Genomic DNA, 72089 nt, shown 5'->3' on the forward strand with positions numbered 1-72089 from the left:
ATTATGTCTGTAGAGTAGTCCAAGTTTTTTGTGAGTCTTAGTAATATTGTTATGTATGTTACGTAGAGATCGAATTTGAGGTTTTCATGGATTATTACCCCTAACAGTTTGTATGGGTGACTAATTCAATTTTAGTGGAGTTGAGATAGAATATTGATAAGGGATTTGTCAAAGGGTGTAGTTTTCTTGGGAGTGAAAATCATGAGTTTGGCTTTATTGGGGTTTAGGGACAGGTGATTATTGTGAAGCCAGGTCTCTACAGTGGAAAATGCAGTTTGGGTGATCTGCTGTAGTAGAGTTGGGTTATCAGCATTGCACGCTATTGTTGAGTCATCTACATATTGAACTAGGGTCTCCTGTTGGATAGTTTGATGGAGGTTATTGATAAAAATGTTAAACAGAAATGGTCCTAATATTTACCCTTGTGGGACACTAGTGGGATTGTGAATGTAGGTGGATATGGAGTTTTGCCATTTGACAGCATGTTCCCAGTTGGAAAGGTAGCTTGTAAACCAATTGAGAGAGGAGTTTGAAAGTCCTATGTTAGCATGTTGAGAGAGGAGGATAGTGTGAGAGATGGTATCAAATGCTTTAGAAAGGTCCAAGAAAAATGCAGAGACAATATTCCCTGAGTCATGAGCTTTGTTAACTTCATCTTGGAAAAATAGTAGGGTTCCCCCATAAAATCTCCACATAAAATCCATTACATGAGTGAAAGCCAAATGTTGTTGTTGTGTCTTTCGGCTTTTCCCGGTTAGGGGTCGTCACAGCGGAACTCCGGTCCGATAATGATTGGCAGTAGATTTTTATGTGCCAAGTTGCCAGCTCTGACACACAACCTTCAAGGAGGTATGCCCATTCATGCATGTCTCCACACAGAAGACACTCTAACTGAGAATCGAACAGGACAACATATTACTGTGAGGCGACCATCACTGCAGTATAAACTTCAAAAATAGAACACTTATATTGTGCTTTTACTGGAACAGTATAATTCAGAAGGGATAACTTAGCATAAAAGCCCCTGAAATAAATATTTGTATACCTCACATTTAAACATATCATTTTACTTATTACTGTAATCTGCATAATAATTATCAGTATTCTCCAAGAAGTTTTTTTTTTCAAAGTATTGTTTTTTTATATTTAAAAAAGGACCATCCCCCAAAACTTTTTTTTACTCATGATTACGAAGAACAACCTTCCAGTCTATCTTCTCACATCTGAATTACATAATAGAACTTTTAAAAGTTCGAAAGTCATATGGTCAACACCATATGACTGAACTTAAGTTCAAAAATGTAATAAAAAAAAAAAGAAAAAAACTACCTGAATGGTTAAATCAGGGGGGCAAGCCTCCTTGCACCCCACACCCCCCTGCTCTTTCTTGGTGAAGATAGCTGAAGGCTACCAGCCTAGCCAGATAGAATTTTGGAGATAATTCTGTCATCTGTAAATATTAATGTAAACCACAGGCTTATTGTCTTAAATGGTAAAAAATAGTGTTACATGTGGAACTGAAAAAAAAATGTAACAACAGTGCATCTACTGACCAAGTAAAGCATGTTGTGACCCTTTGATGTAAACATGGCTCTTGCCGGTCTAGATGAAGGAATGCTTGCTATTGTTTTAAGGCCAGAGGTAATGGACAGAATTTGTATGCATAAATATCCTTTATTGCTCTGGTTTCTGCCCAGAGGTGAATAATGTAAATGTAGTTTATGTTAGCCTGGGAACCCAGGAAATTGTGAAGTATGATGCAAATTGAACCCAGGGAAGTGTGAAGAATGATGTAATGTGAACCAGGAATATGATTTTAAAAACAGACAGAATCAGAGAGCATTAAGCATTTTTTGTCTTGACCATCCAACTCATCAGCACTGTCTTGCTCTATATGTAAGTTTATCTTGGGCTTGTGTTTTTCTCTTAGAAATAGCTAGAAACTAGAAAGATTAGACTGTGTTATTCTTTGATGTCAGAACTGTACTACTAAATTATTTTAAGTATTTCTCTGTGATCCCTGAACTCTTGAATAGCACTGTGTAGTAAAATATTGTCTTGCGTTTTGACTATTTGTTATTAAATATTTTTAAACCCTTGAAACTGTGGCTGTTTTTGTAGAGATAATTTATGCTCTTTAGAGTACTTGCATGCCTTTGGTAAAATTGTACAAAGCCACTCCAATAGCTTTAGCCATGGGCCTTACTACCAATTAGATAATAATAATGCACAGTAATAATTGGACACCCTTTTAAGGGCCTTTGAGTAGCTGATAAATATTAGTGGGTGGTGGCAGCTGGTACTACCGTATAGTCTGGGCAATAAGGGGCACAGCTGGAGAACCTGTGCCAGCCTTCCTCAGGAGTGTCTGATTGTATAAACTCTTTTTAAAGTGTGTGCATGTGTGTGTGTGTCAGCTACTTGGGCAGGGACATGAATCACTGGTTGGACAGAGAGTTTGCTGGAGGTTTTAGCTTGCCCACTATGCTGAGATCTGACCCTATAGCTGTGCCAGTGGGAAGTCTTATTGAGAACCTGGAAAGCAAGGGAGCAACCAGCCCCGGACTGACTGTAATCTCTGTGTGCTATTAAGGGAAATTGCTATATTCATAAATTCCCACCAGCTTCAGGGAGGGCAATTTGAGATAAAATTGGGGGGGGGTTGAAGCTGTCCATCCAATTATCTGGATTACCTTGAAGGCCTGCACATGAATGCTACTCATCTTGCAGCTGAAGTTAGTTTCAGAGGTTGGGGAGACATTGTGATATGAATCTGCTGTGCCAATATGTAAGTTTAGGGCCTTTAACCTGATATTTGAAGAATAATTTGTTCTGTGAAGGAATAGGTGGTCAAAGTTATGATCTTTCATAGCTTAAAAGGCATGACAAAGATTCCGATGGAGGAGTCTATAAGAGGCTGTGTATAGAGAAGGGGCTTGCCAGCTTGAGAATTCATTCATCTCTTTAATTATCAGGAAAATATACTGGGTGCTGCTTACAACCTTTGCTTCTTCCACTTCTACCAGAGTATTTACACATATCTGCATTCTTTCAAAAAGTTACATATGCAAAGCTCCTAAATGACGCCATAGAGAAAGTCGAAATGCATACAAAATTTGCTGTCACAAAGTAAGTGAAAACAGCATTACTCTGTGTATGTTTGTTTACTAAGGTAAATTGTTAGGACCAACTAATAAAAGCAGGACTTCATTTGTTGGCAGCATACTGCCTGTTATAGAAACAAAATTGCTTGCCAATATGAGATGGACAGCATTTGCCACAGTGCTGCAAATGTTTGCATGTGCCATCTTTTGTACTACAAACCATAGCCTTGCTGTATATGATGGGTCTGTATAATTTGAGCAATGATAGTCTCAAGTGTTGCAGTTTAGTACAAAGACTGTGGGAAGCATGTCTGCAGTGTGAGGGGATTTCAAATATGGCAGTACAGCTGTAGTCTGAAGCCCCTACAGTATTAACTTTGATACTCCCATGCATGCAATAGAGCAAGCATGGCTACTTTGCAAGTTGTAATACTGGTGTTTGTAATTATAATCCAGAATGCTTAATGTCCAAGCTGTGGGAATATAGCTCCTCTTGTTTGTGGTTATAAGCAGCGCATATTTATGATATCCAATTATTCAATGCAGTGTATTGCATGCATAGCTTAAATTTTGATTAGTATACCTAATATTACTGAAATAGTTTGAAGAGACCCTGTGATACCTTACTTGAATATTAATGTATGTCTAGATGATAGATCTGTATCTAGTAACACTAGGCACATATATGTAGGACTTATACATGCCATCTATTATTTTACATGCTCTTCTATCAGTGGCTGTTCCACAAGGTATATACTGATCTGCATCTTTTGTATCATCATGGTTAGTACCATCCTGTGTGCCGGACCTAGATGTTACATACTCTGCATGCCCTATTGCAGCTATCTACCTATCATTTATGTTGTGCAGAATGACCTGTACAAAGAATATTCCAGTGATCTGTCCTGTGCAATAATGTACGACTTCCAAAGGGTTACATATACACCTGGGCCATCACTTCAGGAGGCCATATACACTTTTAGAGCTTGCCATGTTTGGCTGTGTTACCTTGTTGTACCTTACCTATGGCAAGTCAACACTATCTGCTGAGAGAAAAGAACATAGCTAAAGTTATATAGTTCACTGGAAATTTCATGCTTTGTTTTGGTTGACTGTCCACTTGCCTTCTTTTGTACATCATACTACTGTATTGTCTTGTGTAATTTTGTGCCTTACCAAGTACTACCTATTTAGTACTCCTGATGCTTTTACTCACTAGTGAGATTTCTTTTCATTTCAATATCTATAAAACATCCAACTAATTTCTCCGATATGCCAGCCATGGTAGTATTTGTATTTCCAAGTGTCTGATTCAGATATGCTTATCAACCAACCTATAAATGAACTTGTAGATGGGCACCAAGATGCCTTCAAGTCATTGTGCACATTTCTTCTTAGCCAGTTGGGCTGCCGAAGTTCATATATTTATAGTCTGTTGTGTCAAACACCACTGTTTGATCTCTTACATTGTAGAATGTTAGCATTGTGGCACATTGTTTCTCATATGTAACCACAACCTGTACCATGGAAGCAGATACATGTAAGATACCTGGAGTAGGCCTATGGGATAACTGATATGCTTCTGTTAAGATGGAGAGGGTTGTAATAGCTTTTATTCCCAGTGAAACGAGACCGTCATTTTGTCCTACATAATTTGCATCAGACGTGTTGCATGGGTGTTTTTTTATGGATCTGATGCTTCTGTCATCCAGGAATTCCTAGACGTTTAGGCTGATGAGGCTATGCCTTGCACAAATGTTCCTTTCTTCTGAAGATCAGACTGATTATGCATATAGACATGGCTGCTGCCCCTATGTTATACTTTGTTATGCCTATCTTATGATATTAAATGGAGGGCCCAGAAGGGAAAGTATAACAAAGAAGGATGGATTTTTGAAGATATTTATGAAAATGTTTGGCATGAAAGATGTGAATTCAGTAATAGGATCATCCAGCTTTATACTAGCCCATTTCAACACTAAAATACTTTTTTTAATACTTTTTAACACCCTTTTTGGCTGCATTTCTTAAAAATATATATATATATATATTACATTCTACTGTTGAAATTAAATATGTTCCATGGTATCTGCCTAGTTTTTTAGTAGCTGGCAACGGTTTGTGCCATCACTGGTTCCCTTCCTGTCACCTTCATCTAGTGATAAGCAGAAAGTATGTATCCAGGAGTTCTGGCATTAGTTACACTTGCTTCATTTTCTGAAGTGTATCAGGAAGCATGGGATTTAATTTTATGGCTGAGTTCCTAGAAAGTAATCATACAGAAGTCATTAATACTGACTGAAGTATCTACAATTCCTTATTCTTCCAGGATTGTTTGCAATTCCCAAGTCAGGTAGAGAATGGTCACCTGTTACGTAGTTTGGTATGGTGAGTTTCTTAACTGTCATGCTGCTGATGACCTGTTATGTATACCTTTGCATATCAAACATTTAGAAAGGTAATCTAAAACAGCACCACCATGATACTTCAAACACAGAACTAGAGCAGCACATTTATTTATGTATTTATCATTTGTTTACCAGGATAGTCCGACTTGGCAAGAATCTGTTTTCAACTGAGGCCTGGGGAGCAATTCTCCAGAGACAGCTAAAAATTTTACAGAAAAAGGCATACACATCACAATAGGATGTAAAATTACATGGAGTAAAAAAGAAAGCAAGAAAATTAAGCCATGCACTTAAAAAGATTAAATTGTTTTGTTTGAATCAAATAATTCCCTATCCCTGTATTCTGTCTCCTACAGGCTTTTGAGGGGAGATCTATGCCTGGCATACAGGGCGTTGTCAGACCCCACTCTGATGGACCTCCTGTATATCCACAAAACAAACAGTACCAGAATTACCTGTTCTAAAGACTTGAACCTTGCCTGTGATATAAATAGGACCTGCTGAAGAGAAAGGTATGTATCCCAGAGACTACCCCGTCTATGAAACAGGCTCCCCATCCATGTGAAGCACAGTTCCTTCCTAAACCAATTCAAGTGCAACATGGACAATTGGATGGGAAACCTGAAATTCACCCCTGGTTTGGTACCTATGTCTCTGATGCAAACAGGTAACCAGCCTATAAATGGTTCATCTACCAGGCCCATGCTTATACTTATCAAGGGTAAATATCTCTTTCAAGAGAAGTAGAAATATCAAAGACATGGTGGTACATATTTGATTTGTTTCACCTGGTGAAAAATTAAATTTGCAGGTTTTGGAATGTGGCACCTTTGTGGAAGGTATTTGATTTGTTCCAACATCACCAAATGTTTTGAAAAAATAAATGGTGTAAAATTCTGTTCCACTTCTGCTTTTTCATGTATAACTAAATCAGTGGTATATGCTTTATCTTGCCCCTGTAACTTGTTTTATATAGTGGAGACTAAAATAATATTCAAGCTATGGTTGCAAGAACATATTAGAGACATAAAAAACAATAATGCTATGAGCCCTATAGCTTTACATTTTTTTACTTTTCATAGCAGTGACTTTTCACTGTTAAAAGCTTGTGTTTTGGAACATATATCAGAAACAGATGAAGTGTTAATGAGAAAGAAATTATTTTATAAAGAGACTTTATATATTTTAAAATTTAATACATTATCTCCAGCAGGTTTAAATAGTGAATGCAACTGGAGAGTGTTTATTTTAAATGTATATATGATTATTTCAATTGATGGCTGATTAATTAGGTGATTGTTTGATTAATTGTAGTTAAGTGAATATGTGTGTGTGTGTGTGTGTGTGTGTATATATATATATATATATATATATATATATATATATATATATATATATATATATATATGGTGTGGCATATTTTGTAACTCCAGGAAGGCTGTGCCGAGGCGCCAGAGTGTTATTCAGTGTGAATAAACTATTTAATACAAGATTGGGGGCATCTTTTTTTGCTGGCTTTGTAGTGTGGTGTATTTTAACACTTGTTTGGTGTTTTTTTTATATTTTGAGGGGATATCTATGCCTGCCATACAGGGCATTGTCAAACACCACTCTGATGGACCTCCTGTATATCCACAAAACAAACAGTACCAGAATTACCCATTCTAAATACTTAAACCTTGCCTGCAATATAACTAGGACCTGTTGAAGAGATGGGTATGTATCTCAGAGACTACTCCATCTATGGAACAGGCTCTCCAGCCATGTGAAGCAGAATTCCTCCCTAACCCAATTCAAGTCCAACGTGGACAATTGGATGGGAAACCGGAAATTCATCCCTGGTTTGGCACCTATGTCTCTAATGGACACAGGTAACCTGTAAATCTCCCAGGCCCATGCTTATACTTATCAAGGGTATCAGAACTTGTCAGAGATTTGGAATGCATGGCTAGGCTTAAAAAGGCCCTTGTCATTAGCCTAGTAAACACCTATGAACCTATAGTTAATAAACCATAAATTCAACAATGTGAAAGTTATGTGCAGGAGCAAAGTGAAAGAGAGGCAGAACACACATGAGGAAAATAAAAAAAATGAAGAGAAATAAGAAGTAAGTGGAGAGAAGAATATGGGGGAGTAGACTGAATAAAGGAGAGCTAAGGAGGATGGAAGAAAACCAGGAGAGAGAGGCAAGGCAGGGAAGAGAAGGAGGCGGTTTAGAAGAAGCAGAAAATGATTTATTTTATAAGGGAAAGAGGGGAAGGGCAAAAAGTAATGGAAAGTGGAAAACTGCATACAGCATTTGCAGAAAGGAAGAGTAGCTAGGTCAGTAATCTATATCAGAATGGGTTTAACCTGGACAAGTACATGAACAAATCCAGTTTATGCTAGGAAAGACCCTTAGTAGGTCTTTAAAGTGAGTCGGAACAGCAGAGTGAGAATTAACTATATGAATAGAAAACACTTGAAACTTTGTAATAATGAAATAAACACCAAATCCAGAGACTGCAGCTTCCAACAATTTTGAATTTGTCTATTTTTTTTGTTTCTCCTGTGATTGAAAGTGTTTTGAAAAAAGGTTTTAGTTTCATTCCAACAAATGGAATGAATCTTGGCAAACTACTTATAGATTTTAGATTATTTTTAAGAAAATTAAATCTAAAATATATCATGGATGACATAGGAACTCATAATCAGACAGATAGAATAACACTTGGTAACCCTAGTACTTTCAATCCGCCACTACTCAACACACTACAAGTTTTTCAAAAAATTTGTGAAAGTGAATTTAGGACGTTGAAAAGTCCTTATGTAGAAAACAATTTGACAAATGAAGAATTTATGGCCTTAAAATCTTTGATTACGAATTCTAATATAAGGATAATAAAGGCTGATAAGGGGGGTAAAATAGTAATCATGAACACCTGTGATTACACAAAATCAGTAGATGAATTGTTACATGATGAAAACACATACAAAAAAGTGACCTATGAACAAGTGTGTCAAAAATTTAAAAATTTGGACTCAATTTTGTTTGACATGTTTTGTCAAGGGGAATTGAATAAAGTTGAGTATGACTTTTTGTTTAAGGAACATCCAAAATTAGCTTTATTTTTTGGTATTCCTAAGATTCAGAGTAATGAAAGAAATCCACCTTTTAGACCGATCATTTCAGCAAAACAATCAAAGACCAAAAGCATTTCTATTTGGTTAGACAGCATGTTGAATCCAGTAGTTCAGAGTTCAGAATCTTATATTAGGGACTCATGGCATTTATTGGAAATACTGAGGGACTACAGTAGTTTCAGTGAGGACTTACATTTTGGCACACTTGATGTAAAGAATCTATATACTTCTATTGACCAAGAACAAGGAATAGAATACATGAGAGAATATCTAAATGGACACACAGATTTTTCAGGGACAAAAGTAAACACGTTATGTGCCCTAATGGAATTAATATTGGATAACAATTTTTTCAAGTTTAATAATACCATATACAAACAAACTTCAGGAGTAGCCATGGGGGCGAGGGTGGCCCCGTCTTTTGCTAATATTGTCATGGCAAATTGGGAAATTAAATTCCTGAAATCAAATGTTAATTTTAGTAAAGTGTGTCTGTACCATAGATACATAGATGATTTGTTTTTCTTATGGAAGGGTGAGTATGAAGAATTTGTGGAATTTGTTTATATCTAAATCAGACAACAGATTATTTGTTGTTTAAGACTGGGGGATTTGGAAAAAATATAACTTTTTTGGATTGGACATTAAGTATTGATGATGTCACCAAAGGATTCAAGAGCAAAATATATAGGAAACCATATTTTGCTAACCAGTATTTACACAAAGATAGTATGCACCCATTTCACATGAAAAGAGGAGTCATTAAGGGTCAACTAATCAGATTAAGTAGACTCACCTCAGATGATGAGATTTTCAAAGAGGAATTATTAGTTTTGAGATCTCTTTTTCTTCATAGAGGGTACGGACAAGGTTTTGTGGAAAAAATAGAAAGTGAAGTGAACTTTTTAAGAAAAGGGGTAGCCAAACCCATTTTAATCTCAAATGATTTGGCAGTAGGTGTACCATCAGTTTGTAATAAGAACAAAGAAAAGTACACCCAAGAATTTTTCACAGCATTTCCAATACCTATTGTTAAAGAAATGTGGAGCATTAAATCTATTATTGAAAATAATTGGAAGATTATTCTTGGAAATAAAGATTTGGTTTCCATTTTAGGGCACATACCTAAGTTTACATATAAAAAAATCACTGATATTAAGTATATGTTAGAATCAGGAACAGGTAACAATAAGAATCCAGATAGAATTTGTTCAAACAAAAAAGGAACTTTTAGTTGCACTAACTGTAAGCAGTGTAGATATATGAGTAATTCTTCCTTTGCAGTAGTAGAACATTTAAAACAAACCTTTTGGGCCAAAAAGTATTACAATTGCAATAGTGAGTTAGTGGTGTATTTGGCAACCTGTGTCACATGTAAAAATTATTACATAGGAAAGACGAAAAGAATTTTTAAACGTAGGGTGTATGAACACATTTTAGCCATAAGAAAGAAAGACAAAAACAATGCTTTGGCCAGACATGCTCTTTCATGTTCTGACTTCAAAAAGTATGAGTTTTTTGTTTTGGATAGTGTGGACAAAGGGACGTTATTGGGAGATTTAAACAACATTTTAGAATGTAGGGAGGCTTTTTGGCAGTTGGTGTTTGGGGCAGATGAAGCACCAGGGTTAAATGAAGTCATAAATCTAAAATGTTTTTTATTGTACAGATAGATAGTACAACATATATATAATATATTACTTTTATATTAAATTATTTTATATTGACTTACAGATTTTGGTTTAGTCAAAATAAGATTTATTTGTGTTTTTAAGAAAACATTTATAATTATTGAAAGTCATTAAGTTTGTTACATCATTTCCTGTATTACTTGAACACTATAAAAGGAACAGGTGGTTTCACTTGTATTTTTTCTGAAGAAGTTCACGGTAATAAAGTGAATGAAAACGCTTAAAAATATCTAAGAGTTTGAGTCGTTTTTTTGCCTGTTGGAAGCTGCAGTCTCTGGATTTGGTGTTTCTTTAACTATATGAATAGTTACTTGCAGCTAAACAGGCAGAGTAGTACATAATTTGTACATATCAGGGTGTTAAGCTTACAGCTAATACAAGCAGCAATTCTATGAATAAAACAGCCATATGAATGAAAATGATTACTGTTCAACTGACCCCATGTGCAAAAATGGGGAAAAAGAGGGTTGTGCATGGGCTCATATACATGTAAAGATGAGACGATTACTTTATCATCAGTGAAATGGTAAGAAAATCTGAGTGTTGTGATGAATAAGGGATATAAAAAATTATTGTCAAGACTTCATAGCAAAAGATAAAGGCATTAAATAAGTTCTGGCTCCAGTGGTTTCTCAAGGCACTGTTTACTTGTTGTTTAAGCAAAAATGCCAAGCAGAATGGAAATACAGGGAAAGAATGCAATTCCCAGGGGTATTGTGAGAACCAGCACTTTTAGAAATGGTTAAGTAATTAATATGTGTATCAAACTGCAGATCTGCATATATAGACCAATCTGTATGTATGGGACTTTAATGTCAGATAATGGTATCTATAATATAGTATTTATATGATAAGGAATGTGATATTCTGCTTGTAATTTGAGCAGACAAATCACATTATAATGGCTTAGTGCTCTTTTTATTATTGCTATTGTGAAATACACAGTCTGTACTACTATATCTAGAACTGTAGCACTGGGGGTGGGAGAGAAGCTCTGGCATCTTGTATTACACTTTTTAACAATGTACTAGTTTTTACAATATTTTAAAATAAATGTCTACTTACATGCTATCTGTTTCGGGACTATGGCATTCTGCATTTTGTAAGATAGATAAGACAAAGACAATCTAGTGCTTTCCTGTAGTGGTAAATACTATACCCAGATTTGTACTTCCATAACTGGACTTGGGACATGTGGACAGCATAGTGGATCAGTAACATTTTACACTGCACTTCATAGCAAAGGAGAATACACATTGCCAGTGCTGAAATCACCAGCTAATAGATTTTTTTTTACTTGTCTGTTTTAAAAGCTATCAACGTTTTGTGTGTGTGTGTGTGTGTGTGTGTGTGTGTGTGTGTGTGTGTGTGTGTGTGTGTGTGTGTGTGTGTGTGAATGAATGTATCTGCATCTGTTTTTCCAAGTGTTTTAAACTAGTTCTAGAAATCAACATTATTAATTGAAGTACTTATATGACTGGATCTATCATGTTCTGCTTTGAAGTTTAATAGATGGAACTCATACTTTTAACATCTTGGCAGAGTTTGTGATGATGAGCCAAATTTTTAAGTACCTGAACAGAACACAGACTGCAACTCTGTCCTGAGTTATATGCTGATAATCCTGTATTGTTCTTTAATGCTGTTTGGTGGTAATAAATACCTGTACTCAATTCGTATTACTTTGGATTGTATTTCTTTTGACTAGAGCTGTGATATGGTGATGGTGTTAGTGAAGATATAACATTTTGCACTCTACTTTTCAGCAATAGAGAAACAAGCTACTCAGAAAAAGAAAGGGTTTATTTATGTACTGCTTGGTAGTACTGTAACCACTTATTACTTTTTTGGTGTTTAAACTGCCATATTTTGACAACTATGTTGACAGCTGTCACTTGAAAGCTGTGTTGACAGATACAAATAGAGCTGGCAAATCACAGCATTTGACAGCTGTTTTTCAGGTGTTGTAAGGACTGTCAGAATGGCATTTGTAACCATAGGAGTTCAGTCCAGCAGTTGACTGACATGTTGGGGAGGCTAGTAGGAATTCTTACATCTGTGTGATTTCAATGTGTGAAGAATCTGTGTAGTCAGTTCTACTTTTTATTGGACTTTGTGAAGAATTAATAGTCCTGTAATTCTGAAGTTTGACCAATAAAGTTTTTGTATTTTGAAAGGCCATCTGCTAATAAATGTTAGAGAATGGGCAACCTTTACATCAGTACACTAATTGGAGAATGGTTGTGTGTGGGGTGTTAATCTACAGGTAATGTCTACTGAAGAATGAGTCCACTACTTCACTGCAGCATATTAAGCTGCCAGGGACTTCAGACTTGAAAGTAAGTTAATGGCCACCATTATTTTACACTAGTTAATTAGCGTGGTTGCTGTTTAGTGACTATAAAATAAAAGAAGAAGAAAATTAAAAAAAAAATAGAAATGTGTTTGTGTGAGTGAGTGTATGCACGCATGAGTGTGAGCAAGACTGATCAAGACATTACTTTATACTTGCTAAGCAGCGCTTTTTGCTATTTAGCGAGTGTAAAAGTAAAAGAAACATAAAAAAGAAAGGTGTGTGTGTGTGTGTGTGTGTGTGGATATGTGTGTGTGACTGTATATGTGTGTTAATGTTTCTGTCTTTGTGAGTGAGTGTATGCTTGTTTGCGTGAATGAGAACAAGAGCGTGTGTGCGCGCGTATATATGTTTGTGAAGTGTGAGAGTGATCAAGCAAAAAGCAGTTAAGAGGTCTGCATGCATCTTGATCTCTTAGCTCAAGAAATCTAGATACAGTCTAAATTAAAGGGGGCACACAGGTTCAAAAATAAGAACAGATATTACCGTTATAAAATTGCAAAGTTGGTTGAATAACAGGATTTGTGTTAGCATGCATTTCCTGAACCGCAACTCTGTTTATGTTGGGAGGGCGGGGTAAGAACAATTGAGTCGTGTCAGCATCAGTTAAGAGGTTTGCACATATCCCCAACTCTTAGCTGAAGAAATCTTAATAAAGCCTAAAATAAAAGGGGCACAAACGTTCAAAAATAGGAACAGATTTTAAATATTGTTCTTATAATAATACAAATTTACTTGAATAACAGGATTTGTTTTAGCATGCATTTTCTGTTGGAAATGAAGTCTGAAACTGAAATGTATGTCTTTATGAAGTGACTTAAATCCCAAATGATTGGTTGCAAACCGCACATTGAATTAACTGCCATCTTTGTGATATTATTCTGTACAGTGATTTTAATGACTAATTATGTGGATCTACATACCTTGCTCCTAAAGGAGTAAGTGACCAAATAATTGAAGTAAATATCATCTGGATATTTTTTGAAAATTTTATATTTTTGGATGTAAAATACTTCCTCCAACACTATTTATATATACTACAGCAAGTTTGAAACATTAGGGAGAGGAAATATTTTACATACAAATATATTTAAAAAATATAATAATAAAAAAAGTAAAACACAACAATTCTACATATAGCCCATTCTCTGAACACAATAATGCCCTCCAGGGTATGTGTGTTACTATGTAAATAACCTACCTGGAGGGCATTATTTATACAGAAATGCATACCTTGTTAGACATTATTGCTTGCTTATGGTTACAGTGAATAAGTGCCTACTAGAATCATAGCTGCTTGATAAGAGGAAATTTGGCTAAGGCAGATGAAACAAAAACCTAAGTTTTGCAAAGACTGAAGTGTTAAAATTCAGATGATGTAGGAACTAGGACTGAACACTTCTGGGATCTGGAATATGTCTGTCATGCAACTCTACAACTGCAAATCCTCTTGGTGTGGAAACATTTAAGCAAACAATTAGAAATGGTGTTAAATTATAATGTCTTTTATGAGCTGAGGAATGATATGTCGTAGCTTTCCAAGGAAACAGATACTCTGTTCTATGCCTTTACCTGTTCCACTTTATGGGCTATGTATATGAATACAGGTTACGTTAGATGCATATAACAGACATAGAAGGCACAGTATGACTCTTGCCAGACAAGTTGAAGTGATCATAAATGATTTAATCTTTAAGCACTGTCATGTTTGGTTTGTCTTCTGACAGCATTTTGAACAAGAGCAATCCATTTCCACAAACTGTTGAAGATAAGACCACAACCTTTAAATGAATTAACTGTCATCTCTGTGATATTCTGTGCAGTGATTTTAATGACTAATTATGTGGATCTACATACCTTGCTCAGAAATGTGTAGCTTTAATTGCAACAGACACCTTTGTTATCTTGCCAGGTCTTTAGGAAAGCAAATTGGTTCTGTAGTTTCATAATCACGTCTATGAGAGAGAAAGGTAACAGAGTTGTAAAGGAATCTGTATATTGAACAACCTGGGAATGACTGCAGTGTTCTGACATAGTACTGAAAAAGAGATTGTTAGAAGTATGAGGCCAAGCATCAAGCATAAATGAAAACCTAAAGCATACAATTATCCCATGTTCTGCCTTCTATACATGTAAAAAAGTTGGCTCGTAATGGATGCAGCCATTGCATACTTCTTTAGGTCCTGTAAAAGAAGAAGGATATAGATAGGTTTACAGATGTAATTAATGGATTTTGAAACAAAATACTTTCAACCAACTTTAATCAATCACCTTTGGAAACAGTATGAGTTTACATTCCTAACTGGAGTTTTGAACAAAAATATCACACAGTTACAATTTATTCCTAAATCTACAAGCCAGCACTTGAAATTTAAGAATTATGTGTGTGCCTAGTTTCAGGGGCATCTTGAGAGCTACACAGTGTACATGAGAAGACTGAGGGAATCAAAGCAGGAACAAAACAATAAGGCTTGTTAACAGCTCAGAGCCTCAAACCATGATGCACACTTAGCAGACATTTTGCAAATGTCTATTTTTTGAATTTTAACTAACTGGTATTACATTTTCAACCTAAACTTCCCAGAAGCCACCTTATGAACATTTCTGCTGTCATAAAATCATTCAGTCATAAAAATATTACACTAACCATATCTTTTCACAGCCACAAAATGTCTTTTATGTTTTTTTTTTGTTTTGTTTTTTTTTACATACTTTGGTAACAGTGTGAGGGAGATTAGAGACTGTAAACTGGTAGCGGGGGAAAGTGTAGTTAGGCAGCATAGGATGGTGGTTTGTAGGATGACATTGGTGATCAAGAAGAGGAGGAGGAGTGTGAGGTCAGCACCAAGGATCAAATGGTGTAAATTGAAAAATGTTAATTGTGAGGTGGAGTTCAGGGAAGAGTTAATACATGCACTGGGTGGCAGTGAAGAGTTACCAAATAGCTGGGTAACTACAGCAGCGCTAGTAAGGGAGATGGCTAGAAAGATGCTTGGTATGACATCTGGACAGGGGAAGGACGACAAGAAGACATGGTGGTGGAATGAGGAAGTACAGGAGAGTATACAGAGAAAGAGGTTGGCAAAGAAAAAGTGGGATTGTCAGAGAGAATAAAGTAGGCAGGAGTATAAGGAGATGAGGTGCATGGCAAAGAGAAAGGTGGCGAAGGCTAAGGCGTATGAAGAGTTGTATGAAAGGCTGGACACTAAGGAGAGAGAAAAGGACCTGTACCGACTGGCTAGACAGAGGGACCAAGCTAGGAAAGATGTGCAGCAGGTAAAGGTGATAAAGGATAATGAGGGAAACATACTCACAAGTGAGGAGAGTGTGTTGAGCAGATGGAAAGAGTACTTTGAGGGGCTGATGAATGAAGAGAATGAGAGAGAGAGAAGGTTGGATGATGTGGTGATAGCGAATCAAGAAGTGCAATGGATTAGCAAGCAGGAAGTAAGGACAGATATGAAGAGGATGAAGAATGGAAAGGCTGTTGGTCCAGATGACATACCTGTGGAAGCATGAAGGTGTTTAGGTGAAATGGCAGTGATGTTTTCAACTAGATTGTTTAATGAAATCTTGGAAAGAGTGAGGATGCCTGAGTATTGGAGAAAAAGTGTTTTGGTACCAATTTTTAAGAATAAGGGTGATGTGCAGAGCTGTAGTAACTACAGAGGGATTAAATTGATCAGTCACAGCATGACGTTATGGGGAAGAGTAGTGGAAGCTAGGTTAAGAAGGGAGGTGACGATTAGTGATCAGCAGTATGGTTTCATGCCAGGAAAGAGCACTACAGATGCAATGTTTGCTCTGAGAGTGTTGATGGAGAAATACAGAGAAGGTCAGAAGGAGTTGCATTGTGTATTTGTGGACTTAGAGAAAGCATATGACATGGTGCCTAGAGAGGAGTTGTGGTATTGTATGAGGAAGTCAGGAGTGTCAGAGAAGTATGTAAGAGTGGTACAGGATATGTATGAGGGTAGTGTGACAGTGATGAGGTCTGTGGTGGGAGTGACGGATGCATTTAAAGTGGAGGTGGGATTATGTGAAGGATTAGCTCTGAGCCCTTTCTTATTTGCAGTGGTGATGGACAGGTTGACAGACGAGATCAGACAGGAGTCCCCATGGATTATGATGTTGTAGATGACATTATGATTTGTACTGAGAGTAGGGAACAGGTGGAGAAGACCCTGGAGAGGTGGAGATATGCTCTAGAGAGAAGTGGAATGAAGGTCAGCAGGACTAAGACAGAATATACGTGTGTGAATGAGAGGGAGGATAGAGGAATAGAGAGGATTTACGGAGTAGAGGCGGTGAAGGTGGATGAGTTTAAATACTTGGGATCAACAGTTTAGAGTAATGGTGAGTGTGGAAGAGAGGTGAAGAAGAGAGTACAGGCAGGATGGATTGGGTGGAGAAGAGTGTCAGGAATGATTTGTGACAGACTAATACCAGTAAGAGTGAAAGGGAAGGTCTACAAGAGGGTAGTGAGACCAGCTATGTTATATGGGTTGGAGACAGTGGCATTGACAAAAAGGCAGGAGTCAGAGCTGGATGTGGCAGAGTTAAAGATGTTAAGATTTGCACTGGGTGTGTTGAGGATGGATAGGATTAGGAATAAGTATATTAGAGGGTCAGCCAGGTTGGAAGGTTTGGAGACAAAGCCAGAGAGGCAAGGTTACATTGGTTTGGACATGTGCTGAGGAGGGATGCAGAGTATATTGGGTAAAATATGCTAAGAATGAATCTGCCAGGTAACAGAAAAAGAGGAAGGCCTAAGATAAGGTTTATGGATGTGGTGAGAGAGGACATGCAGGTGGTTGGTGTGACAGATCAAGATGCAAAGGACAGGAAGAAATGGAAGCAGATGATCCTCTGTGGCGACACCTAACAGGAGCAGCCGAAAGAAGAAGATGACTTTGGTAACTCGTGAATCACAACTGACCATTTGCAGGTGCTGCCCTGGTGAAATAATTCACAAAGAAAAAAGTGGCATAGAGGTTCACCTGTCAAAAACATAACATTAAGTTAATAACATGTATCAAAATCTTTACAGTGGCATTTAATAGATATGGCAGCAATTATGAGAGAAAATTGCACTTTAGAATTTTAATTGATTATATTTCAGGTTTACATAATGGTGGAAATGCTGTGGGATAACTAAATATAGGCAGGGGAGATGGTGTTAACTGATATTAGTAGTTGAGAGAAATGTAGGTTACAGTTTGAGAGGTCGTAAGGTAATGTGGCTTGTTTTGTGGCAAGTACTGATTGAGGTGTTGTGGAGGAATTTTTAAACTTCAAGTTTGAAGATGGGGAAGGAAAATTGCAGTTCCCTTAGGGGTAGAGAAGGATTCTCACAGTCTTAGGATCAGTGATGGAGAAAGAGTAGTTGTTTTAGTTTAGCCTGCTTTGTAGGAATTTAGAGTGAGGGAGGTTATTAGAGAGAGGCATGTCAGGCTGTACTATGTGTGTTGTCATAACATTTTGCAGCGAGTGGTAGGAATGAGTTTGGATGGAGAAGATTAAAGATGGGAAAGACCAGTAGAAGTTCTATTCTGTGTTGCGCTGGAGCATTGTTGATATTTTTATGATGAGGCTGTGGTGCTCATGAGATGGTGAGTTAGTGTTGAGGCAACATATTAAAATCTGTAGTGTGAAGTTTTCTTAGAGACTGTGACTGTTAAGTCTGGTCCATATTCAAGTTGACTCAGAAGCAGGAAGACACACCAAGCTGGAACCAGAAAACTATTGAAGATTTCAAACCAGAATTGTGTTTCAGAAACTAACGTATGTTTCCGAAACAGTAGCGTGTATCAGGATCTTGTGAATACAAGTACCAAAAATGCATAAAGGCAGAAAGGCTTAAAGGCTTTAAAAGTTGTTGGAAAATACCAAAACCAAGTAGTTTCCACACAGGTCTTTTATTCCACAAAAGCGACGATCCAATATAACCAAGCGCTTTCGCCTGGACAATTCCAGGCTTTCTCAAGATTAGTAATCTTGAGAAAGCCTGGAATTGTCCAGGCGAAAGCGCTTGGTTATATTGGATCGTTTTTTCGTTTTTGTGGAATAAAAGACCTGTGTGGAAACTACTTGGTTTTGGTATTTTCCAACAACTTTTAAAGCCTTTAAGCCTTTCTGCCTTTATGCATTTTTGGTACTTGTATTCACAAGATCCTGATACACGCTACTGTTTCGGAAACATACGTTAGTTTCTGAAACACAATTCTGGTTTGAAATCTTCAATAGTTTTCTGGTTCCAGCTTGGTGTGTCTTCCTGCTTCTGAGTTTAGTGGACTGTTTTTGTTCCATATTCAAGTTGGGCAAAAAGGATTGCTTTCCCTGTGGCTGCCCTGGCAAGACTGGAAAGGTAGAGTGAGATTTTCATAGCTCAGTAGAAAAGTGAATTAACTTTTGACAATGATTTCTTAATAGGGTATGGAATGTTAGTGACTGGTCTAGCCACAAACTGAGGTATTTGAATGAATTGGTTGTTTCTATTGGTGTACCACAGAGGGTAGTGACACTGGTGATTTTATTAAGTTTTTGTGTGGTGCTAAATAGCTTAATTTTTTTTTGTTTTTGTGTTTGTGGTTAATGAGACAGGTATGGGCAGGTAACTCAACAGAAGATGAGTATTTTTTTTTTGCCTCTCATTGATTAACTGTTTTACATAAACACAGAATGTTTGTGCTTGCTGGAATGGGGCTTCTGTGAAGTGAACTTTATTAGAATCTGCATCTTGGAATGTGGCTTTCACCCCTCTCAGCTGGTTAATGTGACATCTCATCTGGTTGGTGTGACTGCTAAGTTCAATATATAAGTAAATTGTAATATGGGGTGATGTCCCCTGTGACAACCTCTCCTTACCCCAGGCCAGTAATGAAGGAGCCTCAATTCTCACCGGCAAGAGACCATCATTAAAAACAGGAATGAATCTACACAGTATTTTCAGATGCAGCTCTCTGCATCAAGCGCAGTTTCCCCCAAGAACACGCAGGGAACACACACCAGAGCTGGGACTGGACTCTGTCTCTCCAAATCCCAAACAAGACTCACTTTGGACAACTGTGTCCCAGTTCCAAGTTGCTGACACACCCACACCTAGATATTTGATTTTCTCACATACACATACACACATTCACTCCTGGGAAAGGCTGGCACAGATTTATTAGCTGTGCCCCCCTCTCACCAGGCAATAAGGTAATCACACTACCATTTATATTAGTATTGATTTTACTCTGTATAATTGGATACCCTTGTAAGAGCCTTAGAGTCGTTGGCTCGTGGCAGAGTGTACCGAAAACAGCTAGGCTTTTCAGAGTGGCCAAGGCATGACTAAAATAAGCACAAATAAGCACAAGTACTCTCGAGATGTTAAAAGTATTCTCTAAAAAGCCCATCCAGGATGAAAAGTATAAAACATTTAATAATAAATAATCAAAATAGAAAACATGAGAATACTAAATGTCTTATTACAACAAACACCAGAGTTTCAGTCACAGTAGAAATAAAAATAAACAATTGGGCAGATTCAACCAGGTACAGAAAAACACTAAACTAATCTCACTGTATTTCCTGATGGTCTAAAGAATTACTGTTCCCTAGCTAACTTAATTAATACAGCAAAGCAAGATTAGATGCTGAGATGCTTACTTCCACAACGCAAGGTGATGAGCTTCAAACTAACTTAACTGAACTCAACAACTGAACTGCAATAACTGCCATAGATCTATATATCAGGTTCCAAAGAAAAGAAACAAAACAAACTGCTGTGAGAGTTCCATTCTCTCAGTGCTGGTTATAGTATGACAATCACATATGATCACCTGACTGTGGTACACTACACATTCACATCTTTGCTAAGATTTGCTTCAATACTTGAAAATTATAGAACAATTTTAAAAACTTCTACTCTTCCCTAATATAATTATTTGTTTAAACATATTCATTTAATCACTTATAATAACACAGCTGATACATTTTTAACACAAGCATCTGTACAAGTCAGTGAGATAGTCAAACAACACCAAACTATTTACAAAATTCCATCTAACTATGCTAACATATGTTACATATGCACTGCCCTATTCTCCTGGCACAGATGGCAATACCTCACATCGTCACATCCACCACAAGTGGATTTTAAAGATTTTGCACAATGGCAGCAAAACCTTTATTAACAAGCTGCATTCTGTGAAGAGTAGCAGATCCTAAAATTAACAATAGCAAATATAAATGTGTCTATTACCTAAACTAGTGTATCTAAACTTTAAATTTATATAAAATGTACAGTTGCCCATTTTGTTTTATTGTGGAATGCAGTGCACTACTAAATGTGGGCAAGGAATAAAGGCTTGCCAAATTCAAATAATGGAACCAAAAAATTTGAATTTAAGTAAGAATGAAAAGTGAATTGGCTAAAATTGATCATGTTCCTAAACCTGAATCAACAGCTATAAAATGGAGAGTATATAAAGCTATCACCTTTTGGTCTTGTATTCTGCGCATGTTTTAGTAACTGATGTCATGTCACTAATTCACTAATCACTAACAGCTAATGCACTGGTGTTTTGTATACACCACAACATTGTGCTGTGATACATTTTCTCGCACATGAGCTGCTAAACAAAAGTACCTTTCTTCCCCATTCTGTGAAGGATGCTGGAATTTGTAAGGAATGTATAGAGTGTACATATGCCTATTGATTCTGTCCAACTGACCATTTTTGGAGTGAAGCTATAAACTGTAAAATACTATTCTTCATTCACCTTTCCCAAATTGTGTTAAAACTTAAATTTATCAGTCCGACTTTAAAGACTTTACTTTTTGGGACTGCCCTGTGCACCTTTTGTTACAAATTGTATACCCTAAATTTTGCATGCAGGCAATGTAAGTATAAGTTAATGGGGATAGCTCATGTATTGGCACTTTAGCTTTCAGCCTTTTTGAATATTTTTAAGACAACTGAAAATCATAAACAAAATGTCCATCAACTTAGTGTGTGCCTTGGTGTTACCATTTTCTCTGCAGATGTGTAGATAGAGTCCATAGCAGAAAGGTAGGCCATCATGTATTTGCCAGTAAAACTGGCTCTTGTATTTTCCATGTTGTTTGAGATTGTGGGTATTTATATTGGCTTAAGTCACATAATCATTGTCTTTATTGTTACTCTAGTGAGTAAAGATCATTCTGGAATTAGTACATATGTTTCCTTATTGCTGTTTCTTGATGGATTGTAACCAGTTGACACATACTTAGGAATGACACTGTGTTTAGTCACAATTGTATATATGTATACTGAAAATATAAATGTGTTTTTGTGTATCATTGAAATGATCCAATCTCACTAGGATATGTGGTGCCACTGTATTTTGTTCTATATTTATAAAAATGTTGGTTCCTGCAAAGCAACACAAGTGTATGGTCACTTTTGAGCCATTTCAGTTTCCCTTCTTACCCAATTCTAATTGTCTATCCTTTTCTGCTTTTCCTAGCTTTGTTCCTGACCACTTTTAATGTCTGTAGTTTACTAGCTTTCAAAATGTCTAACACTTAACAGCCAAGTATCCAAGCCAGTAAAGTAAGTCCCTAGATGCAGGAAATAATCACTTTTAATAGTTATAAATGAAAATATGGTTAAGCAATTTTGTCTCCAACGTCTTTCATTAAGACTTAATCCTGTTAGCATTTACCACCTCCTTTTTTAAAAGAATGAATCATATGGCATAAAATTAGCTGGCACTGGGTGAATACCCTTCAAAGCTTTTTTTAAGGTATAAGCCTTAATTTCAAAAAAATGCATTTAATTTAAATACATTATATAAAATAAAAGTAATATAACCTAAAAGCCTCTTTGTTGCTAAAAATGTCACAAAAACATAATAATTCATGGGGCTATGTAAGTATGTTAAAAGGTATGCATTTAAAAGTGTGTAAATGTAAATCTGTTAACTAGGCATGTAACAGCTGTTATATATTATATCATTATACATGGGTTACAACTTTGCAGCTCTTAATCTGAGTGCTAATATAAATATGTTCATTTAACATCTGTGAATTAGTTTCGTTAAGTGCAATAGCCAATGCAGTTCTCAGGTTAGTGTGTCCTCCCAGTTACCTCCTATAGGAGACTTTTCACAGTTGTTAATGACAGAAAAATAGAATTTTTTTTAATTAATATACTGGATAGAATGTTTGCAAAAGGCATTTCTGTCATCCTTGTCTTTAATATCATATCTTGATAAATTCTTTGCCACAGTTACCTGTCTGTTTTGTCTACATAAAATGTCTCCCTGGACAGGCAGCTGGCTAAATATACCACCCCTACAGTGTTACAAGAACAAGTACCTGGGGATCTTAGGGTCCTGTCCTGACTGCTTATTGTTATGTATCATCCCTCTTGGATGCATATACAATACTTATGGGGCCCTACATTATGCCATTTTATGTTCCTTATTGGTGGCATAATTTGTATTTACTGTTCATGAGTTATCCTAAAAAATCTGTTTAATATTGTTGTCTCTCCTATATGTGAAGGCAGACGTTATGTTGGTATATGCATCTTGGGCAATGGTGTTTTCCATGCTCTTTTAATAATATCTAATGCAGTCATGGAAATTTTGTTATTTAAACTGGGTATTACCATCTCTTTATAAAATCCACCTAATGTTTGCTGTCTTTAATTACCTCTATGTATTGTGTGGATCTTAACAAGGAAAAAAGCCCCCCATTTCTTCTGTGTGTGATTTTATTTTTTAGATGGTATACTACATCAGTGGGGTATTCTGTCTCAGGTTCATAGGTAAGTACTGGTTTAGCTGCTTTAGTGGGTCATTGTAAGACTAGCCAGTTTCCCTTTTGGTGCTTGAATTAACATATCCCATTCGCTAAGAGACTGTCTTTATCCATCCCATAGTCATAATTATATATTATCGCTAATGAGAATGATCATACAATATATAATTTTGGGGGACCCATACATGGGATAAAGCATTTAGTAGCTGCCTGTGTCCATAAGTAGTACAGGGGGCAATCCTAAATTTTCTGTTTCTAGTACATAGATCTAAGTTGTGCTTGAATGTGGGCAGGAATAAACTTTGCTATATGTAGATGGAGAATCTGTTCCAGGGCTGCATTGTTCTCTAAGAGATGTACCTAACCCTCCACAATCATTCAGTTGAGGTTGCAGAGGAGGTTTATATCCCTAGACCAAGTATTTCTGATGCCATTTGACTTAGTGATGTGTAGTAAATCCATCAGTATTGAGGTGGAATATGCCTTGTATGCCAGACACAGGTCACCTCTTAACAGTCTATAGGATACTGTACACAGTGACAGGGCTTTGAGGCAGTCCACTTAAGACATGTTGTTTACGCCTTTGATCCTTTTAATAAGGTATCCCTGTGAGAGTTCCAGTTGTTGGATGTGTCCATATCGATGCATCTCAAAGGTGGCATTATATTCAATGATTGGCCTAATGAGGAATTTGTAAAGGAAAACAGTGACATACTTGGGTCTTGATACAAGCTGTGCAATGTACAAGGACTTTTTTTACAACAATGAACACATGTTGGTCAAAAATTAGGTCACTGTCCACATAAGTTCCCAAATCTGAAACAACTAGATCAAATCTTAGGGGTGTATTGCCAATGTGGTAGTTCCCTAGGGTAGATAAATTCCCAAAGGATATAATAATGTATGTTTTTAGAATTTAGTTTCAGTCCATGATTTTGGCAGCAGTTATGTTTTTGGGACATACCCTCCTGCAAGACAGCCAAATCATCTGGGGGTTTAATCATTGTTTCTCATCTGCAAAGTTAGTCAGATAGAGATCTTTGGTATGTTTTTTTATTTTAGAAAAGTAGATGCCAAACAGGAGAGGTCCCAGTACAGAACCCTAGGGACTCCAGTCTCAATGAACATTTCACATAATTAAACAAACCATTAAATACATCATCTTCACTTACCAGTCTTAATAATCTGATCACTTGACCTTTTATCAGATTTTTTTTTTTTTTTTGCTATAATGGATGGTTACTATTAAAATATAGGTACGTTTTTGATTGTGTGGGTTTCCTCTAGATAGTACAGCAAAACATCCTATTAACATTGCCCCTGCATATTGTGACATCTAAGTAATTAGTGTCATCCTTGGACGAAAGATGTATAAACCCTAGAAAATCAGTGGTATTTCTAAATACTTAAATTAATTTTGTGAATCACTAGTACCCAACAATAATAAAAATGTAATCCAAAAAAAGGGAAATATAATTTTAATATGTTTGCTATACTTAGATGAAAACGCAAATTATTTTCCCATGATCATAATACAGTATTTGCATATATGGGGATACATGCTGCCCCTATAGCAACTCATTTTAAACCTGCCCTGAAATTAAAAAAAATTATAATGTAGTACATATTGTAGGAATTGTTCCACCAACCTAACATCAGTAATTTATAAGTTCCTTGTGCCATTAAGAGCATTTGTAAATCATTTTATCCCTACATCACAAGGGGTAACTAAATAAATTCTGAACATCACAGGTAACCATTAATGAATTTGGGTCATAACACTTGTAAGAAAGTGTCGGGAGTCTTTCAAGCCTTAAGGACTGTCTTCATAAAAGTTGTTTAACTTATAGTCAATATACTTGGCTGAAGGCTCAGTCTTGGAGACAGCAGCCGTGATAATAAGCTGAAAGGGTGGATTAAATTTAATTTGTTCTTATGCACTTCTGGAATTCCAAAAATTTCTAGAATAATAGGTTTTCTGAACTTAAGATAATGAAATAGCTTGTAATCAATAACTTGCAATATAACATCTTCTGCAGCCTGATCAATAGCTGTATAAGCTATGTTGATCTCATTCTTGGAGACTTTCTAGTAAAAATCAGTATCTGCTAAAATAAATTTCATACAGCACATGTAATCAGCCTGACCCATTAATACTACCGTACCCCTTTTTATTGCTCTCTTCCTTTGTCAAGTTAAAACAAAAAAAGAAAACTTTTGCTCATATTGTTACAATATGCACAATAATTCTATTTCACATAATTTATCAAATAAACCCAAGACTGGATGTAAAGAGGGGGTTATAGTACTTTTTTTTTCTGGATAAACCCATCCAGTGCATACTTGTACTGTTAATGTATATTACACTCAAGTTTAATTTTCTCACAAAAAGTTTTAGTTCTACAAGTAAATCTACCATGGTAACCTTTGTTGAGGGGCCCAAGCGGAATAAAATAGATAGTATTTTCTGATATTAACAACCCAGACCAGGGGAGAACCAGAGTTGAAACTGCAAGACGTCAGTCTGAATATGCATTAGCTTGCTCGACTGAAGAAATAAATAAAATAAAAATAAGCTTTGAGATTTTACTAAAAATGTTAATCCAATAAATAGGAAAGGATCCTGTTAAATGGTGTTGGCTGTCTACATCCTATTCCAGAGTTTTACATTCATGCAGGAGGTTTCTTTGCTCAATAGCCCCAAAATAAATAACTGATTTGTACCATTTTCTACTTTTTGTACGAGTCTGTGAAGGACTGTAGTGTTATTAGTACTAAATAACCTTGTCTGAATCATAGAAGATCAGCAATTATAAATGGCAGTAAAAGCCAGTAGATTTGCTCTTTCAGTTTATGCATTATTTAGGTAAGGCCATTCATACAGTAAGTACAAAAATACGCTTAAACTTTCCCAAACGACAGTAAACCCACATAAGCTGTATTGGTCATGAAAAATTTCAGCAATTTATTATTAACCACCAGTAAAAGAAGTAAGAGATCATATATACCATATTCATAAAATAAGTGTTTTTGTTTTCCTTCCTGGTTTGAGAATTATTCAGAAATGCTATCCCATTCTTTTTTTCAGACATGACTGTACACACCTTCAGCCATGAAATGCATTAATATATTTTAAATGCTTTGATTCAATTTCCTTTTTTCCTAAAACAATGAAACTGATATATATGTTAATTAACATATACATCATCCATTACCCATTCAGCTTGCCTTTTGGCATTTCCCCTATTTGGGGTAGCCACAGCGGAACTCTGGTCCGCTAATGATTGGCAGTGGATTTTTACGGTGCCAAGTTGCCAGCCCAATGCCCAACCTTCAAGGAAGGCACATCCATTCACGCACTCACCTACCTGCATGTCTTTTGCGTCATTCAACCACGGGGAGGACATGCAGACTCCACACAAAAATTATTACCAGCATAACTACCCAGTTACTACTGGGAGGAGATATTCACCCCAACTCCGGGCCAACAACCCCTACAAATGAGCATTGCATCTTCCACATTCCAACTAAGCACAAATCCAACAACTTATTAATACTAAACGTAAACATCCTCAGCATTATGAATAAAATAGAAGACTTTCATGCTGCCATCTCCTTATATAACCCTGACATTACACTCATCACAGAAACATGGCTTAAACCACATATCAAATATAATTCCATTACCCCATCCGGTTATAACAATTTCAGGGTAGACCAGCTGCATAAAAGAGGTGGAGGCTTAGCCCTGCTTCACAAAACCAACTTACAATCCTACAAAAAGAACCCCTCAACTTCAACAATGCAGAAACTCTATTTGTAAAACTCTCCTTAAACCAACATAAGGACCTAAACTTACTGGGTATCTACATACCCCAAGGTGATAACATAACCACCCTAGAATCTATACTTCACTGGGCCTCCCACTCCCTACCTCAATAAACTATCATGTTAGGCAACATTAAGATCGACTGGAACTCCATCCACTCTCCCAAACTCTCTGAGTGACCTAAATATCCTCAGCCAACTAGCCCCTATAAAACATTTAGGTACATAGTAAGCCTACCACTGGAAGACATGGCACCACAACATGTCAACATCCTCCAGCCCAGCAAAACCACCACACCCCCCCCATAACAAATAAGAACAGACCTGGACATAGACCTGGCTAATAACTATTTCACCTCCTCCAAACTCTTAACAACAACTAATTAATAGACCTATTAATGAACACACCATTCCATCCTTGTGGAGTGCATTCATTACCAGTTCCTCTCCCCTCCTCTTCTCTAACCTTCTCTCCTCAACACCCAACGGTTTTTCAGCATCCCACAGCACACACCACTGCTCTGATCTCAACATTAACAACCCTACCCTACTTTGGTTTGCCACAGTCTGGCAAATGGCTTAACTCACTACCCCCCCCCCTCAGCCTCCTGTGTTCACAAGGATAAATCCCAAGAAAACACAACTAATGCTATTTCATCCTACTAAGACTAGTAACCGTTCCTTCGCCATACCCTCCATCAACAAAACCCAACTCACTCCCGTATCTGAGGCTAAACTCCTAGGAGTCACTACTGACCAGCAACTCGAATTCACAAAGCGCATATCAATAACCATCTCTAAAGTCCACAAAAATCTAGGTTCCCTTTATCTTTGTAAAAGTTATCTAGCCACCAAATCTCAAATTGCAATAGCCAGGACCCACCTCCTATCTACTCTATGCATCCCCAGTTCTAACAAATCTTTACAAAACTGAACTTAATAAACTTTTGGTCTGTTTATTTATTTTCTTTACTGGGAAATTCCAACTGGACATAGGTCCATTTTCAGTGGAAGTCTGGGGAGAAAAGCTCCACACAATCAAAACAAGTAACAATGCAAAGTAAGTAAAACTGTAGTGAGAGGAACAGTAAGGATGTATGAAGAGAGCAATTGTGGTACATAAAATGTAGAACTACACAATAAAAAGTAGAGGTGACATTGTGAACACAGTCCCTAGTTGATAACTATGTTTGTATAAATCAAAAGAATAAACATTTACATCTTCTAAACTTGTTTAAATTGACAGTTATAGTTAAGTATATTAACAAACATATAACTGACATGCATCATAAGGAGATGTAAGCAGGAAGGGTAGAGCGGAATATCAGAGGGAGATGAAAAGAAAAAGGGGGGTATAAAGATCTGACTATGGGAGCCAGGGTAGGAAAAGGGGGGAAGGGAGGAGAGAATGTGAGGAGAGGAACATAAGTTAGTCTTAGTCTGGAATGGTACAAGGACATAGCCAGTGTTTTTTTAAGTGGGTTTTAGTTTGGATTTGAAGTTATGGGATGAAGGTAGGGTGGTAATGGTGGTGGGGGGGGTTCCATAATTTGGATGTTATGCAGGAGAACAGAGCTTCTCCGGCTGAGTTTTTAGCTTTGGTAACTTGGAGTTTATGTTTGTTGCTGGAGCATAGAGGTCTAGTAGTAGAGTAGGGCTGGAGCAGGTTTTAAAGGGAGGGTATGTTATGAGGATGGTTTCTAATTTATGAGCAAGGGAGAGTTGATTAAGCCGAAGAAATTGTGGGAGTTCGAGCCAATCAAGTTCTTTAAGTGGGTTGCAGTGACGGCTGCGGTAAGGTGACCCAGTGGCAAATTTGGCTATTTTGTAATGGCAGGCCTCTAGTTTGTTTAGATCAGTTTTTCTAAGATTGCTAAGTAAAGTAGAAGCATAGAGTAAGGTTGAAATCAGATTTGATTTGGCAACTGATATTCCGGCTGATTTGGTGAGGTATTACCTAATTTTTTGTGCACCTTTTTTATGGTTAGAGAAATTTGAGTGTTGAATTTAAGATGATTGTCGATCTCAGTACCAAGTAGTTTAGTGTGTTCTTTAGGGAAAGATGATGGTGGTGGTGTTGGCCAGAATATTGAAGTGGGGATTAGTTAGGTTGTGCTTAGTGGGTTGGAAAATGAGGAGATTAGTCTTTTTAGGGTTGAGTAATAGCTGGGCATTGGATAGCCAGTTTTCAACAGAGGAAAAGGCTTCCTGTGTGATTTTATGAAGTTCTGGTATAGTTGGGGCTGAGCAGATAAGAACCGAGTCATCTGCATACTCTATTAGCATGGCCTGGTTGGTGGCTGTGAATAGGTTATTGGTGAAGAGTGAGAATAATAATGGACCAAGAATGGAGCCTTGGGGGACACCAAGTGTAACAGGAAGTCGAGGTGATAGGTTGTTATGCCACACAACGGATTGTTGGTGGCCATCTAGATAGCTGTGAAACCAGTTTGTAGCTGATTGAGAAAAGGAGAGGTTAGTGAAGACAGAGAGTAGCAGTCGGTGTGAAACCATATCAAAAGTCTTGGACAGGTCCAGGAATGTGGCAGAGGAGAATAGGCCATCGTTTTTGTGATGAAGCATAGTGTCAGTGAAAGACAGTAAGGCTGTGGTAGTACTATGGAATGGGCTGAAGCTATGTTGGGTTTTGGAGTAAAGATTATTAGTTTGTAAATAGTGTAGGACTTGAGTGTGAATGCATTTCTCAAGTATTTTGGATAATGAGGAAAGGAGGGGCGGTAGTTGGAGAGTTCTGTGGAGGAGTCACCTTTATAGAGGGGTATTATGTGGGATATTTTCCACAGTGAAAGGACATAGCATTCTGCTAAGGATCTGGGTATGCTAGGGCATTGGCTGCTAGTTTCAGGTAATCACAGGGAAGGTTGTCAGCAGCAAGTTTTGTAGGTTTAAGCTTTAACAGAAGTTTTTTTTTTTATTAAGGAGGTGGGCACAGGAGAAAAAGAAGAGAGAGGAGAGAGTATTTGGGTTTGATGTGGAGAGGGTGGGGTTGTGTTATTTGGCTAGAGATAGAATGGATTCAGTAAAGTGTTTATTGAATGAGGTTGTGATACTACTGGAGGAAGGGAGAGAGGTATGTGGGGGGGGGGGGCCCAATCTTACCTGGGTGGAGAATGGAGTTACTGGAGGACCAGAATTGCTTGGGGTTGTCTTGGGAGGAGTTTAGGGCAGACTGGTAATAATTGGACTTTGTCACACTTTATTTGCTTTTTGGTTTTGTTGCGTAATTCTCGGAAAGACTGTCCAGAAGAGGGGGGTTTGGTAAGGCACAAGAGGTGTCATGCCTTGTCCCTAAATTTCATTAGTGACCTTGTGTATTTCTGAAGCCAGGTGGCAGAGTGTGACTTGACTCTGGCATTTCCTATAGGAGCATGTATGTTAAGGATGTTAAGGAAGGTTGAACTGAAGAAATGAACTGCTTCAGCTATGTTGAGGTATTTTAGTGGTGACCAGTTAGTTTTTTTAGGGAAGATGTAAAGGTGAGGGGGTCGAAGTTTACTTTGTTTTGAATTTGCTGATAGATGATGGGTTTGGTACAGTTTGGGTGGTGCCTCAGAAGGAATGTTGGATTGTGGTCACTGAGGCTGTCTGGAAGACAGCCAGCTAGGTGTGACAGGAGAGGTTTACTGACTAATATCTAGTTGAGGGTGGAATGTTTGTTGGAGTTTTTGTCAATCTGGGTAGGGGAGTTTATAAGTTGAGAGAATCCATTGAGATTTTGATGGTTGGCTGGTTGATTGTTGGTACATGAGAGCCAGTGATATTAAAGTCGCCGAGAATTATAGTTTCTTGAGGGTGGGTTTGGTTAGCCCAACTGAGGAGGTTTTCTAGAAGTGGGATGTTATGGCCAGGTGGGAAATAGCATCCTGTTACATTTATTGCTTTTTCTTAACTTAGTTTGAGCTTGGCATATAGGATTTCCTCATTGCTAGATTTGCTACCAATGCTAAACCAAGATCCCACCATTGCCATCCCTTACACTGACTTGAATTCCCTATCCTACTAAGGTACCATCAACTCAATCTAGCTCGTTAAATTCTGTATTATCCCGAGAAAAACCCTGACCTGACTGGCATTCTGAACTTCTACAATTTTAATAGACAACTTCGGTCCAGCAACAAAGCCTTAATTGAAACCATCCCATGCAAAAACAACTCTGGGGAATCTTTATTTGCCCAAGAAATTGATAAAATATGGAACAACCATCCCCCTGACCTCAAACTAGAAGATTCCACACCCTTTTTCAAGAGCCTACTCAAAACATAACTCTGTACCAACCATCTGTGCAACTGTAATGGACACCTCTGAAGCCTCATTCACACATAATTACTACACCCTATCTGTCCCTGGTCAGCTCGTGCAACATGCTCTAACTAAGCCTCTGCAGATGTATATCTGGAAACCTATACTTATTATATACTCCTCCTCACTAGAGAAATATCTTGCAATGCTCTTCCTAGGTTCTTATCTACACTCGTATATATTGTACATTATGTCATAGTTCTTATCTACGCTCATTGTATATAGTGTACATTGTCATTTGTATGTTCACCCAAACTGGGTAATGTCCTCATACTGCATATTAGCTACTGTAATTTCAACAAATCTGTATGATACTACTCTGTAATTTCATAGGTGGGTACTAGGCTATCTGCCCGAAGGGATTTATAAGCCTAGCCGGAATGTGTTGGCTTTTGCCACCCCCCCCCTTAGATTAGTTCCCTGTGCCTCTGTCCAGCAGAGCCATTGAAGGGATCCCTGGGGTAAACTTTGTGTTTCCCATCCACTAGTCAAGGTTTCTCTTGAAGAGGGTTAGCGAGGAGCTGTGCCTAATGTAGATTGGAATCTTGTTCCAGAGCATGGGAAGTCTCTGGGACAGGACTCTATCCCTCCAGCACATCCTATTTATTCTTGTGGTAAGGTTTAGATTCCTGGAGCGTGTGGCTCAAGGGGATGTGGTTTTCTTTAGGTGGAGCATGTCCATCAATTCTTGGTTGGACATAGCCTTGTATGTCAGGCAGAGATCACCTCTGAGTAGGCGGTATGCAACAGAGTACAGCTGGAGTTTCTTCGGTCAAGCTGCGTAGGGCATCTGCTTGAGGCCAGTGATCCTCTTGGTGAGGTACTTCTGTGGTCTTTCCAGTTGTTGCAGGTGTCTTGTAACATACATCCCAAATGGGGCATTGTACTCTATGATGGGTCTGATGAGCGATGCATAGAGGGGCCCAATGACCTCTTTCAATCTGGATGCAAACCCTTTTGTGATTAGGTGGGCCATATAGAAGGATTTTCTAACCACTTTGGCAATGTGAACAAGAAAGCGTTGGTGCCACAATACATATGAGGCAGGCTTCTTCTCAAATTTTGCAGTATTTATTAGCGAACAAAACTTGTTAAGACAGATAAAAACAAATAAACGTAAAACACCCCTGGCATTTTTCGTTCGAAACAGTGTCCGAACTTCTTCAGACAAACAAACACTGACATTTCTAAGGTACATTTTTAAAAAATAATTCATTGAAACGTCATTACGTTATTCAGTCAATTAAAAAAATCAACTAACTATTAAAGGTGTAATGTCCCATTCTGATATATAACATACTCTCAAATCCTATGTGGTAGTTTGTGGGTTTTTTCCAAAGGGGATGACTATGCACGTTTTGGCATTTAGCTTGAGGCCGTGGTTTTGATACCAGGTATATTTTACTCTGTAATTTCTCTGTTGTAATTTTTCTCTAATTTTTGTGGAGCTTTTCTCCCCAGGACTCCGCTGAAAATGGACACTTGTTGTCCAGCCAGACTATCCTGGCAAACAAATGTTAAATAAATAAATAAAAATAAGTTAACAGGAGAGATGGCTTTATTACAGTTTTTAGGAGGAGTGAGGCAAAGAAACGCCTTCCTGTAACCATGTATATAAATTAGGAAGTACAGGAATCTGTATGAAGGATGAAAGATTATTTCCTTGGTCCCCAAAATGGAATATACAACAAGGAAAATGTGACAAATGGTTTCCTTTACCAAACTATCAGTAAGTGATTAGATGCAATTTTATTCATCTTTGTGCAAGACCAGCATACTGTTAAATAAACGGCAGGCTCGTGACCTTTATTTTGTTATTTATTTATTCATTAATCTTGTGAGTTTTACCTTAAACTGCAAAAGTCTAGTGTGGGAGCAGCACTGCTTTGTTTATTAATACAAATGTTATTAGATGTCTCCCTGTATTATAATCTGCTACTGCAGGAATATTCATTAGCAGAAGCAACCCATCTTCGGTATCAGTGCTGAAATTTCACATTTCAATTCGTATCTGCCTCAAGTGAGAGAAAACTGAAAAACAGTATTGCAAGCTCCAAGATGTTTTGTAAACCTTTTGGTATTGCTGTTCATATGGTGGCATAAATTAAGCAGAGACTAAGGTCAGAGGTTTGGGTACCTGGAGGACGTAACTATTTCAGGAATGTTTTCCTTATTGCTGGCTGAGGAGGTACTCTAGCAGGAGTGCAAAAGAGTGATTCATGATTATTCATAGATGGACTATTCTTCAGTCAGATGTAAATCACTGATGACCACTTTCACTGAACACGTTTTTAAGCTTTATTTGAAGGGGGACAGGCCCCCCTCTACCCCCCATTGTGGGGGAGACCCTATACACATCCCTAACTGACATATACCATCTCCATTGTTGCACAACAATGGAGAAAGGGCAACTCCTCCTTTTCATTGAAAGTGGTTTTCAGTGATAAAGCATTTACACTGGCTTCAACTGGAGAATAATCCTTTGAATTACTATAACTGCTTTATAGGTGACAGCTTGGAATCTGTGCTTATATTCTGATCCTGGTTGAGAGTAGGAGCAGAGTACATTGATTCCTGACTCTTTCTGGTTGGAGAGTGAGTGTCTGTGCTTAACGTACCTGATTGCTCTGGTTGCTATTTGAGGCATCTACCAGAAAAAGGCTACAAGCCTGCAGACCCTTGCATCATCTGGGGCAAGACTGTGGATCACCAAACAGGCTGTGGCCTGCTTCTGTTCTTGGGATTGGTGCTAACATTTTGCTTCTGGTGAGAGAAGAAGCAAAGGAGTATTGTATCCCAACAGAGTGAAGTTGTGCTGAGACCAGCATTAGTAGTAGCCAGGCAGTAGCCATTCATGCGACTCCCCTTTTTTCATCATTCTTGACAAGCTAATTATTTATTTTTCAGTAAGTACTGCTTGATTTCTTTCTAACTTCTGAATATCTGCCTAGATACTTCATCCTTAAATATTCAGGGTCTATGTATTAGTTTCCCCTCAAGTACTTGGCAGTGCTGTGTACAGACTCAGACACCTTGAATTACATTTTTCCTGTAAAAGGACTATATAAGGAAACAGCTCCAGCACTTAGTAATAATGGCCATCCCTCCTGGCATGTCTAAAGGTCAGTTCCCTGTGCTTTCTCCTATTAATCTAATGAACTTCAGACAACCCTCCACTTGTGAGAGATGCACTTATATATCCAGATTGGAAACCATGCACTCTCAAGGCAAGACTGGAATAGCTGGTCAAGAGGAGAAGGTCAACACCTGCATCACACCACATGCAGCACTTAGCCCTCCAGAACACCCACCATCACAGCTTTCACATAAAAATACAAACCATACACCCACCTTCGCAGAGGCTTTCAATAGAATTCTACCCAAACAGCAGAGACCTCCAAGGCAGAAACTCACTCAATCACCACAACACAGCACAAAACACAAGACACATAGCTCACCTACACAGTGTGCCTCTCAACCTAAGGCAAAACAGCTTGCCCAATACACTAATCATAGGTGACTCGATAGTGAGGCACACTGATGTCCCACTCACTAGGTTAAATAAGGAGAAGGTAACAGTCAGCTGTCTGTCAGGTGCCAGAATCTGACACATATCACACTCAGGTCACTCCACAACAAGTATGACCCTGTCACTGTCCATTTGAGTGTGAATGACCTGAGATGCACCTCCTTGGGCTACATGAAAAGAGATATGGAGGCCGTGGTTTTGACACCCGGTATATTTTACTCTGTAATTTCTCTGTTGTAATTTTTCTCTAATTTTTGTGGAGCTTTTATCCCCAGGACTCTGCTGAAAATGGACACTTGTTGTCCAGCCAGACTATCCTGGCAAACAAATGTTAAATAAATAAATAAAAATAAGTTAACAGGAGAGATGGCTTTATTACAGTTTTTAGGAGGAGTGAGGCAAAGAATCGTCTTCCTGTAACCATGTATATAAATTAGGAAGTACAGGAATCTGTATGAAGGATGAAATATTATTTCCTTGGTCCCCAAAATGGAATATACAACAAGGAAAATGTGACAAATGGTTTCCTTTACCAAACTATCAGTAAGTGATTAGATGCAATTTTATTCATCTTTGTGCAAGACCAGCATACTGTTAAATAAACGGCAGGCTCGTGACCTTTATTTTGTTATTTATTTATTCATTAATCTTGTGAGTTTTACCTTAAACTGCAAAAGTCTAGTGTGGGAGCAAGCTTTGTTTATTAATAAAAATGTTATTAGATGTCTCCGTGTATTATAATCTGCTACTGCAGGAACATACATTAGCAGAAGCAACCCATCTTCGGTATTAGTGCTGAAATTTCACATTTCAATTCGTATCTGCCTCAAGTGAGAGAAAACTGAAAAACAGTATTGCAAGCTCCAAGATGTTTTGTAAACCTTTTGGTATTGCTGTTCATATGGTGGCATAAATTAAGCAGAGACTAAGGTCAGAGGTTTGGGTACCTGGAGGACATAACTATTTCAAGAATGTTTTCCTCATTGCTGACTGAGGAGGTACTCAAGCAGGAGTGCAAAAGAGTGATTCATGATTATTCATAGATGGACTATTCTTCAGTCAGATGTAAATCACTGATGACCACTTTCACTGAACACGTTTTTAAGCTTTATTTGAAGGGGGACAAGCCCCCCTCTACCCCCCCCCATTGTGGGGGAGACCCTATACACATCCCTAACTGACATATACCATCTTCATTGTTGCACAACAATGGAGAAAGGGCAACTCCTCCTTTTCATTGAAAGTGGTTTTCAGTGATAAAGCATTTACACTGGCTTCAACTGGAGAATAATCCTTTGAATTACTATAACTGCTTTATAGGTGACAGCTTGGAATCTGTGCTTATATTCTGATCCTGGTTGAGAGTAGGAGCAGAGTACATTGATTCCTGACTCTTTTTGGTTGGAGAGTGAGTGTCTGTGCTTAACGTACCTGATTGGTCTGGTTGCTATTTGAGGCATCTACCAGAAAAAGGCTACAAGCCTACAGACCCTTGCATCATCTGGGGCAAGACTGTGGATCACCAAACAGGCTGTGGCCTGCTTCTGCTATTGGGATTGGTGCTAACATTTTTCTTCTGGTGAGAGAAGAAGCAAAGGAGTATTGTATCCCAACAGAGTGAAGTTGTGCTGAGACCAGCATTAGTAGTAGCCAGGCAGTAGTCATTCATGCGACTCCCCTTTTTTCATCATTCTTGACAAGCTAATTCTTTATTTTTCAGTAAGTACTGCTTGATTTCTTTCTAACTTCTGAATATCTGCCTAGATACTTCATCCTTAAATTTTCAGGGTCTATGTATTAGTTTCCCCTCAAGTACTTGGCAGTGCTGTGTACAGACTCAGACACCTTGAATGACATTTTTCCTGTAAAAGGACTATATAAGGAAACAGCTCCAGCACTTAGTAATAATGGCCATCCCTCCTGGCATGTCTAAAGGTCAGTTCCCTGTGCTTTCTCCTATTAATCTAATGAACTTCAGACAACCCTCCACTTGTGAGAGATGCACTTATATATCCAGATTGGAAACCATGCACTCTCAAGGCAAGACTGGAATAGCTGGTCAAGAGGAGAAGGTCAACACCTGCATCACACCACATGCAACACATAGCCCTCCAGAACACCCACCATCAGAGCTTTCACATAAAAACACAAACCATATACCCACCTTCGCACAGGCTTTCAATAGAATTCTACCCAAACAGCAGAGACCTCCAAGGCAGAAACTCACTCAACCACCACAACACAGCACAAAACACAAGACACATAGCTCACCTACACAGTGTGCCTCTCAACCTAAGGCAAAACAGCTTGCCCAATACACTAATCATAGGTGACTCGATACTGATGTCCCACTCACTAGGTTAAATAAGGAGAAGGTAACAGTCAGGTGTCTGTCAGGTGCCAGAATCTGACACATAACACACTCAGGTCACTCCACAACAAGTATGACCCTGTCACTGTCCATTTGAGTGTGAATGACCTGAGATGCACCACCCTGGGCTACATGAAAAGAGATATGGAGGAGCTCTTGGATTATGTGGCCCAGGCGGGTATAACTCTAGCAGCATCATACCATCACCCAGAATGGTACCTCGGTACAAGCAGAAAATGATTGACTTTAACAATTGGCTAAGTTTCTCATGTCATTCTAAGGGGATCCAGTATCTGTCTGCTTGAGATGATTGGCAGACCTCGATGCTTTGCCAGAGATGGCCTGCATCTGTCACCCCTGGGTTTTCAGGTACTGGCTAAGGGTCTTGCCACCCCTATAGTGCCTTTTTTGGTGATGTTCCAAAGACCAAATTACCACCATAACTATAAATAAATGTAATCTGAGGATCATGCTGCTCAACATTAGAAGTCTAAATCTCAAGATACACTTGCTTGAAGCACTCTTCAAAATGGAGAACATCGACATTTGTGCAGTAACGGAGACCTGGCTTAAAGCATCAGAAAGCACCCCTGCGCTACCAGGCTATAACTCATTCCACACATTTTGGCACCAGAACATGGATCGAAGCTCCAAAGGTGGTGGTGTCTCCATATCTATAAAGGATATAAACACCTCCAGATTAGTAGCCCAGCATAACGCATGTGAGATGCTTCAGGTACAACTAACATTGGGTAAGATGGCGATTCAGGTTGTAGCCTGCTATAGGTCCCCAACCATGTCCCAAGACTCTCACTCCACATTCCTAAGCTCCCTGAAAACTAAATTGAGTGAATTTCTGTATTATATCAATGATAGCACCTCGTTCATAAGATTCACACATAAGTCTGACAAAGATAGGATGGCATGCCTGTAATTAAGGATTATTCCAAGGGCTGTTTTTGCTCTAATATTTTTCGTAAAAAAACTTTCTCCAATTCCTACCTTCATTTTGATAGTTGGCACCCTCGATTTCAAAAAAGAGCAGTAGTTAAGCAACAGCTGAAATGACTGGCTTGCATAATTTCAGCGGATCTACTTTCGATATGGAAATAAGTAAATTGTCAAACATGTTCACTAAAAGAGGGTACCCACTGGAGATGTTGGAATCTATCGGGGATGAGGTGCATCTATAAACCTTTACTACCAACTGATGAAGGCTTAACCCAAGTCTCCGAAATGGACAAAGGTGAGGCCAATGTCAAACAGACATCCCAATGTACCTTTTGAATGGTTCATTAATTTTCAGTTTCTCTCTCAATAGTTATGACATCTTAGATGTGGTGAATAAATTCTGGCAAATCGTTACGTGTATCAGTGAAGGCAGGGATATGTTTGGAGATAAACCTAAGGTGGTGTTTAGGAAGGGCAGGACTTTTAAGAACTTCCTAGAAATGAGAAGTGACCATGAGGGTGGTAGTAGACCTAAAGGTATGTTCATATGCAATCACTGCAATTATTGTCAGCATATATTGGTATGCGAGTCATTTTTTATCAAACACAGGACGTTTTTGGTTAAAAAACATTTCAATTGTTTGACTAAGGAGGTGGTGTACCGGGCACTTTGCCAATGTTGTAAAGCTTTCTATATAGGAAAGAAAAGACAGAAGTTGAAAGATAGAATATATGAACATTCGAATGAAATTTTAAAAAATGAAAGACAACAAATGCTCTATATAGACACATTTCGGTTTCCCCTGGCCACCATTTCAGGTTTGTAGTGATTGACTACATTGAATGTGACCCAAGGGGGCTTTTGTATAGATGAACACCTTAACAAAATGGAATTGATTTGGATTCCGATGTGTGATGCCCTCACACCCCCTGGACTCAATGAATCTTATTCAGTCACCCTTATTTTGAAATTAAAAGGTTTTGAGGGGTGACCACTAGGGGTGTGCAGTAAACAACAGTGCATTTTCAATTTCTGAGTACTATTTTGGTGGGCAGTATATATTTATGTTGTTTTTTTTTTTTTTGCTTCACTTTTATTATTATTCTTTGTTTAATAACATTGATTTTAGGAAGTTTCTTTGTTATGCATTTTCAATTTCATTGCTAATTCCTATTGGTTGGTTTCAGTCACATGTTGACTAGTTTTAGTTTTTAAAGTGTTGATTTTATGGGATTCAGCAGTTCTGAAAAAGTCTTGATACACAATGAAAGCACTTGAGTTTCTGGTCTTTGACGTCTTCTCAGTTGGCTCAGCATTCTATTAAGTGGAGTTATGATGCAGCAGATGCTTCTTCCAGAGCTGCTGGTTCCAGTTTTGTAATGAGGAGATATTCCTGCCTTCAGCCTTTGCCTGATGATATGACTAAGTTGATGGATGCTCATCTGGATATCATTTATTTGGTATTGCTGCTGCTGATTTGTTTAAGTCTCTTCAGGATAAGGGCAAGACTTTTCAGGAACTTAAACATGTTTTTGTTTTTCATGTGCCTAAGTTTCAAAGAAATTACCCTAATAAGCTGGCCTTTGTTTGTAGGCAATCTCACCCTCCTCTCAAGGGTAAGAAGAGGGTAAAATGACTCCTCCTGCTAAAACTACCCAGACTCCTGTGACCCAGAAGTTTCCTTTTCCTGTCAAACCATGCGCTTTCTGACTATCCTGTTCTTGTCAGCCACATTCCTCTTTCACTATCTTTCCATCATCCAACTAGGGTATTACATGGTCTGGAAATCCCCCCCACCCTTTTAGAGGCATTCTTCAGCCTCCTCAGGCACAGCTGGCTTTCTTTTTAGGGATGCTTCAGGGATGCTTCAGGATCTGTTGACTCTGGGAACTATTCAGGAAGTTTATTTCCCAAAGGGGGAAGGGGGTTTACTACAGAATGCTTTTGGTTCCCAGGAAAGAAGGCACTTGGAGACATATTCTAGACTCTCTCATTTGAACGCCTTCATGAAGGTCCCTTCCTTCTGGATGTTGTCCCTTCAGTCCTTATTCCCTCTGCTGCTTCCTCAGGCTTTTCTAATGTCTCTGCACCTCAAGAATGCATATCTTCACATTCCTATTCATCCCCTTTTCAGAAAGTTTTTGTTTGTCTCTCTGTAGCTTCCTGGCATTTTCAGTTATCTGCTTTGCCCTTTGGCCTTTCTACTGCTCCAAGGGTATTCACCAAATGCCTTACTCCTGTGATTTCTTATTTGCAGGCTAAGTGGCATACAAGTATTTCCCTACTTAGGCCATCTCCTGCTTCATTCATGCTCTCCAGAGATTATACTTCAGCATCTTTACTTTGCCATTTCCCTTCTGCAAACCCTGCTGTTCACTATAAATTTCCAAAAGTCCTTTCCAACTCCTTCACAGGATCATGTATATTTGAGGTGCAGGATCCAGACTATTCCAGTGGTGGCATCCCTGCCTCCACCCAAGGCCTTGAATCTCATTTCTTTTTTTCAGTCCCTTCTTCTGGCTTTAATTACAGCAAGGGAGTTTCTGAGAGCTCTTGGTTCTATAGCATTTGCCATTCCTATGTTCCTTTTTGCAAAACTCCACGAGAAAATATCAGTAGCTTCTAAAGTCAGTTTGGATTCAGCATAATCACCCTCCTGGACTTCTTAGTTCCTCTTCTTCCATGCCTCAAGCTGGAATTTCAGTGGTGGATTCAGAAATTGACTCTCAGTCCAGGACTCCCTTTTTAACCCCTTGTTTTCCCTTGGGAGCTGTTCACACCTCAGACCTGGGATGGTGAGCACCCTTCAGCTCTCTAAAGGTACAGGGTCCTTGGTCGCCTCAGCAAAGGAAAGGCCACATCAGTGTTAAAGAAACTAAAGCTCTTCTGATGGCTCTTCAAGCTTTTCACCATCAGTTTTCCACAGACCCTCTCAAGGAGTTTACAGACAATACCACAGTGATGTGGTATGTGAACAAGCAAGGGAGGAATGAGATCTTACTCCTTTGCAAGTTGGCTGTTCTAGTGTGGAAACAAGTTATCCAGTATCATGTGACTCTTCAGGCAGTTTATATTTCCTCAGGTCAGAACATTGTGGCAGACTCTCTGAGCAGGTCCATAATACCAATCCCAAGAGTGGATGCTTCACAGGGATGTGTTTCTGGATATTGTCCGCCACTGGGGTACTTCTCAAATAGATATTTTTACCTCCCCTCAGAACAGGCAACTTCCTCTATTTTGTGCCAGAGTCCCAGGTCCTCTTGTCTGGAAGGTGGATGCCATTTCTTTTTCTTGGAAAGGGGTGTTTCTTTATGCCTTTCCTTGCTTTCTCCTGATTCTAAAAGTCCTGTTCAAAATACTACAGGATGCTCCCAAAATCTTGTTGGTGGCTCCCTTTAGCCCAGACAACATTGGTTCACTCTTCTTCTCTATGTAGCCAAGGGCAATCATCACATGTTACATCAAAGGGTGGATCTACCCACACAAGACAAGGGATTTCTCATCCATCCTCACATGTCCACTCTTCAACTGACACTGTGGGTGCTAGGATTTTGATTCCAGACAGACACCTTTTTTCTGAGAACTTGCTTAAGGACCTCTAGGAGGCCAGGAAGCCCACAACTAGGAAATCCTTCCTACCAAATGGAAGAGGTTTTCTGTTTAGTGTCTTTCTCATAACCTGGATCCACTTTCTGTGGATGTTCCTTTAGTTCTGTCTTATCTGTGTGAATTGCTCAATGCTGGGTTGGCTTATTACTCTTTTGAGGCCCACTTATTAGTTATCTCTGCTTGTCTGCCTTTATCACCTCCTTTAACTTCTAAATTTGATGCTGAACAGTTTCTTAAAAGCATCGATAACCACATCGCCACAACAGTCAGGAAATCCTTCTATGTGGCACACCTCATCACTAAGGGCTTTTCATCCAGAAAAAAGGAGGTCATTGTCCCATTGTACTCATCCCTCATTAGACCCATTATAGAATGCAATGCTCCATTTGGTATGTACCTCTCAAGACAACAACTGGAAAGGCCACAGAAATACCTCACTAAAAGAATCACAGGCCTAAAGCAGATGCCCTATGCTAACCACCTTAAAAATCTCCAGCTATACTCTGTCGCATATCGTCTACTCAGAGGCGATGTCTGCTCAACATAGAAGGCCATGTCAAACTCAGAGTTGTTGGACATGCTACAGTTAAAGAAATCCCAATCCCTCAGAGCCACACACTCCAGTGACCTAAACCTTGTCATTACAATAAACAAAACATGCTTGAGGGATAGGTTCCTAACCCAGAGACTCTCCAGACTCTGGAACAGATTGCCCATACATGTCAAGCAGAGAGCCTCTTTGGCCCTCTTCAAAAGGAACCTTGACGATTGGATGGGAGAAAGGAAATTCACCCCAGGGATCGCGTCAGTCACCCTGCTAGAGAGGGGTCCAGGGAAGTAAATATTGTGGGAAGAAATAGCCAGGGAATTGTTATGGCTAGGCTTGTATAGGTCCTAGGTCCGATAGCCTAGTACCAACCTATGAACCTTCATATTAGATTTCCCAGGAAGCCTGCCCCTCCTCCCTGGGATCTTAATTTTGTTTTAGAAAAAATGACTCGGGGCTCCTTTTGACCCTGCAGCTTTAGCTTCTGCTTCCTTACAGCATTGTTTTTGGAAAAAGTTACTTCTGCCAGATGGGCATCTGAGCTTCAAGCCCTTATGGCTTGTCCTCCTTTTTTAGTTTGCCATAAGGACAGCATGTTCCTTCATACTAATCCTCCTCTTATGCCCAAGGTAATGAATGAGTTGTCTCTTAATCAGTCTATTCATTTGCCTTCTTTTTTCCTCTTCTGTGCAATCTGCTAATGAGAAGCTGCTGCACACCTCGAATACTCATAGACAATTCAGATTTTATTTGCATAAGACCAAGACTTTTTATAAATTGGTCAGCTCTTTTTTTCCTTTCAACCTAGATCCTAAAGTTTGGCTGTTTCCAAGCAAAATATTTCTTCTTGGATTTCTAAGGCCCTTTCTTTTTGTTATACCTTCTATGGCAGGAGCCTTTCTTCTTCGGCTAAGGCACATTCTACTATGACCATGGCTGCTTCTGGTGCTTTTTTTCAAGGGTTTGGATACTAACTCTATTCTTGAGGTGCCTACCTGGATTTCTCTGCATACATTTACCAAGCACTGTAAGCTGTATGTGACTTCCAGAGCTAGAGCTGGCTTTGCTAGGGCCATTCTGCATGGGTTCCTGGAGAGCTCTGCCGGTCCATCCTCCTCCCTTTCATCTTCCTGAGCTTTTACACACTGCCTATTGTAAAGAATACTGCAACAGTGAAATGAAAGGAAATAGTACAGTTGCATAAGATCTCACCATAACTCTTCACTGTTGCAGTATTCACTCCCTCCCTCCTTCCCTCTGGTTCTTTTCTCATCTGGATGTACTGGTTACCTCTTTTTTCTCTGGACTGGCATTCCTACTGGGCTGTCAGTTCTGAGGATGTTATGTCCAGACATCACCTTTATGCACTATGCTATACGTGGGGAGTATATGTGCGATATACCGCATACTAAAGGCTTTGGTATACTGCAGGCTTTGGTATAAAGCAACCTAAATGCTTTGGTATACTGGCCAGATGTCAGGCCACCCTTGGCAGGAGATACCTATTGTAAAGAATACTGCAACAGTGAAGAGGAGGACATCTACCATTATTGTAAGATGTTACACAATTGTACTTTCCTTCGTTGCACACAAATTTCATTTAATAAGATCTAATCCTTCCTCAACTCCTGCATGGGATCTGACTGCCTACAGAGACCAGAAAAAGAGTAGTTTCCTTAAATCATAAATACTTAAATCAAATTATGCAAATTGATTGCAAACAGTGCACTGAAATGTGAATGACTGATACCTTTAAGTGTCTAGGTCTGAGCATGACTAGAAAAGGAAGTGTAGTATAGTGGGTAGAAAGGGGTTAACAATTTTTCTAAGTGTTGGAGCAGTCCATAAACATTATATCTCTAGTGGTTGTTTCTACCCATTGCACTTGAATTCACGTTTAGCTCTCAGTATGTTGGGATTAAGCTAACAGTTTCTGATGACATCACTGTGTACTACAGAAGGGGATACAGCCACATATTATTAGTGCGCAACTTTTCTGGAGGCAAAATACCAGTCTGGTGTACATGTGCTGTGCTCACCACTTGTAAAATGTCACATTAACTATGCAAACGAAAGTAATTTGGTATCAAACAGAAAGAGAGGAATAATTTCACATCTGTTTATTTGAATTATTAATGTCTATAAAATTATGTCATAGAACGGGTGTAGTTGAAAATGTTATCAGAATGTCAGCTGTGTGAACTGCAGTATCAAACTATCAGCAACTTATCGTGTCAGCAAAAAATGCAATTTCAGCATGCAGACATAGGTACATAAGTAGGTTGGTGTAAGGGGAGAGTGTGTGTTAGTGTGTTTGATTTAGAAATAGGGTTAGGTAAAGGAATAGCTTTCATGTTGTGCATATTTTTTAGTTGTTTCCTGTGTCTGAGCATGTCTTGCGTTGTGGTTACATTTTGGAAAACGTTTTTCTAATCTAAAGAGCAGGGTTACCATGCATTACGTGGTGTAGTGGGTACAAAGACCCCTACTCACCCTACTAATGCATCCTAATCCTAACTCTGCTCTGTTCCAACCCTAAGCCTACACCTTAGCTTGGAAAAAACTTTTCTATAACACTAGCACTATTCAGGCAGGCCATGTCCTATGGTATTGTTATGGTTTAGGAGTTTTTGTTTTACTTTGTTGTGTTTTAATGTAAAATGATCAGAGAAGTAGATTTTTTGCAATATATTTATTGTGGATTTGAGTGCATGTTTTTCTTCAGTATTTTGATATGCTAAAATGATTGAGTAGCAGAATTATGGTTATGATCATGAGAATTTCCTAATGCATTGAAGCATGCAATACTATTAACAAAACAGACCTAAATCTCTGTGACACAGGATTGTTTATTCCACCCTCTCTAGCTCTACTACCAGAGTGCAAATGTCACATTCATTCAGCACAGGTGGAAGATGGGCATCCCTGGACAAGGTGGGAGCCTTTTGGCCTGTTTTTTTCCCACCCATGATGATCAACTAATCTATTCCCCAGTGATGTCAGCAAGGTATGGGGTGGCTTGGCTATCTGGTCTTGGAACAGCCTACCTGTAGGCTGTCTGAATGTGCTCCCACACATATACCTTCTCATCAGCAGCTCAGCATGGAAGTCATTACCTGCCACAGCACAAGTTAATATGGGCACTCTTGGTGGACAGTATGCCTGGCCACCTCTGGTTTTAACCAGTAGTATGAGCCTTGCAGTCCCCCTCCACATGGATGATGAGCAAGCTGGACTCAGGCACTCAAGCTCATCATACCCACCCCCATCTGTCCCTCAGATGCCTGTGCTAGTAATTGAACAAGAGTTACCTTTGCTGTAGTTTGATGGGTTATCTTGGAGTTTATATCTATATTTGTCTATCTCTTTCTCTATATATAAATATATATATATATATATATATATATATATATATATATAAATCTCTCTCTCTCCCCCTCTCTCTCTAGGTGTCTCTCTCTCTCTCTCTCTCTCTCTATATATATATATATATATATATATATATATATATATGGGTCTATGTTAGATGACTGCTTTTTCAGAAACTCAAAATTCATGCACTAGAGACCATATGATTGAGTTTCCGAAAACTCGAACATCCAAAAAAAAAAAACGTAAAAATCTACCTTTTTTATGTTTACAGGGCAGCAAGCCTCACTGCTCCCCCCACACCCCCTGCAAATTATATATACCAACTCCGAGATTGAGCTACAGTGAGGAAAAGGGTAAATTTCACAATCAGCACTGTACCTCAATCTCCATTCAAAAGCTTTGGGTTTTCAAAAACGTGATCATTTGGTCTCGACTGTATATACTTTTAAATATCAAAGTATCAAACATCGAACTTAAAAACATTTATCCCAAAGGATCAAAAGTCAAAATACTGAAAAAAATAGTATTTTTTTGACTGGGGGGACGCCCTTCCATTGTGGTTGTGATTATCAAAAATTAGAAGTGTACAAAAATTTCTATATAGCTGTGCCAGTCCTGTCAGCTACAGAAACTCAGATAAAAGAGCAGAAAAATGTACAGCAGAAATCAACCATTAATATGGTACAGGGGCTAGAAGAAATGAAATTCAACAAGTCACAAGGTCTGTATCTATACATTCTGATAGCAGACAACTGGCATCACATCACAATAACCTGATCATGTAGTGGCATTACTATGGAAACCTTACATTCAATAATACTTCCTTTCGTAAGGAATTAACTTGGAGAGCTTGAGATTTTCAGTCTTTTAATACTTTTCTAAAATTGTCTATCAGCTTACCTTTAAACATTCTCTGATATGATCCCTTAGCATTTATTTCAATTATTTGACCATAGCAGTAAGCTGACATATACAGACATGGCAAACACAATAAAAGCCTCATAAGGAATTCATATAGCAGTAGGTCCCTTGGCAGGGTCATTGTAAGGGCATGGAAAGGCATTTTAATCACTCGTTCTGATAGTATACATCGTTTTTTCTCCAGTGAGAGCTGCCAAGGGTTTGTGCATTTGATTTACTTCAGTAAAGTCCTCAGCTTTATTTTTCGAATAAATATTTCATCCACCTTTACATGGTTATCCTTGTCTACATGAAACGTATGTAAATAACACCTTCTGTCTTTTCGGATCAAGCTGCTGGTTGGAATGTGGCTGCTCATGCACTAAGTGACTTTTATATAAAAAGGCTGCTTATGAATCCTGAACAAAAGGTAATAAAATGGGATTTGGACACATTCCACTTTTCATAGATGGCAGTTTTTATGAATAGTTCTTTTGAACTGGAATAACATTTAAGCAGCACAGTTTTTCCATTGCCATTAAAAGCTGTATTCACAATCTGCAGGTCTTGTTATATTCCTGTTACCACAATATCTCTAGTCACTATCCACTTCTCTAGAAAAAGGCAAGGCAAGCACAAACTTGAGTTTAGTTTAATACACATGAACTAGGTATAACATTAGACATGTACTTATTTGTAGTAGTTTTCTCCATGCTATATTCGTGCTACACAAGTTATGAACAGTGTATGTTCTAGACAAAGGTTTCAGCTGACAACTTGTATAGATTTAGATCTGTAGAAATAGGTCAAACAAACATTTTAAACATACTTTGTCATGGTTTGTATCCTTCTACAGTGATTCTACAGATTTTCTTTTGGCTGAGTTCCTTTTTACATAGTGTGTCATTCTTTGTGTAGGTCAGTACCATCTATGTCTTTTCTGGTGCATTGCACAGTTATATCATTATTGCACATGGAGGTAATACAAGTTAGAAAAAGCAAAAATACTCTGAGAATCTCTTCCTTCATTAAAAATGAATGTGTCTTTGCATTCTGTAATACAGGACATCATCTGACTTAGTTATATTCTGTTGGTATATGTATGTGTGTGTGTGTGTGTGTGTGTGTGTGTGTGTGTGTGTGTGTATATGTGTATGTATATATATATATATATATATATATATATATATATATTATATAATATAGGTGGCCCATGTTTGAGCAAGCATGAGAGTCTGTAGTGACCAGTCATGTGATCTCTGAGGTTTGTAAACATTTACAAGTAACTGCACAAAAAGAAGTTTTGAAAACTGTTATCTCAATGACTGTAAAAGTGAGATTTATTTTAGATTTGCTGGAATAGAATCCCATGCCTGTTCCTACAACTGAAAAGTAAAAGTCTGTTTAAAGTTTGTTAAGGGGTGTTTTGGGAGCGAAAGAATTCAGATTTCAGTTTATTGGTGGTGATTCTTTAGTTAAGGTAGCTGATGAGGAATTGGAAGCTTGTACACTTCTAATCTATTTCCTGGTTTGCAAACTAATTCACATCTTTATTTTATAATAGCTATTTGTCTTTGTTCAGACTGTATAGTGATGGTCTGTTTGAGGGGGCCAAGGTGATAAACCTGCAGATGTTATTGGCGGCAATTTGCAGAGACACTTGTTTTTTTCTTGGATGCATAGCTCTCAACCTTTAAGCTCAAGAAATCTGAACACAGTCAAAATTGGAGAAAGACAAAGGTCAAAAATCAGGGACAATTTTTAGATATTGCTCTTATAAGCTTAGAAAGTTGCTAGAATAGCAGGTTTTGGATTAGCAGGCATTTTCTGAAGGACATGAGGTCTAAAACACATGCATATTGTTATTTATTGACTTCAGTCCTCAACAGAATGTCAGGAAACCTCAAACTGTATGAGAAACAAGCCAAAAATCAGTGTCAAAAGGTCTGGACAGTCAGCAAAAATCTGAAAGTTTAGACATATGATATGATACATTGGCAAATACTGGAAAACCATATTCAGATTGGGCTATTTTCCCTTTAGATAAAAGGAAATGTGAAATACTTTTTGAAGAGCAGTGAGATGATTTAAAATTTGATTGCCTTGATGTGAAATTTAATGTTAAAAGATTGGCCAAACTAAATTCCACGGCACTTGACGTGAGAAATGTTATCAGTAAGTCCCATGTCATTGTATAGCCTCCCCACTATTACATCACTTGGAAGAGATTTTGTCAGGTAGCAAAAATCATGGATTATTTTTCATTTTCATTTTTTACTGTCTTAGCTGCATCATTTGAGCTGAGACAGCTTTTAATACTATGTTTTTACCAGTTGTTACACTAACTGTTCAGAAATCATTAATGCAGCTCAGTGTAATGATATCCTTTCAGTAACCATTATTTGTCTAAACGATCAGCAGCCCGTGTTTAAATGTTCTAAACTGCAGAAGAGTTTCATAATACCCAAAATATGTTGTCTTGTATTTGACTGCTGCCTTTGCATACTTTTCAGGGAGCAGAACATATTTGATTTGGATAGTGTATAAAATAATTAAAACAGTAAAACCCAGACCTCAACACCAGAAATAAAAAAAAACTTGCTTATTTTAATACAAATACAAATAGCATATCTTTCGGGAATAATCCCTTCTTCAATGCATATAAAACATAGTTCAAATACAGAGTTTTTAAATATAGCACACAATTCCATCACTCAATAAGAACTTGGCTTGTTATACAGAAAACCTGAACCTTAAAGACACAGCAACACATATAAAAAGTACATTCAAAAGCAACTTAAAAGCACAACAGATACAGGCAGTCAATAGCAACATTCACTTCAGTTTCATTTGCTTTTATTTTAATAAAGTGTGTGTAACAAGGTAAAACCTACTCCCCTCACATTTCTGTGCGAAGTCATTGTTAATGTAGCAGTCCGCAGCTTTGTGCCATTTTTTTCTCTGTAATGGTATGTTAAAACTGCATTTCATTATTACACTGTCTTTTGCGAGTAACAGCTCAAGAAACCAATCATTGACTGTAATAGTAACAGCATATGCACTTGGTCAGCGTTGGAGCTACACAAGTGTGCTGATAATTTAGTCTGCAATAGACATTAATGCCTACATGCAAGATAATTGTTTTTGTTTGGAATGACATGTATTAGACGCTTTATCTTACCTTTAAATGCTGGAATTGAATGCTTGGAATAATTATATCCTATATCAGATGCTTTATGTGACCATTAAATACTATATTTGCCTGTTATAATATTTTTCTGCTGGTCTTGGTGTACATCACTCTAATATCTCTTCTCTCACTCTCTCTTTCAGTTCACTTGTTGCTTTTATCTGTGTTTCTGCACAGTGCCCCCTCCCTCATTCTAAATATTCTTGAGAGGACTGCACTGCGAGGTACTTTGTGTGGGAAGCCACATAATACTCTACCTGCAAGGGACCGCTTCCTCCAGCTTATAGTGTAGGTGCTCCTTACAAAGGAACCATTACAACCCTTCTAAGTACAAAGAAGCCTTTAATTCTGGAAGTTTGTACAAGGCTCCATATAACTGTATGTAATTTAACTGTCCTTACATTGGTGTGCACACAGCCTGGGTCCTAACTTAATAGTTCCCCCCTTGTGATTGCTTGCTTTCTTTACTAGTTTCCCCCCTCTAACCTATCTACCTCCCTATTAAAAGATTTACTTCCTCTGTTTTCCCATTCCCTACATAACACTTTTCTCCCCTAAATTTTACCCTGTGTTTATTGCTGCAGAACACAGTTCTCTACCTGCCAGCTCCCCAGGGTGACTAGCAACCCCATTATTCTAGCCTTTCCAAGAACCTTGTGCATGCTGCAGTAGGACTCTTCTCATGTAGTTATCCTTTCTACAAACTACCCCTACAACTTACCTCAATTACAGCTCTCTCCTGTGTTTTTCCCTGATTGTTTTTCTTTTCTCGCTGGGTGTGTGATTTGGTTCTACCCCACTCTGTTCACCCTCACTCTGCTCAGGCTCACTCTGTTCCTCTACCTTACCCCCATTCCCACCCATCCCAGTTCAATTACATTTATTTTCACCTTAGCACCACCCTTTCGTTATCTCCCAGCCAATCACATCCACCACACACACTTCCTTTGTAGCCTACAGCCACCATTGGTTATTCCTATTACCTCCAGTTACTCTCAGCCTTCTCCACCTACTCTACTTCTTACACTTCCTTTAGTACCCCTCACCCAATAACCTACAAAACTCTTGAACACTTTTACCTAATATAACACTATGCCACTTAGGCAAACTCTCACATACCCCTCACACACCTTTTACCTTTAACCTTCCTACTACAACTTAATCCACTGCAACTTATAGACTTCTACCAGAAACCCACCTCCACAACCTCTACCCATAGTTTACCCTGCAATACCTACCATGACATCTCACCTAACCTATACCAAACAGACTGCATTCTTTGCTTTAAACCAAAACTAATCTTCCTAAACTGTAAACTTAGCTCACACCCATCTACCCACCTATACTGTAGACTTCTACCAGAAACCCACCTCCACAACCTCTACCCATAGTTTACCCTCCTACCATGACATCTCACCTAAACTATACCTAGCAGACTGAAGTCTTTGCTTTAAATCAAAACTACTCCCCCTAAACTGTAAACTTAGCTCACACCCACCTACCCACCCATAACGCAGCCTAAGAAAAAAGCTAGAAAACTCTACTCTCCTACGTAAGCTCTCTAAACTAACCTCATGCAGAGATATCCATCCCAATCCTGCCCCCCCAAACTTCATCCTCACACCCACACAGCTCACTCAAATCCTTAAATATAACAACAGTCAGCTTTCAAAGTATTCAAAATAAAGTCCCTCAATTCCATGCCTGGATAGCACATAACAAACCTGACATTATCACTGCCACAGAAAACCTTACATTAAAAACTCTGAATTCTTTCCTCCTGGTTTTGCATGCCTACACTTAGAAAGGCCCTGCAAAAAAGGTGGTGGAGTAGCTCTGATCTATCCAAATAGCTTAAATTTACTTCCATACAATTCACCTATATCAAACTTCTCTACTGTCGTACTCTTAATAACCTTCTTAAGAATAAATGAATACAAAAACCTCTGTATCATTGCCCTGTACATTCCCCCTGGCAATAACATTCCCATATTAGAGGATATCCTAGCTTGGACATCCACCAATATAACCACAGAAACTATAATTCTTGGGGATGTTAATATTAATTGGTTAGACTTATCACAACTACATCCAGCTAGTCACTGATTTTACCAGGCCCAAAAAAAATTGCAACTGTGGAACAATCTTAGATTGAATCATGGTCTCTAACCCCAACAAAATAGCCATCACAGGAACTCTCCCAAACAGTATCAGTGACCACTTACCAGCCTATATTGTATGTAGCACCTCAACACCATTAAACAGGCATCTATCCAAACATGTTAGAAATCTATCCAACTTCTGCCCTTTATCCTTAAACAACACTCTTAACAGCTTTAACTGGGCTCCCCTAAAAACACTTCCCATAGACAAAGCAGTTGAATTTTTTTAAGTCTACATTTCTAAGTATCCTAAACAGGCTAGCAGCTCCCCTGACAAAAAAAAGAGTAAAACCTAAACATGCCCCATGGCTCTCTAAAACTACAAAACATAATATGGCCACCAGAGACAAAGCTTGGAAGCATTGGAAAAAACACATAAATAACTCTGATCTTATATACTATAAACAACTTCACAACCAAGTAAAGCGACTAATTATTAAGGACAAAAAAAGAATACTACCACACTCTACAAAACCAACACAAACTAAACCCATAGCAGTTCTGGAGCTTAATAAACAACCTTCTCCACCCAGGATCCAACAGTAATCCTGTCCCAATCCAGAAAAAACTCCCAATGAAATAGCCACCCTCTTCAACTCACATTTTATAAACACAATATCTAACCTCACCACAAATTTCCCTCATAATCACCCTACCCCATCTGACCAGACTAATAATGCTTCTCCCCACTTACATAACTTCTCACTTCCACTTATCTCCACTACCACAGTAAAGAAACTGCTACTGAAATTAAAGCCATGCACCAATGAGCCTGATGGCCTGCCCCCAAAATTCCTTCAAATAGTAGCAAACTCCATAGCATACCCTGTCAGTCTACTTCTTAATTGGTCCATTCAAGAATCCTATGTTCCCACCATTTGGAAAAAAGCTTTCATTCTTCTACTACATAAGGGCAGAAACAACACTGGTATCTCCAACTTCCGACCCATTGCCATTCTATCCCCTATTTCAAAGATCTTGGAAAATGTATCCACACCCAATTCCTTAAATATATCTTCTAGACAATAACCTGCTACCAGTAACCCAGCATGGCTTCAGACCCAGCCATAGCAACACTACAGCTCTAATATCCTTCTGTGAATCTGTAAATCAAGCCCGGGATGCCAGGAAGCTAGTCTCCTCTCTCTTTCCAGAAATTTCCAAAGCCTTTGATACTATATCCCACCCTTTTCTCCTTAGTAAACTCACCAACTTAGGAATGTCCCCCTCCACCTTTCTCTGGTTTTCCATCTATCTCACAGGCAGACAACAAGCTATAAAATGGCTACACTCTCTCTCTCCATTCCTCAGTACTACTGGTGTTCCCCAGGGATCCATCCGAGGGCCTTTGTTATTCAGCATTTTCATCAATGATTTCCACTGTACTCTCTCTCAAGGCACAGTCATTCTGTACGCAGATGACTCCATGAACATCTGCAGTGCCAACTCTCCTCCTGAACTCCTACAACTTACCCAGTCAGCACTCATCTCCACTAAAATATGGATGACTAACAACCATTTTGCCCTAAACCCTAAAAAAAAGAAACTTATGCTATTCACCCCTATGAAAACCACTACTATAATTGAAGACTCTTTCTCCATACTGTCCCATGATAACACTACTATTGAGGTTGTCACACATACCAAGCTATTAGAAGTCACTATAGATGAACACCTATCCTTCGACTTGCATATTCATAACAATATAAAAAAGCTCACCAAAAATTGGGCATGCTATACCGCCACAAAACATTCCTCACCTTCTCCTCAAAACTGTCACGTGCCACCTCCTTCTTGCTCCCATCTCTACTCTGTGGTGCTCCGCTCTTTAAGAGCATACATGCCAGTCTAAAATCCAAGCTAAATACTTGCTATAACAAAATTGCGAAATTTGTCACAAACAAAAAATTCATCCCACCACCGTGTCTCACTTCACATACTAAACTGGCTAAAACTTACCCATCATCTCACATACATACAACTAACAGCAGCCCATAAACTAATATTCAAGCCTACCAGCTGCCCTGCCCTTTCATCTCTATTTAAACCCAATCACCCTAACAGGTCCTCCGCTCAGAGAATCAAATGTTCTTGCAAATCAGCAAACCAACCCTCTCTGCTGGTCAAAGGCTCCACTCCTTCTCCACTGCCAAATTATGGAACTCTCTCTCACAAACTCTAATATCCACCAGCAGCACATCTCTCTTCAAAACATCTTTAAAACAACACCTGTCCTCACAGTGGCTATGCTCTTGTGCCAGTTCCTCACACTCCATAACTTGAAGTCTTTCTTTCTCCCACTCCTCAACTTGATCTCTTCATCTTCTCCCACCACCACCTCCACTTCACTCCTTCTCCATCTTACATACCTCCTTAATCCTTCCTATTTCCTGAGTTTTTTTCTTTTGCTACTATTACTTATACTGGTAGTATAAGTAGGGGGTCTTATTTATGGCTATATTGCCTCATTGCCTTTGTTTATATTGTCAATAGCCTACTTTATTGTCATCTCTTGTTGTACATGATATATTTGTTGTTGCTTGTATAAATCACTGTGGAGCTTTTCTCCCCGGCCTCCACTGAAATTGGGCACTTTTTTGGACCAGTTGTCCATCCCAGTAAACAAATGCAACTAAATAAATTAAAATAAATATGGGTTTTAAACTAACTGAAGCATTTAATCCAGGTGCACGACCAGCCTGCTATTTTAAAATTGACCTGTATTCAGATAGCTCAGTGGCATTTAGAACATCACCACCTTTTATGTTAAAAAATATCCTTTGTATTACTCTAAATTTAAATGCATGATCTGTACCATTGTCATAAATATGCTTAGCCAAGGAATTAGTAAGTATATTCTTTCTAATTTCTGAAAGATGTTCAGAAATAATTTCCTTAAATTTTCTATTAGATTTGCCTATATAGAAACTAGTACATGTCATACACACAGCTAAATAAACCAGATTTTCTGTGTTACAAGTAAAAAATCAATCAAATTCATAAGTATGCTTTGTTCATGGGTGCTCAAAAGTAACAGATGGATCATTTTGTTTACAAAAAAAAAAATAGCATGGAACAGTACCTTTTCTTTTAATTCTAGTGGATTGGTCCTTCTTTTCATGCATTTCCTTATAGCATATGTTTTGTTTCAGATTAGGGCATTTCTTAAAAGTAAAACTGGGTATACAGCTATTATTTTACCCAATTCTGTCATAGTAGTTAGTATGTCCCAATTTCTCTGTATAATATCAGTAATATCACTAGTATTAACACTATATTTCATGATGTACCTAAACTTAGTGTTACGACTTTGGTTAGTCAGTGAATGTTCTGATGAAAAATGTGGTTTGACTCTACCATGTCTCTCATTAGTTACATGGTTAGATGCTTCATTCAAAAGATGTTCTTCGTAGCCTCTCATCTGAAATTCTTCCAAATTTGCAGCATTGTTAAAAAGGACAAGCAGCAAAGGGCAAAAGAGAATTATATGATGCAGAGTCATATTTTAAATACCTGGAACCTGCTTTTTAAGTTGTTTTTGAATGTACTTTTTATATGTTGCTGTGTCTTTAAGGTTTAGGTTTTCTTTATAACAAGCTGAACCCTTATTGGGTGATGGGATCATGTGCTGTATTTAAAAACTCATATTTGAACTGTGTTTTATATGGATTGTGGAAGGAATTATTCCTGAAAGCTCTTCTGTTTGTATTTGGATTAAAATAAGTGACTTTTTTATTTCTGGTGTTGAGATTTGTTTTTTATTATTTTTATTTGTTGCTGTATTTAACCCAGTGATCTCAAATACTCAGTTGACCTCCTTGAAACTGACTTGTGTATAAAATAGATCATGGCTTGATAGACTCAGGGATAATCAGTAGTTCAGTGCTATGAACTAATGACTTTTTTTTCTAGCTGATTGCTTGCACCTCAAAGAGTGAGTCACAGTATGAATATCCTTCCTGATGTCCAGGTATTTAAAACATGACACTGCATCATATAGTTCTCTTTTGTCCTTTGCTGTTTGTCTTTCTTAATGATGCTGCAAATGTGTTGCATTCCATTGGGAAAGGACCCAATTAGTATCTGTTCAAAGGTGTTATTTAGTGTGCTGCCAATAGTACGTGGACTACACAGTTATTTGTGTTTGGAAGTACTGGTATGATGAAGAAAGTTTGTCCTTTCTCAATCCCAAGTTTGAGGTCTCTTGGGTTCACCCTAACAAGATGTTAAATGTCTCTTTCTCTCTATTTAAAATAGAGTCCCATGCCAGAGTTATGGTACAAAAGGACAGAACACTGAATTCAGACCAGGGCTAATCAGGATTAGCTAGCAACCTTGGTACCTGAATAGCCAGCTTGGTAGAGTAGAAGTGAGAGGACAACTTCAGATAATCCATCTCAGATGGGTAGTATGGGCAGTCCAGACCAGTGCATCATGTCAAAGAGTTGGAACATATGGCAGGCATCAAAATAGTCAATGGATATGTGCATAGAGCTGCAAGGCCAAGAAAATGTGCAGTAGACCTCAAAGTACAGGTTTGAGCACATGGTCAAAGTTCTTTATTTCTTGTGGGCATTTAACAGTACTCTGCACTACTGAGTGACTAAAACAAGAGTTAGCAATGTTTTTTTAGGTGTACTCATGGGGTTAAGCATTCTTCAGATGGAAATCTTACTTTCCTGCTCACAAGTATCATTCTGTTTGAGATTTTTTAGCTCTGAAGTCAGTATAAGAAGGATCACAGTCACCATCTTCAGTTATTGAATCACAAGTTTGCTTATATTTTTTGCATGAACATGTGTGTTTTTTCCAGGTTACAGCCATGTTCCAAAAACATGCAGATTAATTAGCTACAATCACGCATACAGTACAGGGATTGCTGGAAAAGCACACATGTATCTCCTGAGCTTATAGAATCCATATGGCTTATATTGCCATAGAATTAAGACACAGTTCCTTTAATTCTGACATTTTAGTTCTGACAACATAACTTGAGAGAACTGATATGCTTGAGCTTAATCTGAGTTTTGAAGATTGGCACAGAAAAAAAATTGCTGTAAAATAGGAGTACTGTGAGGTTTGCAGGTTCTGTGGCACAGCTGTTGATACTGATTGAAAGCAGCTACTGCTGCTTTGAAAGGGTTCTGCATATACACACATACATATGCCGCACTATGTTCCTGGTCCCTTTAAAGGTGCTAACCAGGAAAGTTCATATAGCTTAGTGGTGAATGGTCCCTTTACTTAGATTAATCTCTTTACTAGCAAGAATATTGCTGGTAATGAGGGGCATCTGTACACAGGGCTATTTAAAGGGCTATTTAAAGCACAGTGCCCTAGTGCACAAGAGACTCATGAAATATGGGTTTGAGGAGGGTATCTGGTGGACTGTAGCTGGATTTACTTGGACAAGATAAGACACTCACAAGAGTATACCTATGGAAGAAGGGAACTGACCCTTGAGTGAAGTCAGCTGAATTTATTATTACTCAAGTATAAGGTAGAACTGTCTTGTTAACTATATTTATTTATTTACATTTGCTTACTGGGAAAGCCCGACTGGGCCAGAAGCCCATTTTCAGTGGAGGTCCAGGGAGAAAGGTTCCATAGAAATATAAGCAAAACGCAATGGTATTTTATTTTTTATAGTAGTACAATAGTATACATATATTAAGATGCAGAATACAGATCAACTAGTTAGTCTATACAAAAAGTATTTGATATCGTTTTCTAGTAGATGCGGGTTCAAACAGAAAAACACAAGCATTTCAGTAAAGATCACTGCGAGAAAAATAAAATTTGTACTGTGTGCATATTAAATAATAGTTATGAACAAATGAGATTTCCTTTATATATATATTCATAACACTGAGACCATAGCATCAAAAATTCAAAACACTGAAAACTCAGAACATTGAAAGTGTGCTTCTTAACATTGAAAACTACATTGCACAAGTAAATAAAATGCCCTCCACCTACACCACCACCTAACTAACAAATACACTTTCTACTGCGTTTCTGCAGGAGGGCTCTGCCCCACACACACCCCCATAAATTAAATATACCAACTCCAAGATCTCACTACAGTGGAAAAAAGTTAATTTCCTAACCTCAGTGTGTGTGTGTGAAGAAACATAGTAGAAAGTATGTTTGTTAGGTGGAGGGGATGTTCTTTACATATGCATTGTAGTTTTCAATGTTATGAAGCACACTTTCAGTGTTCTGAGTTTTCAATGTTTTGAGTTTTCAGTGTTTTGAGATTTAGATGTTTTGGTCTCAATGTTATGAAATTCAACATTATGAAATTTAAGTGTTATAAAGTAGACCCATATATTTATATGTCTATATCAATATATATAATTTTTTTTTAGTAGTAATAACACTGAGGAGAGAAAGAAAATGAGGTAAGGAGTCGACAGTTTGATGAAAGAGTTAGATATCTTGTCAGTGAGGTTTGGTGCAGGAGCAATGCCAGTTTTTGGATAAATGTTCAAATAGCAGTAGTTTGAAATTGGTAGATTCCGGAGTATTTTGGAGGGTGTGGGGTACAGAGTTCCATAATTTGGCTATTCAATTTGAGAATAGTTCCTCACCATGAGTGTTGTTAGCTTTGTTTACTGTGAGAAAGTTTTTGTCTGCAGATCTTAGATTTTGTGGACATGAGTAGAGAACAAGAAGTTCCTTGAGGGATGGACAGCTGTCACGATGAAAGATGATATTGTGTGTGAATTTACGCTGGTAGAGATGGACGAGGTTAGATAGCTTGAGACAGTTTAATTTTTGTAGAGCAATACATGGTGGGTTTGGTGGGGAAGGTTGGCTGCAAAGAGGGCTATTTTGTTATAGTAAGTTTCCAGTTTGGTTAAGTCTGATTTTTTTTTAAGTTGGTAAAGAGGGGAAAAGCATAAAGGAGCACAGAGAGGTGGAAAGTTCTAGATATGGCTTGTCTGGTATTGTCAGTGAGGAATGGCTTGCTTCTGCACAGTGAGCCTGGTTTGACGTGAACTTTCTTAATTGTGATGGTTACATGTTCAAATCTGAGTTTGTTGTCGATAGTCATGCAGAGACATTTTGTATGCTCAACTGGTTGGCTGACTGTGTTGTTAGATGAGAGTATGGTTAATGCAGGGGTGGTAGGTGATTTTTTGCTACTGGTAAATAGCATTAACTGTGTATTTTTGGTTGAGGATTAGCTGTGATTTATTTAGATATGTTTCGATATCATTAAAAGCTCGATGGGCTACTATTTGGAGGTCTGCTAAGGTATCTACTGAGCAGATTAAAATTGAATCAGCTGCATACTAAACTACTTAGTGTGTGTTATGGATGAAGCTAGATTATTAGAGAAGATGGCAAAAAGAAGGGGTCCTAGTATGTAGCCTTGGGGGACTCCGACGGATAAAATGTTGCTGAAATTTTGAAAGTAAAACTATTTTCTTTGTTGGAATTGTAAAGACAACTATGGTTTCTAGCAGTCTCTGAAAGTACTGTTTTATATTTGCCAGCTTCTCTGGTAGGATTCTTTTTAGAAAGAATCAGTGCATTCATGCGTTAGAAGTTTGCTGTACTTTGAAGAAAAGGTGACTGTAAAGTGAATTTATTTATGTTGGAACTACAGACTAACTTGTTTGATAGGAACTGCATTTATTTTTTCAATACTATTTGTCAATGAATATGATTTTTAAGTTTCAAAGTTGACTCCAGTGACTATTTGGTTTATTACAAGCCACCCTACATATTCATATCTATATCTAAACTTTTCCCTCTGGCCATCCTCAAACCCATACATTATTACAAACAAGTGATGCCTAGTTTTGCAATAATAATACACAGAGGCCTTATTCTTATCTGAAGCTCTACAGGAAACTGTTGATGCAAAGCAATAACTGAAGTGAAAGAGTTGGGAAAGAAGTATTTCTAACATCAAGAATTTATTGATATGGCAAAAACTATCAGCAAATTCAAGAAAATATAAAGGTGAAAGCAAGTCAGTCTAATGACTACCATGTCACTGAGGTTTCTGGCCATACTTCTCAAGTGTACCACATTACAAGGAATGTACCTCATTTGGGGTCTTAAAAAGTTCATGTTCCTCAAAGTTACACATTGTAAGACTCTGTCACACATTCAGTGTTAGGAATTTGTTAAGTGAAATCCATGGTAAATAGAAATGAATCATATTAATTCATTAAATGATCTTTATAAGTAAAACCAGCATATTTTAACCATCCTATGACCTTCCTAGTTGAAATTGTTAGTAAGCCATTAGTATGTGTTCCACATTTTGTCCATTTGTTCCACGTTATAAGGGCTAGTGTTCCTCATTTTGGAGATGGAAGATTGAGAGCTATGTTTCTGGCATCACAGATAACAAGAGCAAGTATTAAATGTAGACATGATACTGATACAAGTTCTCTGATGAGCTATAAATGCTTTAAAAGTGGTCCTTCCCATGACCCTCTGCCACTGTCACGTAGTGAAATTTTATCATAAAATGAAAAAGAGAACCTGTAATGGCTATGCCAGAATTGTGAAGCAGATAATCTCGCTTAAGGTAATTCAGACATCATCTAACATTTAAATGTAATTTTTTATTGTAGAAAAAGTTAAGGATGAAGCAACCTATTGAGGTACAGAATTATATATATTATCACATGTGCTTTTCTGCTTAAAGAAATTATCTGTCAAGCTTTACAAGTCTGAGTCCAGTATTCCCAAAAATAGCATTTTATTCACTGTACCTGGATATCAAATGACATTCAAGCTATACAAGACAGTAATTAACATATGCACAGTTAAACCTGTGGCATCCTGTAACAAAGCATATTGTCAAAAGTGTTTATATCTTCACTTCAGAAGTATTACAGCACTATTGAAATGATTTTATCTAAATCATAATCTGTTGTGTACTTAATTCCTTGATTAATACAGTGGTTAAGACCACCTATAGCTCATAACATTACAAAATGCTTTCTGAAATGCAGGGAAAACAAACAAACTCAGCCAATTCACAAAAGTGGCGGTGTCAGTGGCTATCTCACTATATGGTGATTTTTTTTTTTTTTGTTATAGTACAGGGCTGATATGACCTTAGATGCAATGTCTGAAAGCAACAACTGGGGTTGTTTTACTGCTCTCCTATTCATTATGGAAGCATCATGTTCTCTAACAAAGATCACAAATTTGTAAACTTTATAAGGATGTCATGCATTATTAACTAATTGTTCATCTTGTATTGTGGCAGTAAATCATATGGGATCAGAGTACAAGGATGAATACCTCAGCTTTTTCTTGACTTAAAGGTGACACAACTTTCTAGGGCTGTTACCTAGGGGTCACTGCACTAGTCATTACTACTGAAACACCACCTCTTCCCTCGGAAATTCCAGGACGATGAGCTATCCCCAAACATTTGTCCAACATTTAAAAATACAGGCTGAGCTAACAGATGAGGGAGGGACTTATGAGGAATTTCTAGACATATAAAATGGTATTCCTACAATACAAATATAACCCATCTCTCTCTCATCTGTTAAAACATACATTTATCTTTCCTAAAAACATATTTTAATGTAAAGTATTTTCAGAAAAGTCTTCTGGCATGTGCTGAAAGATAAACTTGCTTCATTCCTTTTTTTGTTTCACAAAGAGAACTCTGGTTTGGTACTATGATTTTATTTATTTTTATTTGCTTTATTTTATTTAACATTTGTTTATTGGGAAAGTCAGGCTTGGAACAAAGCCAATTTTCAGCAGAGGCCCAGGGAGAAACACTCCAGATGCATGTCTTTGAAATGTGGGAGAAAGCCGGAGCACCCGGAGGAAACCCACATGAACGCAGGGATGACATGCAGACTCTGCACAGATGGCACTCCAGCCAAAAATTGAACTAGAGCACCTCTTGCTGTGAGGTGACAATGCTACTGCTGCACCACTGCATCATCCATGGGGTGGGGGTAAATATTTTGATACTGACCTAGAAGAAATTACATGAGAAGCTAATATGAGAAGAAAAAGAGAGAATAGCTAACAGATAATTTGTGAGCTAGTTAACCTGCCCCAAATAATACAAGAAGCACTATGGTGTTAGAAGCAGTGACAATGGTAAGTAACAGGGGCCATGCAGAGATTAAAGGTCAGAAATGACATCTAAAAAACTGAATTTCAGTTAATACTGCTATTTATGTCTAAATGTTTTCATTAGGTAACTCAGATTCAGGTCTCATTATGGTAATATTATTATCCATGCATTTTTCTACAAGACAAGAAACAAAAATCTGCAACAACTGGTTATGTACTATTAATAATAGTATGTAAATATACTTGACCCCAACATGTGAAACAGACATGTAATTCCTGATTTATGTATACAAAAAGATGATACAGTGATATCCGTGCTTCTCATCGTGACCTCCTTTTGTGCTGGATGCTTTCCATTCTACTCACCATCTATGCAGCTGGTCAATAATGGCTAAAGGCTGAAGGAAAATAAGCATCCTGATTTATAATATCATGTGACACAACTCTGACAACACAGAAACAAAATATGCATCTGAAACAAAGGAATTTGAACACATTAGCTGGCATAATGACCTTCAGTTTTTTTCCTAAGTGCAAATTTCAATATTTGAGACTGAATACTGTTCAAGGTAATGGTAAAGCTTTATAAGTTACTAGCATTAATCAGATCTGTGTTATTGCACCGTTAAAATATTTTTAAATAAATATTAAATGGTTTAATTGGATTAGCAGATTATCAAACTACTTACATACTTGTTACTTTTTACTGATAACTAAATAACCACAATTCCATCTTTTGTAGTAAAGATAATGATTGCAATTCCTTCTGTTCTGTACAGAAATACAAATGATATCACTACTAACACGATAGACCAAGATTAAAAGGAATTACAATGTCTTGACTGCCAGTAAGGAGTTTTGTCAGCAAACATTTCAAACAATGAATTAGATAAATTTGCTAGTAACTTGCAGAAGTTTATTTTAGCTTTCTACTGAACAAAAAATTAAAGTACCTGCAAAACTGGTCAGGTCAGTTCCACTTTTACTTCATTTTTAGTCCTTAAATCTAAATCTAAGCAGTATAAAATAATCTGAAAAAATTATGACAGTGTTATTAATTAGCAACACAAATCACTAATGAGCCTGATTAGGTCTTAAATTGCTAGTTGTAATGTAGCCTACAGTAAAAATGAGATTATTTATATCTTGAATTTCTCAGGTAACAAAGAATATACAGCAGAGAGAGAGTGTTCTTATTCGAAATAGAGCAAGGTTGCAATGCATGTGACTAAGGCAATCCACCAGCAGGACACATACAAGGCACATTTCACATTACAGGAGTGTAATGTGTTAGTCTTGTCACAGTTCTTGAGGCAGTGTCTTCCTGTGGTTCACATATCAGTGTATATATGATATATATTTAATTTCATGGGCAATTTTCTCACCTCATGTGTCACCATGAGGTACTTTGTGTGAATGCAACCCTCATAATAACAAAAAGTAGTCACCACAGCATGATATCCTTTATAACATCTGAGCTGTAAAGTGTAAGATGTACCATTTTATTTTCTTCTAATCCTGAGCCAAGATAAAGATTCAAGCATTTCTTAGTTTGTTTTCAATGTATTGTCATGAATGTTAAAACAAATTGTTTTTATATAATAATTATTTATAATTAGATATGTCACATCAGTAATGCAGAAGTAGTGTAATTTAGGATGTGAACGAATATATAATTTATAATACTGAAGGTTTCATCCTTAAAAATGTACTAAATTATCTATTGAAACTGTATGACAGTCTGAACATTCTAACTCTAACTTAAACTGGCAGTACTGTACTGCTTTTGTAAAAGCTTAGCAGCCTATTGTTTTCTTCAAACTTGTTAAGAGCTGAGATGATCATATGTAACTAATAAGTCATCTGACTATCATGATTTATTGTCAGTAATGTTGACAGCAATAGAATTGAAAGATATGATTGTGGCTTGCTAGTTCACCTCCTGAAGCTGGCATGTCCCTCTTAAATCTTCACTTTATCACAAATGTATATATGACCATATCAGGATAAACATATACAGAATATCTTGTCCCTTGGGGGGGTGTATGATAATAAATCAAATTTCTCTGCTTATTGTCTATATTTTGCCAGAACTTAATGAATACATTTCATTTTATTATTGAAGTGCATTGGGGAAGTGAAGTAAAACATTAGTACTGAGTTCAAGTCATCTAGATGCAGCCTTTGTTTTACTGACATTGCTTTATGTCCACATAAAAATGTTAAAGGATTCTTACTTTGCTGCTGCTATTCTGTTCCTTTGCATAAAATTAAAGTTCTGCAAATGAAATTCTATAGATGGTTTAATTCCATTCATTTCATCACCTTGTAATACAGCTGTGTGACAACATTGCTAACTTATTCTCATAAGCCATGCACACAATGATGACAGGCACCAAAGATCATTTCTATGCAGTAAGTGATGTCACTAGAAAGTGACACACAAACTACACTCCAAAGTCATATTTCCTTGTTTAAACAAGTTTGGTTTTCATGATGAACATTCTTAAATAATATAGACATGTTCCATGTAATCCACTCAATAAACTGAAACTTGTTTCCTTCTGTGCTACATGCATTTCACTTTCTGATGCCATCTATTCACTTTTTTTAAATTAATTGGGTATTTTCTCACATTTCATTGTCTTTCCTTCCTAAATTTCAAGACAAGAAGATTTTCTGCACTTACCCTGAACTTTATCAAAATGCTTTTTTAAGTAAGCCAAGTAGCACTGCTCAGAAATTAGTAATAACACACTGATGAAAAAAGAGATGATGTCACATAAGCATAAACATCAACCAATTTCAAAATTCAGAAGAAAATTCCATTGTAATAATTTCCCATCATTATTAGCCGGTTATTGACATGCACCACCTTGGTACAAAACCATTCTTCCTTTGCATCATTTCTTCTTTATGTAAAAGCTCAAATATATGCATCCTTCCCTTTACCTTAAAGCACCATTATTTCCCCATTCTCATTACTACTTCACCTACCCGTCCTCTTAACCCGCCCCCCCTCAGTTGCACATCCATTTTGTAGTATCATATTGTCTCTCACACTTCTCCATCACCTCTTGTTAAAAATGTGCCTGTATTAAAGTCCACATTAAATAAACAACCTTAATACCACATGTTCTCTTTCTCACTTTGGTTGTTTCTGTATCTTTCCAGTTTAGACGGTTTGCACCTTGACCCACCTGGACAGAAACATTACAGCAATCCTGTTCTGAAATGACAACTCTCAAATTGCCTTTCCACAGTTCTAATTAAACTTTCTAGGAGATTAATACTGGTATCCAAAGTCCTCCTGACAGCGGTCTTGTATAGCTTGTCCCAAACCACCCTCTCCCAAAAGCATGCAGACTTTTAACTCTCTTTCTATATCCCCACCTCTTGTAATTGTCTTCTCCTTTTAACCATTATTTAAATTTAGGATCACACATTTTAGTATTGGTTAGATAGTCAAAAAATCTAACTCACAAAGCCTCTTAGTCTCCCAGTGGAAATTTGTGAAAAGTGACAGTGCTTAAACACCACATATTATTATGCTGTATTCTAAGAATTGTTTTTTTTTTTTATGAAATCTTTGTGTATTCATCTTAAAAAATAGTTTCAAAAAAGATAATAAATGTAACCCCTTTGTGTATTCATCTTAAAACATAGTTTCAAAAAAGATAATAAATGTAACCCATATACTAACCTGTTTATGATTTTTTGAAAAAGTTATAACATATAAAATGTATTTATTAAAACAAACTTTTCCAGAATTTTCATTTTAGTGATGATTTTTTTATGTAGATGTAATAAATCAGTTTCAGTGTTTTGTTGATGAATTATATAAATTTGTCTGGGTTGAAATTTACCTATGAATGTTTAGGTAACCAAATTAATTGCCCTGATTTTATTTGCGTATTATTTCACTACATTTGTTTACCAGAATGATCTGACTGGGCAGTGTCCCTTTTCAATGGATGCCCTGAGAAAAAGTGCTACATGAATTTACACAAAATAAATAAACCTTTACATTACAGTATTTAAACAGTTGCATTTATAAATTGATGAATGTTCTGAGTAGCATGCAATTCAGCAAAATTTAACAAAAACAGTATGAGTGTACCTTACATAGTGAATTGAGAAAGATTATATATCATAAGTGGAATAAGATAGGTAGGAGCATGGATGTAAAATAGCTAGAGGAGAAGGTGTAATAAGAGAGAGAGATCATACAAAACCAGTTGGGGTATAAAGAAAAGCTGGAGTAGTTAATATATGATTAAGTCAGAAGAAATAGTACTTTATTCAGGGGTGGAGTAATACATAAAATTATCCATGACTTGCTATTCTTTAAACAAAATATTGGATTAGTAACTAAATTATTTATAAAGTTTATGGCGCCCCACATTTCCTGTATGTACAAGTTGCCATCTTGAACACACTTAAAACTGTCTGCTAGATGGGAAATTAATACTTGCCTGTCAGGCATTTAATAAATGGATTAATTTTCAAGAAGAAGCAGCATTTAGTATTAAATATGTTTTTGAATTGTGGTTATAAAACAATTGATAGTACAAATCTTTTGATATGCTTTTTCACTACAGAGCTTATTAAATGATAGGAAGTGAGGGTGTATGGAAATTTAACAGACAGTTTAACTCCAGAGGGCCAACTTATTGATAATGTTCATGTAATAAATGCGTCTGGCTTTAAAAGTACTGTTTTAAAGTAAGCTGTATGTGAAGAAAAGAAAAAGGTTTTAAAAGTACTGTTTTAAAGTAAACTGTATGTGAAGAAAAGAAAAAGGAAGTGTGTGAATTCTCTATAAAATAGAACTAGGTTATGTATATATTAAAGTCTGGCACTTTAAAGACTTGGAGGCTCCATCAGGAGCTGGAATGAAAACTTGTTTTAAAATGACTGGATAATTTGTTTATTAAAGGGGTTTAATTCATTTATTGAAGGGGTATAATTAATTTATTAATGGGGTTTATACTATTATTTAAATGAGTTTTGTAATGTTTTTATTCCATAGAAGATCAGGTGGTAGAGGCACTAGGAATGTAATGAACCTTAGTATATGGATTATTTTTAAATGTTTTAACTATTTCTGGTCTGCTAGAACATGTGAGGCTTGTTGCAAATCTTCATCTCAAAAGAATAGATATTCTTTATAAAGGCTGGTTAAAACATTTGAACTAGTTGACTTTTGAGAAACAATATCAAACAAGGTTAGAAGAGCATTATTACTTTCTCTAATCCACAAATCAAAATTATCTCCATATGCAATTTTTACTCAGAATTTACAGTTGGTTGAAGAAAAAAAATCCTTTTGGGAGTATGTAATAAATTTTATTAGAGAGAACTTTTGCTGGTTGATTGAAACTTATTAGTGGGCCAAAGAATTAATATAGGCATGACTATAAATCAAATAATCTAAGAGTAAGACAATGTGTTGCATCATGGGGTACCAACCCAAAAGTATATATAGTTTGACTAAGATACAAGTGACACTAGCACTGCGAATGTAAAAATATTATATGAGAAAGATAATTTAAAGTATTCACACACACATTTTTTATTTGTAAAACTCTATTACTATTTTTATGTTTATTTTTTAATGTTACTTCATTTATACACCTCTGAAAGAAGAGCAGAAATAGTATAAAATAATTAAAAACATAATAGGAAGAGTGGGTACCACAACTGTGGCTTGATTTGTGAATGAGTTTGAAATGAAAAATGTAGATCACATTATTTGTATTTAAAGATCATGCTGAAATAGGATTCTTAATGTGGCTGCAAAATATGTAATATAATATCCAAACCAAAGAGTAAAAAGGTCAGACTTATTTTTAAGCTCTGTTTCAAAGGTTTGGCAAAGCAATCCAGTCGCCTACTCTGAAGTGATCTCTGCCTAACATATAAAGCTATGCCAAACCCAGAGCTGTTGGACATGCTACACCTAAAGAAATCCCAGTCTCTCTGAGCTACATGCTCTAGGGACCTAAACCTTGTCACCGCAATAAACAGGACATGCTAGAGGGATAGATTCCTGTCCCAGAGACTTCCCATACTCTGGAACAAGCTACCCATCTATGTCAAGCCAAGCTCCTCAGCACTCTTCAAGAAAAATCTTGATGAGTGGATGGGAAATGGGAAATACACCCCGGGGATCACTTCTGTGGCTCTGCTTGATAGGGCCACAGGAAAATAGCTTTCTTGGGTGTCATAAACCAGGGAACCTTGCTGTCTAGGCTTACTTAGGCCCTTGGGCCAATAGCCTTGTAACTACCTATGAACTTATGATGTACTGATGAGCACAGAAAAGGAGTGAAACATGGCATGTCTGCAGCTAGTGGTGTTTAACTTGACTAGCTTGAATGAACCAGTAAAGACTTACAAAAAGTAAAAAGGCAAGGATATTCAAACTATGTAGGTGAATCACTGGTAATATGCATATATTCAATAGGCCTACACTATATTAGATTTAACTTATTTAAACAGTGAAGTCTGTAGATTGGTTGTGTCTTCCTTGTAGCTTGTAGTTTTTTTTTGTTTTGTTTTTTTCTAAATGGTTTATTTTTGTGACCTTTTTAGCCTTTCATTTGAATGTTATTTAGGATATTTTGCACTCATCCAAATTTTTATGGACATCAGTGTGAAGGGTCCACACAGCTTCCTGAGAATTTTGGATGCCTCGACAACCTCACTCCTGTGTACAATGAAATAACGCCAGCTAAATTAAGGGAATGCATCTTGCAAATACCTTTTGAAATATTTGTAAGATATGCTAGAAACATGTTTTAAGGTAAACATTGCTTACTGAACTTTAGTGCATTGAACTTTGTTGAATCTGATAAGATGTTTACCAGCTTGCAGAGCTAAATAAGGAGAACTATCATAAGTCTGTAGTCAGCTAAGGGCTAACTGTTCTTTTAAGAAGAGGAAGTATGCAGAGGTACTGAAAGGAAAAAAAACAGACATCATATAAGTCTTGTTTACAACTTAGGAAATTATTTGTAATTTTTTTAAATATTCTATCAGTTCAAAATTGGCATGACCATCTTCAATTCTTTATACAAGACTATAAAATGCTCAGCAACAAGCAATAGAGTGGGACTCCTCATCTGGATTTGATTTGATCTGATCACGACAAACTCTTACCTTGGACTTGGCATACAGTTTTGCCAGTGTCTGTATTGCGCTAACTGAACAGATAGCTGCAATGATAGGATTTAGAGTCCCCCTATCAGTGAGCAAAGATGATTTTTTGATGCTTGTTAGTACAATATCATTCTCCTGATTTGATTTGATGATTATTTAGTTTTATTTGGTAATAAATTGTTTAAGTTTGTGCCTTGCTATTGTGCATCACTTATTCACAACAGTATTACTCTCAGAACCTAGATAATGGACCATAAGTCATATTAAGTCTGTGTTTCCTAAGTATGGCCAAACAATCCACCTATGCAGTACTGATAAGCTACAGGTGATATTGATATCATCTAGTAGTATTCTATGTTATTGTTAGTGATGTTCAATGTAGGATATCTTCCAGTGTAGCTGTATTGTCACAAGGAGGGCTGTAAATGATGTTAATACATATTTATTTATTTTCAGGAAAGTAAAAAGCTCTACTTATTTATTACACACACATTATATAATATGTGTATAGTATATATATGTATATATATATATATATATATATATATATATATATATATATATATATAGGTCTACTTCTGTTGTTCGAAAACCTACTTTTTCAAACAGAAAGCCAAGACCCACTTCAGCGAAAGTGCACTTAACTAAACCACTGTAGTGCGATCTCGGAGTTAATATATATAAGTAGCAGGGATGCCCCCCCACATTCGGTTAACTGATTTACACAAAAATGCACTTTCAATTAAGTGCACTTTAACTGAAGAGGGTCTCGGCTTTCTATTGTTTGAAGAAGTGTGTTTTTGAATGACAGAAGTACACCCACACTTGTATATATGGATTCCATTTAGAAGATTGACTCAATTAAAAGTTGATCTTTATATGGTCAAGTCTGATGATGTGAAATGTTAAACAACAGAAAACATCAAAAATTATCATTTTTGCAGGGAGGCAAGCCCTCCTGCACCCCCCAAGTATGGGGCTGTGCCCTCCATATGCCCTGGATGTTATATATGCCAAGTCAAACATCACACTACAGTGGGGGGAACGGTAAATTCCCCAATCCCCACTGTACCTCAATCTCTGTTCAAAAGCCTCGACATTTAAGAAAGTAGGTCATATGAAGTTTGACTTTCTGTTGAGTCAATCTTCTAAATGGGACATATATATATATATATATATATATATATATATATATATATATATATATATATTATAAAGATATAGATACACATTAGAAGGTTGAAAGCCCATTAACATTGAAATTCAAAACACTGAGACCAAAAGCTTGAAAATTCAAAACACTGAATGCCATAACATTGAAAATACATAGTAAACCAACATTTCATATATTCTAACACAACTACATACTGAAACAAAAAAAAACAAAAAAACATATTACATGTCAACTATAAGCAGGGGGGCAAGCACCCTTACTGCTACTTAAATATATCATCTCCGAGTTCGCACTACACAGAAAAAATGGCAAACATACCAATCTGCCCTTCATGACTGCATGTTTAAATTGTAAAAAAAATATTCTTAACCTTCTCTTAGAAACTCTACTTAACTGTTAAAACATTGCACATTATTATATATCTCTGCAATACTTATTGGAGTTTCATAGGTAACCTCAGTCATGTTCCCTTCTTACTTGCTATACTACAACATAACACATCTTAGTGTAGTGCGATCTCGGAGTTGATATATTTAAGTAGCAGGGGGTGGGGGGGAACCCCCTGCTTATAGTTGAAGAAGTGTAATATGGTTTGTTTTGTATTTGTTTCACTATGTACTTGTGCTGGAATATAGAACTTGTCACTTTCCTAACTTTTTTCAATGTTATGGGATTCAAGGTTGTGAATTTTCAATGTTTTGAATTTTCAAGCTTTTGGTCTCAATGTTTTGAATTTCAATGTTATGGGCTTATAAGCTTCTAAAGTGATATATATATATAGGTCTACTTTGACCCATCAAATTTACACTTTAGCGAGTCCAATTTCGCGAAAGTGCATTTATCTAAAAATGCACTTATGCAAAACTACAGTTCATCGAGCAGAACTCCTGGTGCAGGTATGATGTTCCTTAACTGATGTATGAGAGAAGTTGTTGTAAATTGCGGTACAGTGAGGATAAGGGAATATTCCCTTTCCCCAATATAGTGCGATCTTAGAGTTAGTGTATATTAGTAGTGGGGGTGCAGGGGGCATGCATAAGTGAGTTTAATGTATTTTTTATTGTTCAGTTAACTGTAGTTTCGCAAAAGTGCATTTTCAGATAAATGCACTTTCACAAAAGTGGACTCGCGAAACTTTTGCTAAAATGCAAGTTCAATGTGTCAAATTAGACCCATATATATAAATATATATATATATATATATATATATATATATATATATATATATATATAGACATAGATATATATTGGCAGTAACTTGAAATATAAGAATGTGTCCATTTGTGTCTTCACTCTCATCTCAGGGTAACCACAGTGGAGAAGGTGACTTTCTTCTTTGAAGGGGATAAAGAGGCAGGTACTATTCCCAGGTATGATTTATGTATAATTACAAGCATCTGTTTTCTAAGTATGCTGTG

The sequence above is a fragment of the Protopterus annectens genome, chromosome 15.part0 (assembly GCF_019279795.1).
Source record: "Protopterus annectens isolate FY-2018-M chromosome 15.part0, PAN1.0, whole genome shotgun sequence".
Classification (NCBI taxonomy): domain Eukaryota; kingdom Metazoa; phylum Chordata; order Ceratodontiformes; family Protopteridae; genus Protopterus; species Protopterus annectens.